Below are 72089 nucleotides of genomic sequence, written 5' to 3'. Positions count from 1 at the left end.
CAGGCTGCGGTAGTTGTTTGTCGATGTGTTGCAATTGTTGGGGAGAGGGAGAGAGAGAGAAAACGTGTGAACAGTAACAGCTATTATCATGCCAGCCTTCCTTTACGATTTCGATCCGTCAATGCGTTGTTGTTGTGGCCATTCACGTATGACCCCTCCGTCCTTTAGCTAGACCGTTCTTCCGTGGTGGACTCGTCACCCAGGCAAGGGTGGGCACACACACAAGCCCCCATCAGTCTCGCTACAAAACTGTGAGTTAAAATTTACCGACCCTTGGTTCGGCCTCCAATCTCCCACCCTGTCTTGTGGGGGTTCTGATGCTCACTAGTGTTTCTCCTGGTGCGTCTGAGGGGTGTTACCCCAGACCTCACTTTTATCCCCACTCACGGGGTCTCAGGTGTCAATCAGGTTGGGATGATGTAACCCATCAAACCAGCCCACTCTGGTTGCCCCCTGAGGGGTTTCAATGAATAGAACAGTACCAAGTACACAATCCTTCTCCAAAAGACAATAGCGGTAATCAATGGTTCCGCTCTCCTTTTGTTAGCTGTGTCTCTCTCATTAACTTTCATGAGCTGTTATCAATAACAACTGCCCTGGGAGATTTCCTTTTGTCTCTCTTACTTCCTTGTTAGCAGCATCAAAATAGTAGCGATTTGTGATTTTCCAAAAGGGGAGGGGGCATGGGCGACTTTGCACCTTTCTGCCCATCAGAGTTGTTCATCCTTCGTAACACTGCAAAGTCCTGCGATTAAGGGAGGTACAGTTCCCATACCAGGCAGTGATACATCCAGTCAGAATGCTCTCAATTGTGTCCCTGTAGATAGTCCTTGGGATTTGGGGGCCCATATCAAACTTCCTCAACCGCCTGGTGTAAAAATGGCGCCGGGGAATTTAAAGCTGTTTACCCTCTCAACCCCAAATCTATTGATGTCAATAGAGGTTAGCCAGTCTCCGTTCCTCCTGTAATCCACAACCAGCTCCTTTGTTTTCACAACTTTGAGGGAGAGGTTGTTTTCCTGACACCACTGTTTCAGAGAGATGACTTCTTCCCTGTAGGCCACCCTGTTATTGTTTGAGATTAGGCCAATCAATGTAGTGTCGTCGGTAAATTTAATTAGCAGATTGGAGCTGTGGGTGACGACACCCACATGGGAAAACAGGCAGAATAACAGTTTGGCACGGACTAGATGAGCCAAAGGACCTGTTTCTGTGCTCTAGTTCTCTATGATTCTATGTCTAAACATATCGGAAGAAATTCCCTCTGCCTACCACATCCATTGGCTATTGTCCAATTATTCCCACACACCCTGCTGTAGCCCATAGCCCTGTGATATTCAATACTTGCAGAATTTATTTACAGACAGAAAACATTACAGCACAGCACAGGCCCTTCGACCTATGATGTTGTGCCAGACTTTTAAACTATTTCAAGATCAATCTAACCCTTCCCTCACACATAGCCCTTCTTTTTCTTTCATCCATCTGTCTATCTAAGAGACTCTTAAATATCCCTAATGTATCTGCCTCTACTACCACTCTTCACTGATCTGCTGTAGGGACACTGCAGGGCTCAAAATCAAGTAAAAAAATAAGCATTGAGTAACAAAACCACTGTTCATACTCCCGTAATTTCAATTCCCACTTTGCCCTTCCAGTTCATGCAGTCCGGAGCCTGACAGCCCTGATGCAGTCAGACACCGCCGCAGGAGATGTGACTGTTGCTTTGGTATTCATGGGATGCAGGAATGTGCAGCCCTCTTTTCAGGGAGAAGGAATCGAAAATAGAACTGAAAGAGAAAGCTGCTGATACTGGCATTCCGATTTCAAAATAAAAATGCTATTCATACACATTAGACCTGCTGGAAGGGAAAATAACTATCTTGGCTTAATGAGAATTTTTGAGAAGAGTTATTTTTAAAATCAGGTGGTAAACCAGGATCTTCAACGGATTTCTGATAAGAAAGCCCTTCTCTCAGACACGAATGATAATAGCGGAACCCCTGTACGAAGGCATGATTTGGAGGTCCAGGTCTCAGGGGCTGCAGCTCAGAAGTCTAGACAGAAACAGAACTCAGCAGGTCAGGCAGCTTCTATGGAGAGGAATAAACACAAAGGATTCTGAATATGCTAGAAATCCAGAGGCGTCTTCTTCTTAAGTCCATCACTCCTACTGGGGCATAGCCCCTAAAAGCTGCTCGCCAGAGTCCTCTGTCCTAGTCCAGTCTATCAAGTTTTCCCAGGTGTAGCCCAGGTACTTCGTGTATCCTTCCTCTCCCAAAGATAAGGTCTTTGGAGTTTCTGCTGGTGTTTCTGTGGCACTGCCTTTTTACAGGCTGCTGTTGCTAACCCCAGGCACAACCCTCCTCATTCACAGCAGGGCTAGGGACTTTCCACAGCGAATCTGCAAATCCAGAGTAGCACACAAAATGCTGAAAGAGTTCAGAGACTACCTTGAAGAAGAGTGATAGAGGTGCTCCCAGTGCCAACTCCCATCCACCATTCATACTGTCAGCAATGGCAGTCACTTCAATGTCTGAGTGCTGTTGGTGGCAACTTTCTGTGCAGAGATATTTTATATTACAGACGTGACTACACTTGGTTAGTCTGAGTCACCTTGGGCGGTGAAAAGAATTGCTTTTTTCCTTCATTCAGTGTGGTATGTAACTGTTTTGTTGAGAGAAACTGTCTAAGACAGGGATAATAAACAATTTCACTTCGATTCTTACAAAACCTGTTCTTTTCAACCATTTCCACTTCAGTCAAGATAGATACACAGTGCTTATTTCTCTTCCATTCTTTATTGTCCGGTCTAATTATTGAATATGCCAAAATAACATTTACTGATCTTTTCCTTTATCTGAATCTATGGAAGCATTTCCTGTCTGTTTACATATTTTTTGCACAGTTACCCATGTGCTCTAGACATTCTTTCCTCTCTTCCATAAGTGTTCCCAATTCTTAGGACTTCTAACGTAAGATGTTCTGCAGAAGCTGGAAATCCAGGACAAGACACACAAAACACTGGAGGAACTCAGCAGGTCAGGCAGCATCTATGGAAGGGAATGAGCAGTTGACATTTCTTGATTGGAATTGGTATTAGTATCAGCTTATTATTGTCATTATTGGTTTATTTCTGAGATTCAGTGAAAAGCTTGTCGTGTATGCTGTTTCTACCTATCAAATTACAATATGCATTGAGGTAGAACCAGGTAAAACAATAACAATGCAGAATAAAGTGTTAGAGTTACAGACTCTGTGACTTGTGGAAGAAAACGAAAATTATTAGAGAATGCGGAACACACAGAATGCTGGGGGAGCTCAGCAGGCCAGGCAGCATCCGTGGAAAAGAGTACAGTTGACTTTTGGGGACATCTTTTACAACTGCTCTTTCTGCAGTTTATGTTGGTGGTGGACCTGACTTGGGGGCACTCTGTGCTGTCTGAATCCCTGGGTACTTATCTGCTATTTCTACAGCTTCTTCATTTCTTTGCAGGGAATGATCCTGAGATATTGAAACCTGGTTTTCTTTAGCTTTGCCTGAGCTTTATTATCTGTTTACCAAAACATTTTGGATGTAAATTCCGTGACACTGAGTGTGTGTTCCTGGTGTTTTGCTTTTGTAGGCTTGATGTGTGCAGTCAGAGATGCTCTTCAGCACACCGTTGCTGTATGTTATTTGAGTTTCCTGTCGACTTGAACCAGTCTGGCCATCCTCCTCTGAGCTCTCTCATTAACAGGGTGCTTTTGCCCACAGAACTGCTGCTCATCAGATATTTTTTTGTTTCTCACACCATTCTTCATAAACTGTAGAGGCTGTTGCGTGTGAAAATCACATGAGATCAGCAGTTTCTGAGATACTCCAACACCCCATCTAGCACCAACAATTGATCCACAGTAAATGTCAGAGCACATCTCTTCCCCCTTCTGATTTTTGGTCTGAACCTCTTGACCATGCCTGCATGCATTGAAGTATTGAGTTGCTGCTACATGACCAGCTGATTAGATATTTCTATTAACGACCAGGTGTACCTAATAAAGTGGTAAATGATTCTGTAAAAGTAAATATCATGTTGTAGATTCAATAATCTGTGTTTGTCCAAAGTTCAAAGTAAAGTTATGATCAAATTACCTACAGTATATGTAGGTACGAAGGAGAACGAAGGTGGGACCGCTAAAGGATAAAGAGGGCAACATGTGCCTGGAAGCGGAGGAGGTTGGGGAGGTCCTAAATGAATACTTTGCTTCAGTATTCACAAGTGAAAAGGATCTTGAGCAGGATGAGGTCGAAGTAGAGCGGGCCTGTGTGCTGGACAATGTGGAGATTAAGGAAGAAGAAGTGCTAGATCTTCTGAAAAACATTAAGAATGATAAATCCCCAGGCCTGGATATGATGCACCCCAGGTTGTTGTGGGAATTGAGAGAAGAGATCGCAGGAGCATTAGCTATGATCTTTGAATCCTCTTTTGCTACAGAAGTGCCGGAGGACTGGAGAATGGCAAATGTAGTTTTCTTGTTTAAAAAAGGTAATAGGGAGAAACCTGGGAACTATAGACCGGTGAGTCTTATGTCAGTGGTCTGCAAACTACTGGAAAGGATTCTTAAGGATAGGATCTATGAGCATTTGGAGAAGTACAGTCTATTCATGGATAGTCAACATGGCTTTATGAAGGGAAGATCGTGCCTCACGAGCCTGATTGAGATTTTTGAAGAGGTAACAAAAGAAATTGATGAGGGTAGGGCAGTGGATGTGGTCTACATGGACTTTAGCAATGCATTTGACAAGGTCCCTCATGACAGACTCATCCAGAAAGTCATGAGGCACGGGATAAGTGGAACCTTGGCTGTTTGGATAAAAAATTGGCTTAAAGGAAGAAAGCAGAGGGTAGTTGTGGAAGGAAAGTGTTCTGCCTGGAGGTCAGTGACTAGTGGAGTGCTGCAGGGATCTGTCTTGGGACCCCTGCTATTTGTGATTTTTATAAATGACCTGGATGTAGAGGCAGAAGGATGGATGAATAAGTTTGCGGATGATTGGAGCAGTTGTGGATGGAGCTATAGGTTGTTGAAGGTTACAAGAGGATATAGACAGGCTGCAGAGTTGGGCAGAAAAATGGCAGATGCAGTTCAATCCAGTTAAGTGTGAGGTGATGCATTTTGGAAGGACAAACCAGAAGACTGAGTACAGGTTTAATGGTCAGTTACTTAAGAGTGTGGATGAACAAAGGGACATTGGGGTTCAAATCCATACATTTCTCAAGGTCACTGCACAGGTTGTTAGGGTAGTTAAGTAGGCCTATGGGATACTAGGCTTCATTAACAGGGGGATTGAGTTCAAGAGTAGAGAGGTCATGGTGCAACTCTACAAATCTCTGGTGAGACAGCGCTTAGAGTATTGTGTTCAATTCTGTTCACGTCATTATAGGAAGGATGTGGAAGCTATGGAGAGGGTGCAGAGGAGATTTACTAGGATGTTGCCTGGACTAGAGAACAAATCATATGAAGCAAGGTTAGCAGAGCTGGGACTTTTCTCTTTAGAGCGTAGAAGAATGAGAGGGGACTTGATAGAGGTCTACAAGATTATGAGAGGCATAGAAAGGGTGGATAGTCAGTACCTGTTTTCCAGGGCACCAATAGCAAACACCAGAGGGCATATGTACAAAATTAAGGGAAGGAAGTTTAGGGGAGACATCAGGGGTAAGTTTTTTACACAGAGGGCTGTGAGTGCCTGGAATGTCTTGCCAGAGATGGTGGTGGAGGCTAAAACATTAGGGGTATTTAAGAGCCTCTTGGTTGGCACATGGATGAAAGAAAAATGGAAGGTTATGGGGTAGTGTGGGTTTAGTACTTTTTTTAAGGATTATATGGGTCAGCACAACATGGAGGGCTGAAGGGCCTGTACTGTGCTGAAGAGTTCTATGGTTCTATGTCACCATGTACAACCCTGAGATTTATTTTCTCGTGGGTGCACTCAGTAAATCCAAGAACCATAATCAAATCGATGAAAGTTTGTACCCAATAGGGCCAACAAGCAATTAGTGTGCAAAATACAACAAGTTGTGCAAATACAAAAAGTAAAAAGGAAATAATAATAACAATAAATAAATACATATTGTGAATATGAGATGAAGAATCCTGCAAAGAGAGTCCATAGGTTGTGCAAACATTTCAATGACAGGGCAAATGAAGCTGAGTGAAAAAGCCCCTTTGGTTCAAAAACCCCACACACAAAATGCTGGAGGAACTCAGCAGACTGGGCGACATCTATGGCAAACAGTAAACAGTCGACATTTCGGGCCGAAACTCGTGAAGAGTCTCCACTTGAAAAATCAACTGTTTACTCTTTTCCACAGATGCTGCCTGACCTGCTGAGTTCCTCCATCATTTTGTGTGTGTTGCTTGGATTTCCACTTGCTCCTGAACCTGGTGGTGTGTCCTGAGGTTTCTGTACTTTCTACTCATATGATAACATATATGTTACAATATACTGCCTTGAGAATCTGCCAAGTATTTTAACGCAAAGAGTGGTGAGTGTGTGGAATGAGCTGCTGGTAACGATGGTGGAGGCAGATACAATTGGGTCTTTTAAGAGACTCCTGGACAGGTACATGGAGCTTAGAAAAATAGATGCTGCGGTTAACCCTAGGCAATTTCTAAAGTACATGTTTGGCACAGTTTAGTGGGCTGAAGGGCCTGTATTGTGCTGTAGGTTTTCTATGTTTCTATGTTTCTTGCAGGCATTTATGAGAAAATAAAGAAATAGAGTAGAATTTTGTGAAGAATTATGCATAAACGGACAAAGATTGACAATCATGTGCAAGAAGAACACAAACTGCAAATAAAAATAATACCGAGAACACGAGTTGTAAAGAGTCCTTGAAAGAATTTAGTGAGTGATGTTATTGATGCACCATCAATAACACACTCTGAGATGTAAGGCGAGATATCGGCTTTTATTGACTGGAAGAAGGAACAAACAGTGAGGGACCACCATACTACATCCTGGAGACTGAGAGGCCGGGCTCAGGCCTCAATCGCCTTTATACCAGGGTCTGTGGGAGGAGCCACGGGAGCAGCCAGCAGGGGGCGTGTCCAGACAGGTATATGTAGTTCACCACAGTTATCCACACTGTTCAGGAACTTGATGCTTGAAGATTCATGACTGTTCCTGAATGTGGTGGTATGGGACCTGAGGCCTCTGAAGCTTCTACCTAATGGTAGTAGCAAGAAGACAGCAGGACCAGATAGCAGGTGTCTTTGATGGTGAATGCTGCTTTTCTGTGGCAGCACTGAATTTCAATTTGTTCCGTGTTGGGGAGGGCTTTACCCATGAAATACTTGGTTGTATTTAGTCTTTCTGTGGCCTTTTCCACTCCTGGACATTGGTGTTTCCACATCAGGCTATGATGTAACTAGTCAGGATACTCTCCACCAATCAGCTATAGAAGTTTATTAAAGTTTTTGGTGAAATGCTAAATCTATGTAAGCTTCCAATAAGTAGAGGTGCTGTTGTGTCTTCTTTTGGATGATATGCAGGAATTTCAAGCTATCAATCCTCTCTCCGCCTCTTATCCCCTGATGAGGGCTGAGTCATGAACCTTTGGCTTCTTCCTCCTATAATCAATGATCTTTGACTTTGCTGATGTTGACTGAGAGGTCGTTGTTGTGGCACCACTGGACCAGATTGTCAACTCGCTCCTATATGCTAATCTGATGCCATCTCTGATTTGGCCAACAACAGTGGTGTTGTCTGCAAACATATATACTGCATTGGAGTGGTACTTTAGCCACATGGTAATGTATATAAAGTGAGAAGCATTTATGGAGAGGAATAAAAAGTTAACATCTGTCCTGCTGAAGGGTTTTGACCCAAACCGTAAACACTTTATTCTTTTCTATAGATGCTGCCTCATCTGTTGAGTTCCTCCAGCATTTTATATGTGTTACTCTGGATTTGCAGCATCTGCCGAATTTCTTGTGTTTATAAAGTAGGTTGAGGAATCGTACTGTGATTGGATAGTGGGTTAAGGAATTGTCCCTTTCTGCAATGAAAGGGTTATCATGTGAGGAACATTTGATGGCTCTGGGTCTGTACTCACTGGAATTCAGAAGGATGAGGGGGGATCTCATTGAAACCTTTTGAATGTTGAAAGGCCTGGACAGAGTAGATGTGGAAAGAATGTTTCTCATGGTGGAAGGGTCTAGGACAAGAGAAGCAAGAGGTAGAGAGTGAAGTAAAGGCATCTCGGAGAGAAGCCATTTTTTTTTAACTGATCAGGGAAAAGAGGCTAGACTGTGCAGGTGCGTGACGTAGCACGTCAAAGGTTTAAAAAAAAGACCGCCATATACAGCAGCCATCGTCGGAGCGGACTGAGTCACAGTGGGATGGCTTTGGCTCAACAGGTTTCGGCGAGCAACAGGCAGAGACGAGGGTAGGTTCTGATAAGTTTCTGTTTTGTTAGTTTAGAGCAGAGAGAATGCCAGGCAGGATGTTGGAATGCTCCTCTTGCAGGATGTGGGAAGTCAGGGAGACCAGAGGTCTCCCTGACAACGACACCTACAAGAAGTGCATCCAGCTGCAGCTCCTAACAAACCATGTTAAGGAACTGAAGCAGGAGCTGGATGACCTCTGGATCATTCGGGAGAATGAGGAGTTTATAGATAGTAGTTTCAGGGAGGTTGTTACGTCAAAGGAGCAGTGCACAGGTAGTTGGGTTACCATCAGGCAAGGGAAGGAGAAAGGGCAGGCAGAGCAGGATTCCCCTGTGGCCATTCCCCTCAACAACAAGTACACCACTTTGGATACTGTTGGGGGGGATGACTCACCTGGGACAAGCTGTGGCAGCCGGATCTCTGGCACTGAGTCTGGTTCTGCAGTGTGGAAGGGAGGGTGAAAGAAGGGGAGAGCGGTAGTGATAGGGGACTCCATAGTCAGGGGTACAGACAGGAGATTCTGTGGTCGTGACAAAGACTCCCGGATGGTTTGTTGCCTCCCGGGTGCCAGAGTCAGGGATGTCTCTGATCGTGTGCACAGCATTCTGAAGTGGGAGGGTGATCAGCCGGATGTCATGGTACACATCGGTAACAACGACGTAGGAAGAAAGAGTGAGGAGGTCCTGAACAGTGAGTACAGAGAGCTTGATAGGAAGTTAAAAACCAGGACCTCGAGGGTAATAATCTCAGGATTGCTACCTGTGCCATGTGCCAGTGAGGGTAAGAGTAGGATGCTCTGCTGGATGAACACGTGAACTATAAGAGTGACCAATGTCCTTGCAGGGGGGTTTGTTAGTGCTATTGGGGGGGTGGGGGGTGCTTTGAAACTAGATTTGCAGGGGGATGGGAACCAGAGTGCCAGAGCAGATAGTGGAGCGGGGGTGAAAATAAATGATGTTAAAGGTTCATGCAAAGTCACAAATAAAAGGGTTGTGACTGGTGGTAATAATCTTCTGAGGTGTGTCTATTTTATAGAAACATAGAAACATAGAAAATAGGTGCAGGAGTAGGCCATTTGGCCTTTTGAGCCTGCACCGCCATTCAGTATGATCATGGCTGATCATCCAACTCAGAACCCTGTACCTGCTTTCTCTCCATACCCCCGATCCCTTTAGCCACAAGGGCCATATCTAACTTCTCTTAAATATAGCCAATGAACTGGCCTCAACTGTTTCCTGGGGCAGAGAATTCCACAGATTCACCACTCTGTATGAATAAGTTTTTCCTCATCTCGGTCCTAAAAGGCTTCCCCTTTATCCTTAAACTGTGACCTCTCGTTCTGGACTTCCCCAACATCAGAAACAATCTTCCTGCATCTAGCCTGTCCAATCCCTTTAACGGCTTTTGAGCATTGTTGACTGTACCTTTGACGTGGCAATACACTTTGCTCGGAGGCGAGGTTGGCCTAAGTTTGGTTTTATTTCTGAGCGTCTGAGGTTGCTGCTGAAGTTTATAAGTTATGAGAGGCATAGATTGGGGAGACAGCCACAACCATTATCTCAGGGTAGAAATGTGGAATAACAGCAATAACAGATCGAAGGTGAGACAGGGACTGATCAAAGAAATGTATGGGGCAACTTGTTTTTACAGAGAGAGTAGTGAATGCCTGGAATACACTGCCTCTGTTGTGGTGAGATTAATTGTACTTTTTAATTGAAGGTATAAGTTATATTGTAGCTGTGGTGAGATTTGAACCAGTATCCCTTTGATGTCGGTTCTGCTCTCTGGGTTACTGGTCTGCTGATTTAACCCCTGTCGATCTATCATTGTTCCACAATTAACTTTGTGTTAAATTGCAGGTTGCTGGGCCAGAAGGACCTTCTAATAATACATAAAATAATGATAATCATGCTGATTGCCATGGATAAATCAGAAGGCTGTTTAATCACAGAATATAATAAACATTTTGTACAATGGAGCCATTTGGCACATTGTGGTCATCTACTGGTCTCGACACCATTCCTGCTGTTACTACACCATGGAATTGTACTGGAGGCTCTTCAGTTTATCATGTCCATATTCACTCATTAGAAGGATTATCCAATCTGTCGCCACTGGTACACAATCACAGGCTCTTGAGAGCACAAAGCAGCCTGTATATCTGTTTGAGCTGCTAAAGTTTCTAAAGGCAGATAAACAGACCAACCAGAGCTCGAATAATGGGAGCAGTTGCATAAAAATCCCATTAATGCAGGACCTGTCAGAATGCTGATGTCTTGAAGAAAAACATGGACCTCCGGTTTATTTATTCACCTTCTGTAGATTAAATTAAAGGTCTCATGGAGCGGTTGTAAACTCCTCAACCATCTTGTATCCTCCTAGGAGTAAATAATCACTTCGAACGGTTCAGTCTGGTGACCCACAATCAGATCTCATTATAACAGACTACAAATACATTTATTGGTCCTCACTGAACTTCTCATAAAGTCTGTGTCTTGGCTGAAAATACCCGAGCTTTTACCCCAAGGGCTTGATCTCTAATCTGCAATTCGTTGAGCTTCTGAATGGAAAATAAAATGTAATAAACCTTTTGTCTTCGAGTTGCCGGTGGAGATTGGGCAATGTAATTGTAATTACAGATCTCAATACTTTCCCCTGATTGCCAGCTTTATAACAAGGCTTTGCATGTTTATGAGTAACCAGGAACGTTTGTTTCAGCAGCAGGCTCTATGCTCAACGCTGCTTGTTATGTGACATTCCTGCAGCGTCTTAAAGCTATTTTGTCTGCAAGGAACTTCATATTACCAGCTACTTGAGCAACTATGAAGTCTGCAGAAGCTGTTTATCTCAGTTGAAATTATTGCAACAGTGCATCAAATTTCTGCCGGTTAAAAGAAATCTTTCTGCAAGGTTCATGCCCCTCATCTTCTTTCAAGGAGACTCTACATTTCAGGTAGCATTGACTTCATACTTTGTGTCTGTCACTGATAGGAGAGCAGTCAGTGTGATTTTATTCTGGTGCAGAATCAGCCTCCACATTAAACCAGTCCGATTGTTAAGGCAGCTGGTTGCAATGTAAAAGACAGCTTCCCAAACATGCCCAAAACCAGCATCGCTAAAATAAAGAAGGTTCAGTTAATCTCTCAAGTAAATGGTGTGCTCAAAAGCCTCACTATGCACAAAATGGCAGCTACGTTTAAAACCAGATTACTGTGTTTCATCATAACTTATTAGAGGGAAACACTTCACACTCTTTTAAGGTGGCATATTATAGAATGTAAGATTTCTTACTGAATTTTAGAAGATGATCTTTCTTTGCAGAGGCTTGTAGATAGAAAATAAAATACCCTCTGAAGGTTAATCCATCTTAAAGACAAGATGTTAAACGGTATGGATCAGTTTGCAGGTGATTCGAGTTAACACCACACTGAAAAATGCCTTCTTGGCATTTACTTAACTTTTGATGTGATCATGGTGAAATGTTAAAAGGTCATTTGAGATCCACCTGGTATTTATATAAAGACTGGAGGCAGTTTGCATTGGAGAGATTCTCCTTTTATCTATCCTACAGTAGAGGGAGTGTGCAGAATGTTTCAATGAGGTTATCTTTTCACACAGAGGACAGTCTGTATGTGGAATGAGTTGCCAGAGGTAGTGGTTGAGGCAGGTACATTAGCAATGTTTAAAAGATACTTGGACAGGTGAATGGAGAGGAAGACAAACCCAGGCAAATGGGACAAAAGACGAGCTGAGCTGGGAATCTTGGTCAGCATGGCTGAGTTGGGCCAAAGGTCCTGTTTCTGTGCTTTGTGACTTCACATTTCTGGAGGCCTGTTGGGCCTGATGTGTGGCTCTTGGCTCCACATGGTGAAATTCTCACCTGAGGAGGATGTTCCTGTTCTCAGAGAGTCACACCAACCGTCAGTGAACTAGAATCATAGAGCACTACAGAACAGGCCCTTTGGCCCATCTAGTCCATGCCAAATTGTTATTCAACCTAATCCCATTGTTCTGCATTTGGACCATCGTCTTCCATACTCCTCCTACTCATGTAGGTAATCAATCCCCTCTTAAAGGTTCCACACTTGCATTGCCCTCTGAGTGAATATCCCCCTCAAGTTCCCCGAAATATTTTACCTTTCACCTTGAACACGTAATCCATTCACTCTAATTCGGTCTGATTCCCCTTACTTCCTCATCATCTCACCCACCAGCCACCAAAATTCTGATGCTCACCTACTCACTAGGGATAATTTATCTACCTATCTGCACATCATTGTGTAAAGGGGGTTTCTTCTTTTTTCTTTGTTACTGTTGGGAAAGGGTTTCTTTTTGTTAACTAGCAGGAATGCTAATTTACTGATACCGAGAATGGTATTCCTTTGTAAACCAAATGGGGATTAATGTTCTTTCTTCTGAGTCTGTAAGCTTTTGTTGACAGGCTTTTGGGCAGATCGGCGCGAGGGGGTCGAGAGAGAGGACGCAATGCTGTAAGCTGGGCGAGGATCAGACCCCAAAGGGGGGGTCCGAGGCCGGGAGATTCTCCGGGGGGGGGGGGATGAAGCTAGATGTGCTTGGTTGACCACTCGGAGGGTCCTGAGCTGTTTGGAGAGTCCGAGGAGTTCGGAGGGTCCTGAGCTGCGAGTCGAGGAGTTCGGAGGGGATCGAATGGTGGCCAGAAGACTTCAGTAATTGAGCTCCAATGGCTGTGCACGTAGTGGTTTGGACTTTGATAAGTTTGGCGCCTTTTCTTTAATTTTCTCTTCATATATACTGTATCGTTATTAATCACCTTGTTATAGTAACCTTTATAAATTGTACTCATTTAATCGCATATGGTGTGCTGTCTGTTTTTGGGCGAGGCGGGGACATCACACAGCATCCACACCAGCTGATTACCCAGTTTGGCGGGGCCGAAGGCTGCTCCCCCTAGACAAGAACGAGCTGAGCGAGCCTGAGGCGACCCAGGGGGTTACAATTGGAATGTGCAAGGGAAATGGAGACCCAGAGGAAATCCACCCGGTCACAGGGAGAACATGCAAACTCCACACAGGCAAAGCCGGAGGCTGGAATTGAATCAGGTCATTGGCACAGAGAAGTAGTGGCACTGCATTCTGTGCCTCAGTGCTCTCTCTGGGACTGAAGCAATTCAGTCTGCTGAGATTCTGAATCCAGGATACTGTCCTCAAGAACACTGAAGGAATATTGTCAGAACAGTGAGCAACTCATGGGGCCTACCATGACCTCTGACCCACCAGGTCTCTGTCGCCCAAAAAACGTTTGTTCTCGCAGGAGTGGAAGCTGAAGTTCTTCCAATTTGCAGCCTAGGTACCCCTCACTATGGTTTGTAATTGGAGGGGCAAACACACCATTTTAATCCAACATTGAGATCCGGGCAGGAGATCCGTCGAGTGGGCAGCAGAGTCCGTGGAAGCAAAGTCCTGGGCTTTGGCTAAGTGGGCTTCGGCGTAAGGGGACTTCGGTAAGCCTGTGTGATTGCTCGCTGAGGGGAAGAAGGTAAGGTCGCTAGGTGCTTTTTAGACTTATTCTATTAATCCAGTTCAGGTATGGGGGAGACGGTCAGAGCAGTGGTGTGCTCCGTATGCAGTATGTGGGAGGTCAGGGTCAACACAGTTGTCCCTGATGACCACACCTGCAAAAGGTGCGTCCAGCTGCAGCTCCTATCAGACCGAGTTAGGGAGTTGGAGCGTGAGCTGGATGAACTACAGATCATTCGGGAGGCAGAGGCAGAGATAGATAGGAGTTATCAGGAGGTAGTCACACCAAAAATCCAAGAAGTAGGCAGATGGGTGACGGTCCAGAGAGGCAGGGGGAGCAGGCAGAGAGAGCAGAGCACCCCTGCGGCCATTCCCATTGGCAATAAGTATACCGTGCTGGATACTGTTGATGGGGATGACCTACCAGGAATGAGTTGTAGTGGTCCTGCCTCTGGCACAGAGGTTGAACCCTCAACTAGGAAGGGGAGGAGGGAAGAGAAGAGAGCAATAGTTTTAGGGGATTCTATAGTCAGGGGGGCAGATAGGAGATTTTGTGGGGCAGATTGGGAGTCTCGGATGGTATGTTGCCTCCCTGGTGCCAGGGTCCGGGACATCTCAGATCGGGTGCAGGCTATTCTTGAGAACGAGGGCATGAACCCAGATGTAGTGGTCCATGTAGGGACCAACGATGTAGGTAAGGTGAGTGAGGGGGTCCTGCTTAGAGAGTTCAGGGAGTTAGGAGTGAAGCTGAAAGGCAGGACCTCCAGGGTGACAATCTCGGGATTGCTACCTGTGCCACGTGCAAGTGAGGTGAAGAATAGAATGATTATGCACATTAATACGAGGCTGAGAGCATGGTGCAGGAAGGAAGGGTTCAGGTTTTTGGATAATTGGTCTTTGTTCCAGGGACATTGGGATCTGTTTCGAAGGGATGGTCTACATCTGAACCGGAGGGGTACTAACATTCTTGCAGGAATGTTTGCCAGTGCTGCTCGGGGGGGTTTAAACAAGATGTGCAGGGGGCAGGGATCCAGCATACAAGAGAAGATGATATGATGAAGGATAAGGGACAGGTGGGGAATACACATTTCCCAAATATTAATTGTGTAAAGGAGAAAGGTGAGACAGAACATGTGTTGGAAAAGTTACATGTACAGAGGGTTGGTCAAAAGGAGCATGGGGTTAAATGAGTAGAAGGTTTGGGTGATCTTGAGAAGGTCATCAAAATTCAAGGTGCAATTAGCCTGATGGAAGTTCAAGGAGCTGGGTTAGATACAATAGACAGTGTTTTAAGCAAAGAGAGGAGGAATGGGCTAAGAATTCTATACTTGAATGCGCATAGTGTCAGAAATAAGACAGATGAGCTTGAAGCTCAGATGAAAATGGGGAACTACGATATTGTTGGGATAACGGAGACATGGCTGCAAGGGGATCAGGCCTGGGAATTGAGTGTACCAGGGTATACGTGCTATCGTAGAGACAGAAATATGGGAAGAGGGGGTGGGGTGGCCCTGTTGGTGAGGAATGAGATTCAGTCCTTAGCAAGGGGTGACTTAGGAACAGGGGAAGTAGAGTCTGTGTAGATTGAGCTGAGGAACAGTAAGGGTAAAAAGACCCTAATGGGTGTTGTGTACAGGCCCCCAAACAGTAGCGTGGATATTGGGTACAAGTTGATTAGGGAGTTAACATTGGCATGTGCTAAAGGTAATGCAGTCGTTATGGGAGATTTCAACACGCAGGTGAACTGGGAGAATCAGGAAGGTGCTGGACCCCAGGATAGGGAGTTTGTGGAGTGTCTAAGGGATGTATTTTTGGAACAGTTTGTGCTTGAGCCAACCAGGAACGAGGCTATTTTGGACTTGGTGATGTGTAATGAACAAGAATTGATAAGTGATCTTGAAGTAAAGGAGCCATTAGGAAGTAGTGATCATAACATGATAAGTTTTTATCTACAATTTGAGAGGGATAAGGGCAGATCAGAGGTGAGAGTGTTGCAATTAAATAAAGGAGACTACGGAGCCATGAGGGAAGAGCTGGCCAAAGTTAAATGGGCGAATGCCCTGGCAGGAAAGACAGTGGATCAGCAGTGGCAGATATTCTTGGGGATAATACAAAAGATGCAAAAGCAGTTCATTCCAATGAGAAGGAAGGATTCAAAGAGGGGGAAGGGGCCACAGTGGTTGACAAAGGAAGTCAGAGATTGTATAGCATTAAAGAAAAAGAAGTATGACAGGGCTAAGATGAGTGGGAATACAGATGATTGGGAAAGTTTTAAGGAACAGCAGATCTTAACTAAAAAAGCAATACGGAGAGAAAAAAATCAGGTATGAGCTCAGTCTAGCCAGGAATATAAAAGGGGATAGCAAAAGCTTTTTTAGCTATGTGAAGAGAAAGAAGATAGTTAAGAAAAATGTTGGCCCCTTGAAGAATGAATTGGGAGAAATTGTTATGGGAAACAGGGAAATGGCAACAGAATTTAATGCGTACTTTAGATCTGTCTTCACCAGGGAGGACACAAGCAATCTCCCAGATGTATGAATGGTCCAGCGTCATAAGATATCAGAGGAATTGAGACAGATTGACATTAGGAAAGAAACTGTGATGAGTAGACTGGTAGGACTGAAGGCTAATAAATCCCCGGGTCCAGATGGTCTGCATCCGAGGTTCTAAAAGAGGTGGCTCAGGAAATTGCGGATGCATTGGTAATCATTTTCCAATGTTCCTTAGATTCAGGATCAGTTCCTGAAGATTGGAGAGTGGCTAATGTTATCCCACTTTTCAAGAAGGGAGGGAAGGAGAAAACGGAGAACTATCGCCCTGTTAGCCTAACGTCAGTCGTGGGGAAGATGCTTGAGTCCATTATTAAGGACGAAATAGTGGCACATCTTGATGGCAGAAATAGGATTAGGCCGAGCCAGCATGGATTTACCAAGGGCAAATCATGCTTGACAAATCTGTTGGAGTTTTTTGAGGGTGTAACAAGGATGTTAGACGAGGGTAAGCCAGTGGATGTTGTGTACCGAGATTTTCAGAAGGCATTCGATAAGGTGCCACATAGGAGATTGGTGAGTAAAATCAGAGCTCATGGCATTGGGGGCAGGGTTTCAACATGGATAGAAAACTGGTTGGCAGATAGAAAGCAAAGGGTAGCAGTGAATGGGTGTTTCTCGGACTGGCTGGAGGTGACTAGTGGGGTACCACAGGGCTCTGTATTGGGACCACAGCTCTTTACGATTTATGTCAATGATTTAGATGAGGGCATTGAAAACTATATCAGCAAGTTTGCTGACGATACTAAACTGGGTGGCAGTGTGACATGCGAAGAGGACGTTAGGAGAATACAGGGAGACTTGGATAGGCTGGGTGAGTGGGCAGATACTTGGCAGATGTCATTCAATGTGAATAAATGTGAAGTTATCCACTTTGGAAGCAGGAACAAGAGGGCAGAGAATTGTCTGAATGGTGTAGAGTTAGGTAAGGGAGAAATGCAAAGAGACCTAGGAGTCCTAGTTCATCAGTCAATGAAGGTGAATGAGCAAGTGCAACAGGCAGTGAAAAGGGCAAATGGAATGTTGGCCTTTATTACAAGGGGAATTGAGTACAAGAGCAAGGATGTCCTTTTGCATTTGTACAGGGCCCCGGTGAGACCACACCTGGAATATTGTGTACAGTTTTGGTCTCCAGGTTTAAGGAAGGACATTCTGGCAATTGAGGAAGTGCAGCGTAGATTTACTAGGTTGATTCCTGGGATGGCAGGGCTGTCTTACGCAGAGAGATTGGAGAGATTGGGCTTGTACACACTGGAATTGAGGAGATTGAGAAGGGATCTGATTGAAAAGTTTAAGATAATTAAAATATTTGATAGGATTGAGGCAGGAAATATGTTCCAGATGTTGGGAGAGTCCAATACCAGAGGGCATGGATTGAGAATAAGAGGTCAGTTATTTAAAAAAGAGTTGAGGAAAAACTTCTTCTCCCAGAGAGTTGTGGAGGTGTGGAATGCACTGCCTCGAAAGACGGTGGAGGCCAATTCTCTGGATGCTTTCAAGAAGGAGCTAGATAGATATCTGATGGATAGGGGAATCAAGGGATATGGGGACAAGGCAGGGACTGGGTATTGATAGTGAATGATCAGCCATGATCTCAGAATGGCAGTGCAGACTCGAGGGGCCGAATGGTCTACTTCTGCACCTATTGTCTGTTGTCTATCTATTACACAATAACCACAAGCTATAGAGCCAAGCAGTACAGGCACAGGCCTTTTGGCTGTGCTGACAATCTACACAATCCCACTTATTAGGTCTGGATCCTATCATGACTTGGGGTTCAGGACCTTGTCCAAATGGTTCTTAAATGTAATGAGTCTTTGCCCTCACCACCATCTCAGGTATCATATTCCAGACTGCAACCACTCTACGGTGAAAGGAAGTTTTCCCCAGATAACATATAGAGATCATAGAACAGTCCAGTCAGACTGAGAAGTGCCAGGTGGAGTTCAATCCAGCAGTGTGTGAAGTGATACACTTTGAAAGGTTGAACTTGACAGCAGTGCACAGGGCTAATGGCAGGAAGAGACATGTTGGGGTCCACATCCACAGATCCCTCAAAGCTGCCGTGGGGTAGCGAAGAACCCCATCGTGGTTGGTCTTCATTACTCAGAGGACTGAGCTAACGTTGCAGATCCATATTAGACCACACTTGGAATATTGTCTTCAGTTCTGATCTTCTCATTATAGGAAGGATCTGGAAGCTTCAGAGAGGGTGCAGGGGGACTCTGCCTGGATGAGAGAAATGGAAATATTGAGTGAACTAGAGCTTTTCTCTTTGGAGTGAAGGAAGTTGAGAGGTAACTTGAAAGCAGTGTACAAGGTAAGAGGCACAGGTCGAGTGGACAGCCAGTGCCTTCTTACCTGGGCAGCATGGCTGATTTGAGCGGACTTACTCTAAAGGTGATTGGAGGATAGTACGAGGCAATGTTAGAGAGCGGTGGGTGCATGAAAACCCAACCGGGGTGGTGTTAGAGTCAGATACATTAGAGACATCTAACTCTTAGATAGGCACATGGATGAAAGAAAAATGGAGGACTACGTAAGACTATGAAGGGTTAGATTGATCTTGGTGTAGATTAAAATGTCAGCACCTCGTAGGCTGAAGGGACTGTACTGCACTATTACATTGTCTATGTTCTGTGTAGCTGTGCAGGATTCCAGCTGAGATAACAAGAGGCAGAGCACACTTGGAGTGGACACCCAGCAGCTTTTACCCTGGATGAGAATGGCTAATACCAGAGGACATACTAACTTTGTAAAACACATTGTGGTGATGACCTGAATTTCGGAGTTACATGATCACTCTTTATGAGAGGTGATGTTTTACAGCCGTTTAAAGGTCTGAAGCTTTAGATATTTTGTTAAACCGTTGTGTTTGACCATAGCTTTATCCCCAAGGAGTTCAACCATGACTTTATCACCAGGATGTATCCAAACCTAGCATGCTCTCACCGTGAACCCCACCAAAAGGAGATCTGCCTCTGAATGCGCCGATGTACCCAATGATTTCAATGACAAAATGAGGGTAATCTGTGAACACTGACTTTCTGCAGAGTAACTGTATCTTTGTCAGGCCTCATAGTCGGGTTGATTTCCCTCTTGAAGGGTGGATGAGTTTTGTTCCTGCAAATTTAACAGGGAGATGACACAAAGGGAATATTTGTGTTTCAGTCTTGAAAGAAAAGCACTTGATCAGTCTGAGAGATTGAAATAAGCGTCGGCAGCTTGATGGCATCCCTGTGGGATATGTCATTAGAGCCCACTCTGTCAGAGAAATTGTCAGTCCTGGATAAATTTCAGTAGATCACTTTGAAGCAGGATTAGTAATATTAATTTTTAGGTAGACAAGAGCATTAAAGACATATGCCGCAAAGCAAATTTCACGACAGATGCTGCTGATATTAACCCTGATTCTGGTGGGAATCGTCACTTGCTTTAATGTTGGTGAATCTCATCAGTGATATAAATGTGACTGTCTTGAGTGAGAGACGGAGAGAGAGAATTAACATCAATTCTGAATGTATTGGAATTGGAATTAGTTTATTATTGTCACATGTACCGAGATCCAGTGAAGAGCTTGACTTGTATACTGTTCTTACAGATCAGATCATTACAGAGTGAATTGAGGTAGAACAAGGGAAAACAATAACAATTTAAAATAAAGTGTAAAAGCTACTGAGAGAGTGCAGTGCAGGTGAACAATAAAATGCAAGATCATAACAAGGTGGACAATGAGGCCAGGAGTCCACCTTGTTGCACAAGAGGTTCATTAAGAGTGGAGTAGAAGCTGTCCTTGAGCCTGGTGGTACGTGCTTTCAGGCATTCATATCTTCTGTCCAATGGATATCATTGAACATACGATAATAGAAATACAGAGCAAAAATTATTATAAGTGACCAACCCCATTTCTTGAGACTATATGAACTACTTGTTTATGACTCTCCCAGTCAAGAAAATTTCTCAACATCCACCCTTTGGATGGAATATTTTTTAAATTATGTCACCCCTTTCTGAACACTCCAAACATTCCAGCCTCTCTCTCATAGGACAATCATCTCATCCTGGGATTTTGAATGAAGAATCTCTTTGAAACTGCCTCTGATTTTGCTATAAGCTTCCTTGAGAAAAAGGATAAAATTATATTCCAGTTGTGGTCTCACCAACATCCTGCTCAACGCTCCTATCTCCAAATCCAAGCCTAAGCTCTGCTGCCTGGTGAAGTCCGAGGGAGCTTTGTGCTACCAGTGATTGTGAAAAACACTTCAGCCCAAATGCAACACCCACAAATTGCTGGAGGAAATCAACATCTGTGGAAAAGAGTGTAGTCGATGCTTTGGGCCAAGACAACGAGGAAAATGCCAGAATAAGATGGAGGAAGGGGAAGGAGCGCAAGCTAGAAGAAGAAGATTCCCTATTCTCTAGCTCTTTACCTATTCCACCCATCACCACCCAGCGTCTTACTTTGTCCCCCCTTCCCCACACACTTGGCTTCACCTATCAGCTTCTAGCGTGTACTCCTTCTCCTCTCCCCTTCTTATTCTGTCAACTTCCCCTTTACTTTTTACTTCTGATGAAGTGTCTCAGCCCTTAAGGTTGACTGTGTATCCATTTTCATAGATGCTGCCTGGCCTGCTGAGTTCCTCCAGCATTTTGTGTTTGTTACTCTGGATTCCCAGCATCTGCAGGATCAGCCCTGGATGTTTCATCTTAAGCTCATTCCTTTATTTGATGCACAGTGTGCGAAGGTGTGGACAAGCTGTATGGGGTTAATAAGATCTGGAGAGAGCCCTAGCCTTGATGTTGGTGTGGACACTGATGTCTAACGGCACCCTACTCAGTGGAGAAGCTCCATACTAGATGAGTGTGCCCAGCTGTAAGGAGGGAGTGTGTAGGCAGTGTGCTGCCAACACCAGTACCTGGGTAAGGGGTAAGAAAGCTGATGTAATTGCACCCTTGTGGCTGACTGCCTTTTGCCACAAGTAATTTCCTCACACAGGCTTAATCTAAAGTCTTTACTCTCTGGCTAAAGATGCTGCCACATACAGTGGCTGTGTCACAAGCTCAGTTCCAAATCTACAGTATCTGACTATGGTGAGGATAAGGCAGCTTGCAAATCAGCCGCCACTCCCTAACGTATTCCTCATAGAGATAAGACACTTGACCACTGTAACACTCCCTTCTACAATGCTTATAAAGCTCTCCTTCGCCCAGCTTTTGGAAAATCAGGTCACTCTTCGATCCTGATTTTGCCGGCATACAGGTAGAAGCTGAAACAAGAGGCGGCTGTAGTTAAAACCGTCCAGTGTTGGTCCGACCAATTGGCCTCCATGCTGCAGGACTGCTTCGATGACATCGACTGGAATGTCTTCCATGTCTCCAGGTTCACTGATGGAGTCACGTGCTTCATCCAGAAGAGCATTGACAGTGCTGTCCCCAAGAAGTCGGTCAGGGTCTTCCCGACCCAGAAACCCTGGATCAGTAGTTCCGTGCGAGCAGAACTTACAACGCGACATTGAGCTTACATTGCTGGCACTCAGCTAGATCTCAAGAAAAGCAGCTATGATCTGCGCAAAGCTATCAGTGCTGTGAAACAACAATACAGGGACAAGACTGAGTCAAGATTCACAATGAATAGCACACGTGACTTGTGGCGAGGGTTGCATACCATCACAGACTTCAAAGCCAAACATTGTGGTGCCGCCAACATCATGGCCTCTCTCCCAGATGAGCTCAATCACTTTTACGCCTGGTTCGACGTTGCTAACTCTGAGTCTCCGAGGAAAGCCACCACTACAACCTGCAACCTGGTTATCTGTGAGGCCGAGGTATGCAGGTGTTTCCAACGAGTGGACAATTGCAAGGCTATGGGACCAGACGGCATCCCAGGGCAAGTACTCAGGATGTGCACAGCATAACTGGCAGGAGTGTTTACAGACATTTTTAATCTCTCCCTCTCCCAGTGTAGAGTGCCCTCCTGCTTCAAAACATCCACCATTGTCCCTGTGCCAAAAAAGACCAGACGTAGTTCTGACCTTCTGACCTCTGTCACAATGGAACACAGCCATGGTAGAGGGGTTGTAAATGTAACTGGCATCCTGTCACACTCAATTCAATAATAAGCAAATACTTTGAGAGACTGGTCAAGCCTCACATCAGCATCATGCTGCACCCAACCTGGTGCCCCTACAATTTGTCTACCAATACAACTGATCAACAGACGACGCAATAGCCGCTGCTCTACAAACCATCCTTAAGCATCTGGAGAAGCAGGATGCTTGTGTGAGAATGCTGTTCTTGGACTACAGTTCAGCATTCAGCACCATAAGTCCCGCCAGGCTCAACAAGAAGCTTTGAGACCTCGGCCTTGACCCTGCCTTGTGCAGATGGATCCTGGACTTCCTGTCAGATCGCTGACAGATAGTAAGAGTGGGTTCCCTCACCTCTGCCCCTCTGACTCTCAATACAGAAGCCCTCAGGGCTGTGTACAAAGCCCCCTCCTTTACTCCCTGTATAGCCATGACTGTGTCACCACCCAGAGCTCTAATCTGCTAATTAAATTTGCTGCTGACACTACATTGATTGGCCTAATCTCAAACAATAATGGGAAGAAATATCTCTCTCACACAGAAAGCAACCTCTCCCTCAATGTTGCAAAAATGAAGGAGCTGGTTGTGGATTACAGGAGGAATGGAAATGGGCTAATTCCGATTATCATCAATGGATCTGGGCTTGAGAGGGAAATCAGCTTTAAGTTCTTGGTATCCACATCATTGAGGACCTCACGTGGTCTGTACACACCAGCCCTGTAATGGAAAAGGCACAATAGCGCCTCTTTCACCTCAGATAGTTGAGGAAGTTTGGTATGGGCCCCCCAAATCCCAAGAACTTTCTACAGGGGCACAATTGAGAGCATCCTGACTGGCTGCACCACTGCCTGGTACGGGAACTGTACCTCCCTTAACCACAGGACTCTGCAGAGAGTGGTGTGGACAGTCCAGTGCATCTGTAGTTGTGAAATTCCCATGATTTAAGACATTTACAAAGACAGGTATGTAAAAAGGGCCCGAAGGATCACTGGGGACCAGAGTCACCACAACCACAAACTATTCCAGCTGCTACCATCCGGGAAACGGTACCACAGCATAAAAGCCAGGACCAACAGGCTCCGGGACAGCTTCTTCCACCAGGCCATCAGACTGATGAACTCACGCTGATTTGAGTGGATTTCTGTTACATTGACTGTTCTATTTATTATAAATTATTATAAATTTCTATGATTGCACATTTAGACGGAGACGGAACATAAAGATTTTTACTCCTCATGTATGTGAAGGATGTAAGAAGTAAAGTCCATTCAATTTAATTCAGTCATACAGTGGTTTGACTGAACAGCAACTGGTTCTGGTAAGCCCTTCAGCACTCATAACAGTCTTTTCTATTCCACTGTAAACACAAGATGCTGGAACTTCAGACACAAATGCTGGAGTTACTCAGCAGGTCAGGAAGCATCAATGGCAGGGAGTATATGGTCATCTGTGAAATGCAGTTCTGACCTTCTGGCCTCTGTCACAATGGTACACAGGGTTGTAAGTGTATGCTTCATTTCCTGTGCTTCACAATGCATTGTTGACATAGAGAGAATCCTGACAAAACAATTTAACAGATGCTGTATCTTGTGATGACCATCTGCCAGCTGCCTACCAGTGGATCCATCCCATATCGTACAACACCGTACAGGCCCTTTGGCCCATCATGCTGTGCTGACCCTTTATCCTCTTTTAACCTTCTTGTAATGACCATCAGCCAGCTGCCTACTAGTGGATTATTACATGTCATAGAATATTACACCACAGTACGGTCTCCTTGGCCCACAATGTTGTGCTGACATTTGAACTTACTCTCAGTTCAATTGAACCCTCCATTTTTATGTCATCCATGCACCTATCTAAGAGTTTCTTAATTGTCCCTGGTGTATCTGCCTCTACCACCATGCCTGGTAGTGCATTCCAGGCACCCTCGACTCTCGGTGTAGAAACCTACCTCTGACATTCCCCCTATCCCTGTACTTTCTTCCAATCACTTTAAAATTATGCCCACTTGTATTAGCGATTTCCACCCTGGAAAAAGTCTCTGGCTGTCCACTCAGTCTTTGCCTTTTATCACCGAGTACTGTACCCCTCTATCAAGTCAGCTCTTTTGCGCCAAAGAGGGAAGCCCTGACTTGTTCAACCAACCCAGCAGCACCTGCAGCACTCTCCAGTTCCTATTTTGCAGTACCTGGTGAGGTCATGAGTCACTGGTCTGTGGTGGGCACACTAATAGTGTCACACACCCTGCCACACATCTCCTCTCCCTCATGCACACACCCCAACAGCTGCTGTTCAGCTCCCACTCCACATCTCTACTCATTTGAGTTCAAGACTCGGAAGAGCAGATCATTTGCCCTGATACATCAGGAAGAGGAGGATAAAGATCTGAAATATGGAAAGATAGAAGAAAGCACCTTTTACACAGAGGATGCGTGAGTGTGGAGTTACAGGGGACAGACTTGCCGAAACAAAGCCTTCATCTTTAATGTTTGGAATTAAATATCCACAGGAAAGATGGAGTGATACAGGGAAGAGCACCAGCAAGAATCTAACAAGACAAGTACCCAGTTTCAGTGCAGTCCTTCATGTACCTTTCAATGTATCTTTCTGTTTCCAGTGCTGAGCCGCTTGCTGAAAACTTTGCACATTTCTGTTTGTATTTTAGGGCTTTTGATGTTGATTTTCTTACTACTTCTGACTTTTTGACCCATAAAAGCACTTTTTGATGTTGTGTGATGTGTGTCAGTGTGTATCAAACAGCCTTACATCATTTGGCACAGATACTCTCCTGGGTCTGCGCAGTTACGTGAGTGACACACTGAATGAGCTGTTACGTCATATGGGTAGCGCTGTTGACAGCACAGAGAGCAGTTCACGCTGAGCAAATTCTCACTGATGAACGAGTTAAGGAAATATGTCCATGTTTATGAAATATGCAGCAAATATTTGGTAAAATGAATTATTGTTGTCTCACATACAGTGAAAAATGTGTCCATACAGATCAATTAATTACAACAGTGCATCAAGTTAGTACGAGAGAAAACAATAAGAGAATGCAAAATAAAGTATTCCAGTTACAGAGAAAATTCTGTGTCTGTACACAGAAAGGTGCAAAGTCATAATCAGGTAGACTGAATCCATCTTGTCATACTAGAACAGGGGTCCCAACCTTTCTTCTGCCCCTACCAATAACCAAGGAGGGAGGGTACCTGGACCCCAGGTTGGGAACCCTTGTACTAAGCAATCATTCAATAGTTTAATCATCTAACTAGTGGAGTCGAAGGCATTCTTGAGCTTGGTGGTACGTCCTTTCCTAGTGAGAAGGAGAAGGCGAGAGAGTGGACGGGGTCTTTGATTTTGTTGATTGCCTTACTGAGACAGTGTAGACTGAATCTACATTATGGATATGACAGGGTCTTTTAAGAGGGTCCTGGACAGGCACATGGAGCTTAGAAAAATAGAGGGCTACGGGTAACCGTAGGTAATTTCTAAAGTAAGTACATGTATGGCACAGCATTGTGGGCCGAAAGGCCTGTATTGTGCTGTAGGTTTTCTATGTTTCTTCTATGAGTCCACGGAGGGGAGGCTGGTTTCCATGATGTGCTGAGCTGTGTCCGCTGCAGTTTCTTGCAATCACAGAGCAATGACCATACCAAAATGTGTAGTATGCTTTCTATGGTGCATCAATAAAAATTTGTGAGGATTGAAGGGGACATTCCAAAATTCTTTAGCCTTCTGAGGATGTAGTGGCATTGATGAGCTTTCCTGACTGTGGTGCCTCCGTGGTTGGACCAGGATGTGGCTTCAAGACGTACGGGGATATATTGAGGCAGAATAGTGAGAAGTGGCAATGAATTGTAGGACAAGCGTTATAATTGCTTGTATTGACTCCTGCTGTTAAGAGAACCTATTGCCCTTCTGCTTATCTAGAACACAATTCATTTCCTGGCTAAATTTGATAAAATTGAACTCCAGGTTGAAGAAGAGGGCGGGGAACATCATAAAGGACTCCTTCCATCCTGCGCACGGACTGTTTGAACTGCTTCCGTCTGGTAGGCGCTTCAGATCCCTCCAGACTAAGACTAATAGGCACTGGAGAAGTTTTTTCCCTACTGCGGTCACTTTGCTGAACAGTTAACTGCCGGTTAACTGTCGGCTAACTATTACTTGGATTGCACTACTTGTATGTATAATCTATATTTTCATTTATATTTATCATTATTATTGTTATGAGCAGAGAGACAACATCTGCCGGAAGTAAATTCCTTGTATGTGCACAGGTACTTGGCGTTTAAAGTCTGATTCTGATTCTGATTCTAATTCAGGCTTATAAAATGGCATTGGTTTGAAATGGACATTCAAAGACAAAGCTTAAGAACAGGGAGACCAAGTTGGTCAGAATATGAATCAGGTTTACTATCACTGACGGATGTTGTGGAATTAGTTGTTTTGCAGCAAAGATACATTGCAACAAGATAAGAGCAAAATTAGGCTATCTGGCCCAGAATCAAAAATCAGGTTTATTATCACCAGCCTGTGACATGAAATTTGTTAACTTAGCAACAGCAGTTCAATGCAATACATAATACAGAAGAAATAAAATAAAATAATAATAAATAGATCACTAAATCAATTAGTGTACGTAAATTGAATAGATTAACAATTGTGCAAAAAATAGAAATACTATATATTTTAAAAAGTGAGGTAGAGTCCTTGGGCTCAATGTCCATTCAGGAATTGGATGGCAAAGGGGAAAAAGCTGTTATTGAAATGTTGAGTGTGTGTCTTCAGGCTCCTATACCTCCTCATGATGGTAGCAATGAGAAGATGCCATGTCTTGGGTATTAGGAGTCCTTAATGATAGATGCCACCTTTCTAAGGCATCAACTTCTGAAGATGTCCTTGATGCTGGGGACACTATTGTCCTTGATGGAGCTGGCTGAGTTTACAACTTTCTGCAGCTTATTTCAATCCTGTACAGTGCCATCCCCCAGTACCAGGCAGTGATGCAGTGAGTTAGAATGCTCTCCACAGTACATCTTTGAAATTTGTGAGTGTCTTTGGTGGCTCCTGAAACTTCTAATGAAATATAGCCACCGTCATGCCTTCTTTGTTTTTGCATCAATATGTTTGGTCCAGGACAGATCGTCAGAGATGTTGACACACAGCCATCAGGTCCTGATGCTTTGTGAGGGTTTATCCTCTTGAAAGATGTTCTGCTGTTGCCATCTGAGGCAAACGCAGTCACCGGACACTACAGGGATTGGCATATGTGTAGTTTTATTCTCCCTTTTAAAGCATGCATAAAAGACATTGAGCTCATCTGAGTGTGAAGCATCACAGCCATTCATGTTAGGTTTTGCTTTGTAGGAATAATGGCTGCAAACCCTGCCAGAGCTAATATGCATCCAATTCTATCTATAACCTCAATCAGAATTGTTTCATCACTCTTAAGATAGTCTTTCATGGGTTGTTATCTGGACTTTATGTATAGTTCTGGATCATCAGCCTTGAATGCCTCAGATCTAGCCCTCAACAGACTGCAGATCTCTTGATTCATCCATGGCTATTGATTTGGGTATGTCTGTTAAGTTCTCAAAGGCACACGCTCATCCACACAGGTCTTGCTGAAGTCAGTGACAACTGGCATATTCATCGAGTCTCAAGGATGAATCCTTGAATATCACCCAGTCCACTAACTCAAAGCAGTCCTGTAAGCACTCCACCTCCTCCCTTGACTATATCTTCTTGATCCTCATCAATCATGTTGTGGTTTTTAGCCTCTGCATCTTGGCTGGGAATAGAAGTACAGCCAGGTAGAGCCATAGAGTCATGGAGTCATAGAAAAGTACAGCACAGAAACAGGCTCTTCAGCCCATCTAGTCCATGCTGAACCATTAAACTGCCTACTTCCATCGACCTGACTAGGACCACAGCCCTCCATAGGAAGCACTCTTGATGGTGATGTGACAATGGTCAAGTGTGTTGGCTCCTCTACTTCCACAGGTGACATGTTGATGATAGTTGTTCAGAGATTTCTTCAAGCTGGCCTGATCAAAATCCCACTCGATGATAGCGAAGGGTGTGCAGTTTATGCCTGCTCATGAGCTGATGTGGAGGGAGACTGGGATATGCTTCACCTTTACAACTGCAGCTACCCTCTCAAGGAAATACTCAAAATCCTCCATAACGTAATGTGAGGAAGAATTTGGAGGCAGAAGGAATAGAGGTGGCTGCAGAATTTGTCCAGAATGATTTAAGTCCCTGGTGACACCAACACAAATCAATCTTAGGTTTAAGACATGATTTACAACAAACTAATATGAGTTTGTTTTAGTACAAAGCTGAGAACTGCAATGCTCGACATGGATTAAAATGCATTGTCAGTCAGATTTGTACCTATTGTGTAGAGCTCACCTGGGACTCACTGCCACTGGCTGCTAATTGTGCAAGCCAGAATTAACAAAACTGTCTTTGACTTCTGATTTACATTTAAACTTCCAAGTTAATGAAATGTCCTTGGTTATTAAGAGATTGCAGAATGTTGAAGTTGCCAGCAGTACCGTTGTTAGTGTACAGTGTGAGTCTGTAGCAGAGAATATTTGCTTTACAATGGTAGTTGCTGGGGGCATTCAGTGCAGTGCAGTGTGTGTGTGTGTGTGTGTGTGTGCGTGTGTGTGCGCACGCGCACACAGTACCAATGGCTGAGGTTGTGCAGCACCTATGGGCAGCGGCATGCAGTCACTGTGGCTAGGGATGTGCAGTAGCTGTGTGTGTGTGTGTGTGTGTGTGTGTGTGCAGTACCTGTGGGTGGGGTCACGCAGTACCTGTGTTTGTCGGTGTGGACGTGGGCGTCAGCATGCAGAGCCTGTGCCTGTGGGTGTTGGTTGGGGTATTCAGTGCCTATGGGTGCGGGTGTGAGTGTTCAGTACCAGTGCCTGTGGGTGTGGGTGTTCAGTGCCTGTGGGTGTCGGTGTGATTGTTCAGTGCCTGTGGGTGTGGGTGTGGGTGTTCAGTGCCTGTGGATGTGAGTGTGGGTGTTCAGTACCTGTGGGTGTGGGTGTGGGTGTTCTGTGCCTGTGGGTGTGGGTGTGGGTGTTCTGTGCCTGTGGGTGTGGGTGTTCAGTGCCTGTGGGTGTCGGTGTGATTGTTCAGTGCCTGTGGGTGTGGGTGTGGGGGTTCAGTGCCTGTGGATGTGGGTGTGGGTGTTCAGTACCTGTGGGTGTGGGTGTTCAGTGCCTGTGGTTATGGGTGCTCAGTGCCTGTGGGTGTGGTTATGGGTGCTCAGTGCCTGTGGATGTGGGTGTGGGTGCTCAGTGCCTGTGGATGTGGGTGTGGGTGTGGGTGTTCAGTGCCTGTGGGTGAGGGTGTGGGTGTTCAGAGCCTGTGGTTATGGGTGCTCAGTGCCTGTGGATGTGGGAGTGGGTGTTCAGTGCCTGTGCCTGTGGGTGTTGGTTGGGGTATTCAGTGCCTATGGGTGTGGGTGTGAGTGTTCAGTACCAGTGCCTGTGGGTGTGGGTGTTCTGTGCCTGTGGGTGTGGGTATGGGTATTCAGTGCCTGTGGGTGTTGGTGTTCAGTGCCTGTGGTTATGGGTGCTCAGTGCCTGTGGATGTGGGTGTGGGTGTTCAGTGCCTGTGCCCGTGGGTGTGGGTGTTCAGTGCCTGTGGGTGTGGGTGTTCAGTACCTTTGGGTGTGGGTGTTCAGTGCCTGTGGGTGTGGGTGTTCAGTGCCTGTGGATGTGGGTGTTGGTGTTCAGTGCCTGTGGGTGTTGGTGTTCAGTACCTGTGGGTGTGGTGTTCAGTACCTGTGGGTGTGGGTGTTCAGTGCCTGTGGTTATGGGTGCTCAGTGCCTGTGGATGTGGGTGTGGGTGTTCAGTACCTGTGGATGTGGGTGTGGGTGTTCAGTGCCTGTGGGTGTGGGTGTGAGTGTTCAGTGCCTGTGGGTGCGGGTGTGGGTGTTCAGTGCCTGTGGGTGTGTGTGGGGGTGTTCAGTGCCAGTGCCTGTGGGTGTGGGTGTGGGTGTGGGTGGGGGTGTTCTGTGCCTGTGCTTGTGGGTGTGGGTGGGGGTGTTCAGTGCCTGTGGGCGTGGGTGTGGGTGTTCTGTGCCTGTGGGTGTGGGTGTGGGTGGGGGTGTTCAGTGCCAGTGCCTGTGGGTGTGGGTGTTCAGTCCTGTGGGTGTTCAGTGTGAGTGTTCAGTGCCTGTGGGTGTGGGTGTTCTGTGCCTGTGGGTGTGGGTGTGGGTGGGGGTGTTCAGTGCCAGTGCCTGTGGGTGTGGGTGTGGGTGTTCAGTGTGAGTGTTCAGTGCCTGTGGGTGTGGGTGTTCTGTGCCTGTGGGTGTTCAGTGTGAGTGTTCAGTGCCTGTGGGTGTGGGTGTTCAGTGTGAGTGTTCAATGCCTGTGGGTGTGGGTGTTCAGTGTGAGTGTTCAGTGCCAGTGCCTGTGGGTGTGGGTGTGGGTGTTCAGTGCCTGTGGGTGTTCAGTGTGAGTGTTCAGTGCCTGTGGGTGTGGGTGTTCAGTGTGAGTGTTCAATGCCTGTGGGTGTGGGTGTTCAGTGTGAGTGTTCAGTGCCAGTGCCTGTGGGTGTGGGTGTGGGTGTTCAGTGCCTGTGGGTGTTCAGTGTGAGTGTTCAATGCCTGTGGGTGTGGGTTTGGGCCTTCATTGCCTGTCATATGTGCAGTCTCTCCCATCTCAGTCACTGAAGCTTGTAACTCCTCCAGAGTTGTCATCAGTCTCTTGGTGGCCTCCCTCACTTCCTACACGGTCACTCAGTTTTTGAGGACAGCCTGCTCCAGGCAGATTTACAGCTGTGCCATATTCTTTCCATTTCTTGATGATTGACTCCAAGGGATATTCAGTGACTTGGAAATTTTCTTGTCTCCATCTCCTGACTTGTGCTTTTCAATAACCTTTTCATGGAGTTGCTTTGAGTGTTCTTTGTCTTCATGGTGTAGTTTTTGCCAGGATACTGACTCACCGGCATTTGGACCTTCGAGATGCAGTTGTATATTTACTACAATGATTGAAAAACTGTGACTGTACACAGGTCTCCCAAAACAGATCTCCATTTAATTATGTGACTTCTAAAACCAATTGACTGCAGCACTGATGGTTTGGTGTGTTATATTAAAGATGGTGAATATTTATATAATCAATTATTTTGTGTGTTAAAAATTTGTAATTCATCTAGATAACTTTGTAGAGATCTATTTTCACTTTGACACAAAAGAGTCTTTTTCTGTTGATCAGTGTCAAAAAAGCCAAATTAAATCCACTGTGATTCAATGGTGTAAAACAATAAAACATGAAAACTTCCAGGGCAGAGGTTAAATACTTTTTATAGACACTGTACTTAAAGTGGAAGTTCATCTTTTCCTGATTAGTCATGGTGTCAAAGGGTACAGGGAGAGGGTAGGAGAATGGTGAGAGAACTGGACTGATCCAATGCATTAGGTTTGTGCTGAAGCAGCCAGTTTGAACCAAGGCATTGCAGCATTCAGTCATCTTGTGAGCAGCCAGATTGGAGAGGGATTATCCATTAGCTCAGTTGATGGGTTGAAAGTGTTTTATGAGATTGAAGAGGATCGTATGCAGTCATTGATTGCACTCTACGTTAGAGTCATGAAGTCACTGTATAGCACAGAAACAAGCCCTTTGGTCCAACCCATCAACCTGTCGCTGTCGTACAACACTAATCCCATTTGCCTGTATTATCCTGCTCCTTACCTATTGCTCTAAATACATCTTAAACATTCTGATTCCAGCTATTGCCCATTGTGTGTGCGAAATGCAGGGGAGACGCCGCAGGACTTTGCTCATGGGGTGAGATGTCTTACACCACCCTTTGGGAGTCGATGAGTGCAGGCCGTTTAAATGAGTCAGTGCAGACTAGATAGCCCGAAAGGCCAGTGTCTGTGCTGTACTTTTCTGTGACTCTCTGACCCTATCTACCTGTTATGGGGAGAGATGGGATAAGCTGGTCTTGTTTTCCCTGGTGTGAAGGAGGATCTTATAGTGGTATATAAAACATTAAGGGACACAGATACAGTAAACAAGCAGTGTGTTTTCCCCACAGTCGGAGTATCAGAAACAAGAGGGCAGAGGTTTAAGGAGAGGGAGGAGTTTTAAAGTGGATCTGAGGGCTAAGTGTTTTACACAGAGAGACGTTGATGTCTGGATCTTGCTTACAGAGTAGGTGGTGGAATTATATACAGTTATTATGTGCGAGAGGCATTTCAATAGGAAAGGAATCAAAGTGGGAGAGGTGATGGTTGTGGGCAGACGACATTAATGTTGTTGAACATAGAAACAGAGCACTAATGGAACCACAGCATGGAGAGAAAAGCTAAAATCCAAAACATCATAAAATATTTAACATCAATACAGGGCATTTTCTAGAAAGTGGTTTGGAACCATTTTAGAGACGACTATTGCAGCCTTGCTAAAATATTAACAATAGACAATAAGTTCTCATGACTTAACGCTAACCACGTAACCGTTTTCAACAGACTTAAAAAAGCCTTTGGATTAATTAGGAGGGAACAGTCAACTTGACTTCCCTTATCTGTGTTTTTCATCTGGTTTGGCTCATTATTTTTCTAAAATCTGCTTGATCTGATCACTATGTGAGGTTGGTAGCAAAACATTTTACAACCAGAGTGAAAATACAGTCACATCGGAGTGTCCAACTTTTAATGGCAACTCCACCAGCCTTTACCTTGAGGAAGTGGAATCACTAGTGTTGCGTCCATCTGCGTGTGTGATCTTGCTCAGCGGTGATGCAGAGTGTGTGTTTGTCAAGTAATGTTCCGTACACGTCTCATGTCCGTCAGTTTGGCACTCAACATGAAGCTAATTGCTGTACTGCAACGGAACTAAACCATTGTCCCTTTTATTTATTATTTATTCAGACGAGGAGGTACAGGAGCCTGAAGACACACACTCAATACTTATTCCCCTCCACCCTAGGTTTTCTGAATGGACAATGAACCCAAGTACATTACCTCATTATTTATGTTTTTAAGTTCTCTTTTTGCACTGCTTACACACACACACACACACACACACACACGCACATTCACAGATACACACACTCACAAACGCGCGCGCACACACACACATGCACACACACGCACACATACTCACAGACACAAACACAGAAATATTCACACAAACACACTCACAGACACACACACACACACACACACACACACACACACACACAGAGTGGACTTTGGTTCATTGGGATCAGTATATTTTGGCTATTTTCTCAATTTAGTTTTTGCTCTTTAAGTGTTGTCCCAGTTAGACAGCTGCCCTGGTTAACCGATGGCCCAATTAACTGGAATCTACTGTATTTCTTATTCTAATTTATACTCTAGTTATTTCTATGAAGTATTGCATTGTACTGCTGCGTCAAAATAGCATATTTCCTGATAGGTATGAAATGGGATTCTGATATAACACGGTGACTCTGGCTCAGCGAACCTCACCGCCCAAGTGACCAGTTAACCTACTAATCTGTACATCTTTGGACTGTGAGAGGAACCCAGCACACCCACAGGAAACCCATGGGATCACGACGAGAATGTACAAATGCCTTACAAACAGCGGTGGAATTGAACCAGGGTTGATGGCACTGTAACAGTGTTACATTAACCACTACACAATCGTGCTGCGCTAAATGGACACACACAAGCTGTGAAGAACTTTGATGCTTGGTTTTATGAGCAGAGACACAGAAAACAAGAGTGTCACACTGAACCACGGGGTTAGACCTCAGTCAGAGTATGCCCCTGTTCACTCCTGTACACTTGTGGGCTCGGGTGGAATACAGAGGAGATTTGTATGATTACTGCAAGGGGATGAAACCCTAGGGAAACTGAAATCACACCCTTTAGATCACAAAAGATTAAAGAGAGATTTGAAACAGAAGTTTAATATCACAAGTGCTTTTGTTGGCTTAAATAAGGAAGCAGAGATTCAAGTGGCAGGGGCTCATTAATCAGAGGACCATCAGGCCATTTTCCCTGCTGAGTGACCCGATCTCTCTGCTATTTGGCTTGGAGGTCATGCCAAAAAACCAAAAAGGAGATGAGTTTCTCCTTTGCAGTGTCTGGAGCCCGTCAGGCCTGCACTTTCAGACTCCTCCCAGCTCACAGGACTCACCTCCAACTCGTTTCTAACTCATCACCTGCAGCCTATTTAAACCCAGCTCTCATCCACAGTCCTTGTTCACTCATCGAACCAGACGGCCACAACCTGCTAGCCTTCAGTTACCTTGTTACCTTGTCATGTTAAATATCTGTTCTCTCTTGTTTTGTGACCCCTCACGGCTTGTAGTTTATCATCGCTCACCACTGAATTGTCTCCACTGCAGAACTCCTCTACATGACTTGTCTAAAGGAGCAGTGGGAACCATTCTACAGGAACTTTTAAAAAACTGGGTAAATACCCAAGGGAAGGACAGAAAATACTCAATCGTAACCAAAACTTAAATCACATGCTGAATTGCCTCCAGCATAAGAATAAAGAGCAGAAGTCGGCCATCCAGCTTGTCAAGCTTCTCGCCATTAAACAGGACCACGGCTAGTCAGCTATGGACTCAGCTCCACCTACCTGTTTTCCCCAGAATCCTCAAATCCTCTGCTATCTAAAAATCTATCTAACTGTGTCTTATAAATATGTATTTTCTACTGGTTCCCTGGGCAGAGAATTCCACAGATTCACTACTGTCTGGGAAAAGAAGTTTCCATCCTGAACCTGCTCCCCTGAACCTTGAGGCTACGTCACGTAGTTCTAGTCTCACCTACCAGTGGAAACAGCTTTCCTGCCTCTATCCTACTTGCTGTGATGATCAGAGACATCTATGCCCACTTTATTTGGTACACTTGTACATCTGTTCGTTAATGCAAATATCCACTCAGCCAATCGCGTGGCAGCAACTCAATGCATAAAAGCATGCAGACATGGTCAAAAGGTTCAATTGATGTTCAGACCAAACTTCAAAATGAAGAAGAAATGTGATCTGTGACTTTGACCCGTGGAATGATTGTTGGTGTCAGATGGGGTGGTTTGAGTATCTCAGCAAATGCTGATCTCCTGGGATTTTCATGCAAAATGGTCTCTAGAGTTTTCAGGTAATGATGTGAGAAACAAAAATCATTCAGTGAGTGACAGTTCAGTCTGTGAAAATGCTTTGTTAATGGAAGAGATCAGTGGAGAATGGCCAGATTGGTTCAAGCTGACAGGAGGGCAACAGTAACATAAATAACCACCCGTCACAACAGTGGTGTTCAGAAGAACGTGTAGTACATCAAACCTTGAAGTGGATGAGCTACAGTAACAGAAGACCACACCAGGTTCTACTCCAGTACCTAATAAGGTGACCTCTGAGCATAATTTAATGAAGCACATTTTACCACGCTGGACCTCAAATGAAATAAAATTCCATTCCACACTCTTTCTGGTAATCACCTTGAGGGTGATGTGAGATGTGCTTTTGCCCCCATCATCCAGAGTGTAGTGCATTGTGACCCACTGATGTCATTTACATTTGCATCCCTGGATGAACAAGGTGACCTGGAGAGCTGGACAATATGCATCAGGCACAGCTGTGGTGAAGACTCTGGGTATCCGCCTGGTCATCCAAAGGGAGCACTGCCCCCACACTCCCAGCTTTCCTTCAACCTAGCATGTTCACTCCAGCCCCTCAGATACTCAGGCCTGTTGGTGAATGGGACAATGGACTAGTCAGAAGATACCTGGGGATGGTCAGGTTGCCAGTGTCAACTCAAACTGGTCACAGACGCTGATCACGATGTGAAGAGAATGCAACTCTGAGCTCACGACGGTGATGGTGTCCACACACCGGAGCGCATCAACACCACCACTCTCCTGCTCTCATCCTTCCTGACACAACGGCAGAGAGGATAACCATACCTAAATCTAGACTTGATGGGGAAGATCCTGTTTCCCACCCACCGATTGAAGGGGAAGATCCTGTTTCCCACCCACGGATTGAAGGAGAAGATCCTGTTTCCCACCCACGGATTGAAGGAGAAGATCCTGTTTCCCACCCACGGATTGAAGGGGAAGATCCTGTTTCCCACCCACGGATTGAAGGGGAAGATCCTGTTTCCCACCCACGGATTGAAGGGGAAGATCCTGTTTCCCACCCACAGATTGAAGGGGAAGATCCTGTTTCCCACCCACGGATTGAAGGGGAAGATCCTGTTTCCCACCCACGGATTGAAGGAGAAGATGCTGTTTCCCACCCACAGATTCTGACGGCACTATATACTGCATGTCTGTGTAGAGCAATTGGATCCGATTCCTCTTTCCCTCCTGAAGGCCCCTGCCTATGTACCACATTGTTGGGGGAGGATGCTCCTAGTTCAAACTGACTGGCAAGTGCCCAAAGTTCACCTATAGATTACTTCATCATTCTTGTGCTTCAAAGTTGCAAGCACCACACGCCACTCCTCAACAACCATTTTTGCATAAGTGTGGTTGTTTTATTTAGATGCTGAAATAGGTAGAAGTTGACACACATTTCTTAAGAGGCGGAATATATACTGAAAGCCTAAATTTATGGGAGATAATCAGGCTGTATGTGGGCAGATGAATCTGTGTCTGAGAACAGGCAAGGTGACAACAATTTAATTAAACCATCAAAATTGAAGGTTGGAGGTCTAATTAATTTTTGTGTGATTACCCTGTGTGAAGGGCTTTGATGGTTTTACCAGGCTAAGCTGCTGTACATGGCTGGACAGCCATGTCATTTTAATCTGGGTTCCAATCGTGGATGAAAGTCTCTTTTCCCTCACTGTGCTGCCATTGTCAAAATCCTTCAACTTTCGCTAGATACTTATTCACCACACACTCTGCTTTCCAATTTAACAGTAAGTGGCAGTTAGACAATTGCTCCGAGGATGTAGGAGCTGCATGATCTTGTATCTGAAGATGAGATTCCTTAAAAATTGAGAGAGTTTGCCCAAACGCCAAGGGGGAAGCTGATTAACATGTGTCACTCGTGTCTGTCTGTATGAAATGCCGCTTCTCGCCATTAACCTGTTCCCTCTCACCACATCTCAACCTGAAGAATATTTGATATTGGTATAAGGTGGCACAGTAGAATAGTGGTCAGAAGATCACCTTACAGCGTCAGTGACTGGAAGACCCACCACTGTCTGCAAAAGGAGTTTGTAAGTTCTCCCTGTGACCATGTTGGTTTCCTCCGGGTGTTCCAGTTTCCTCCCAGATCCCAAAGACGTAAAGGTTAGGGTCAGTGAGTTGTGGGCGTGCTGTGTTGGCGCCAGAAACATTGCGACACTTGTGGGCTGTCCCCAGCACATCCTTGGACTCTGTTAGTCATTGACATTTCATTGCATGTTTTGATATAAGTACATGTAAAGCACATCTTTAATGTTTATTATTGTCACAGGTACTGAGATACAGTGACAAGCTTGTCTTGCACGCTGTTCATACAGATCAGATCACTGAGGGAGAACAGTAACAACCTTGCATTTTATTGTTTAACTGCACTGAATGTTCTCTGTCCCTTGTAAAGTGTCACAGCCACAGAGCAAGTACAGTGCAGGTAAATGATAAAGTACAAGATCATAATGAGGTAGATTGTGAGGCCAAAAATCCATCTTATTGGCTGTAGTGATGGTGCCCTTGACAAAAAGAGAGGTGAAGACATCTGCTTTAATGGATTAAAACCCTATTTCCAGTTATTTATTTATTTTAGAGACACAGCACTGACCAGGCTCTTCTGACCCAGAGCTGCACCACCCAACAGCACACCGATTTAACCCCGGCCTAATCACAGGACAATGTACCATGACCTATTAATCTATTAACTGGTACATCTCTGGGCTGTAAGAGGAAACTGGGGCACACACTCACAGGCAGAATGTACAGACTCCATATGGATGGTGTCAAAATTGAACTATGAACTCCAGAACACCTTAAGCTGTAAAAGATTCACATTAACCGCTACGTTCCTGTGGTGCCCTCCAACCATGACGTGGAAGAGTTGACACTGGTGTACAGGTTTCCTCCTCCGTATAGAGCTTCTGTGACAGATGCCTCTTCCCTTACTGAGGAACTGTACAGCAATTTATCAGAAATATTAGAGATTATCTTTATTTGTTATTGAAAAGCATCACTTGTGTCAATGCCAACAAACCCAAGGATGTATTGGGTGCTGACCTCATGTGCAACCATGTTTCTGGCACCAACATAGGATGTCAACAACTTATTAACCTTAACTGGGAAGTGTTTGGAATGTGGGAGGAACCAGAGCACCTGAAAGAAATCCACATGGTCATGGTGAGAACATACAAACTTCTTACAGGCAGTGATGGCAATTGAACACTGATATCTGGTGCTGTAGAGCATCACGCTAACCTCTGCATGACCGCACACCATGCTGCCCATCTTACCCTGAGCCAAAACTGCACAAAAGCCATGAAGGATGAATCTGAATGCACTTGTACACAAAATAATTTACAATATAATTAGCACTGTGAATGTCCTACAATATCCTCAAGACAACAGCTTCATTAGCCTTTTTGCAGTCATAACATTTACTTATGTTAATGTTAAAAGTTTCCCTTGATCAATAACCTTCACTAATTAATGTCACAGTGACTAAATAAAGAGCAGCGAGCTACTTTCAAATCAGCAACACGAGATCACACCACTATATAACACTTCATTACAGAAAAGAATAGAATGGAATGTTTGGTCTTTTCAAAGAACCTTATGTATGTTTCAATAATGTGTTTTTATTGAATAATTGTATGTGTTCTACAGTGATTAAGCATATTCATGACCAAGACTTTTCCCAAATCTGAGCCTTTGTTTGTAACCACTTAGCTGTGAGAATCTGAATCTGTATCGGGTTTAATATCACCGGAATGTGTGCTCAAATGTGTGGTTACGTGGCAGCAGTAGATTTCAATATATAATAATAAAAACTGTAAATCACAGAACTATGTATACAGTATATACTTCAGTAATTTACAGTTACATAGTTATATATATGTAGTTCAATTCAATAAGTAAAAAGAGAAAAAAAAGCAATGAGGTAGTGTTCATGGGTTTATTGTCTATTCAGAAACTGGATGATAGAGGGGAAGAGCTGTTCCTGAAACATTGAGTGTGAGGCTTCAGACTCCTGAAGCTCCTCGCTGATGGTAGCAATGAGAGAAGGACATGTCCTGGGTGATGGGGGTCTTTAATGATGGATGCGGTCTTTTAGAGGCATTGTTCCTTGAAGCTGTCCTGAATGCTGGGAAGGATAGTGCCCATGATGGAGTTGACTGAATTTACAATGTTCTACTTTGATTCTGGGCAGCGTACCCCACCAGCTCCCATACCACATGGTGATGCAGCCGGTTAGAATGGTCTCCAGAATATATCTGTAGAAATTTGTGAGTGACATAACAAAAATGCAATCAAAGCGGAGATATGGTCTACACACCAAGCTCCATTCACCATCGCCGCATGTCCATGAACATGTCCAACAGATCAAGCCTCTCTACCTCTCTGCTTCTCCTCTCAGCTCTCCTCAGAGACTGATTTGATTTATACACTTGTGGAGAGCATTCTAGCTGCTTGCCTTGCCTCTGGTATGGAGGCCCCAGTGCACAGAATCAGGAAAAGCTGCAGACAGTTGTAATTCATGCTCAATTCTCATCAGAGAGTAAAGACACATACTCAGTGTCTTGGGAACAGTCATCAGATTTGTGAATGGTCCATGAATCCTTGAAAACTACCTCATTATTTTTGCTTTCTTTTTGCATTACATATTTAAGATATGTAAGAAATATATAGTCTGTATGTTATTGTAATTTATACTTTATGTCTTCACACTGCTGCTGCAAAACAACAAATTTCACAACATATGTCAGTGATAATAAACTGGTTTTGACTCTGTGATCTCCCATGTCCCATACTTTTGCCCTTTCTCAGCCCCACACTCACTTGTCTCTGGAGTCGGTGACCATACCTTTGGCTATCTCGGTCCAAGACTCTGTATTCCCTTCCCTATGTTGCTCCTCCTTCTTCATCCAGACTCTGCTTAAAACCTCTTCGAGCAAGTTTCTGGCACCTGTTTCCTGCTTGGGCTCAGTGTAAACATTTCTCTGAGAGCACTTTTCCCAATGTGGCCTCATCTACATTGGTGAGACCCAACATAAATTGAGGGATCACTTTGTTGAATACTTCCACTCCATCCACAACAAACAGGAGTTCCCGGTGGCTTCCTGGCCACATTCCCGTTCGGATGTCTTGGTTGATAGCCTCCTCTCTGCCATGGTGAGGCCACTATCAGGTTGGAGGAGTAACAACTCATAGTCCATCTAGGCCAGGCATGGGCAAACTACGGCCCGGGGGCCATATGCGGCCCATTAAGCTTTTTAATCCGGCCCACAGAACGATGAAATTATATTAATAAACCTTGTTAACATTTTTTCCCCACAATTCTGGCGTTTTCCCAATAGATGACGCACTCTATATACATTGACCTTTGTTGAGGTGCAGCGTATTACTCCACATTTGCGCTTTATTCTTTGTTCGGCTCGACCTATTTGCGTGAACAGGCGTTCAGCGTCATGAACATCAACAAAGCCAGCCACAGATCCAAGTTAACTGACCAACACCTCAGATCCATCCTGAGAATCGCCACAACAAAACTAAATCCAGATTTTGATGCGCTGGCTAAAAAGGGAGACCAACAACACTGTTCCCACTAAAATTAAGAATAAGTTTCTTCGTTGTGTTATGTAAAAAATGCATTTGAAAATATTTTTTTCAATAAGCCTTACATGTTACATGTCATTTCTGTTAAGTGATGGACATGAGTAGTGCGCAGGTGCATGTACGTTCTCAAAATAAAAAATGTGCTCCAGATCAAATAACACGCTCCGCATACTGGCGCGCTGTCACTGTTCTGTCCTTGTGCTGGTCGTTGAGTTTTGGCACAGGGGACAATTGAATAAGAAGGAGCAGGACAAGTAGACCTGTATCTCCTACCATTTTTGAAACAAAGACAGTCAGGAGGAGAGTGATGATGATAACATCTTGAAGGATAACAGAATTTTCAGTGCTTTAAAATAATAATTGTTACTATTAAAAAAAAGCTGTATTTTATTCATTTAATTTTCAGTGTTTTAAAAGTCATTTCAATAAATAGCTAAATACCATGGGACTTCAAAGACAGATATTTTGTTGTAATGCATTTGTTCATTTTCAATTGAAATTAAAGCACATGTTTTCTACATATCCCATGATATTTTATTTTCTCTTATGTGTATTACCAAAACTCCGTCCATCTGCTCCTGGTCCGGCCCCCCTGTCAAATTTTAGAACCCTTTGTGGCCCACAAGTCAAAAAGTTTGCCCACCCCTGATCTAGGCTGTCTCCACCCTGATGTTAAGAACATCAATTTCTCAAACCTGGTAATTATTTTTTTCCTCCCCCTTCCCGTTTTTTTATTCCCCACTCTGACCTCTTATCTGAAATGGGGATAAGCTCCCACTAGCTATAAAGTGCTCTAAATGGCATGTGACTGTAACAGCCCCTGACAACAAAGTCCAACTCTTGGCCTTCACATTGGCTTAGCTACTAGGCCTGTTAGAACTGTTTCTACTAACAAGAGAAGGGGCAAAGCCGGACCACTGGAACCTAAAAACCAGCTGCTTTGGGCAGGTGAGGCCCATCAGCCTTGGACAGCAGCCCACCTAGGAGAAGGAAAACTCTGATTTTAAACCTCCACTGCTTTGTGGTCATACCCACCCATGGGAGAGACTTTGGAGTAAACCCTGAGGAAGAAATCTGGAGTCGAGGTCCCTCAGGCAGTTTGATGTTGTTTACAACTTCACTTTGGCAACCTCTGCAATGACACTGGTGCCAAGCTGTATTGGCGCTTGGCCTTCTTTTGGATGTAGAGAGGGAGAACCCGCTGCATGGGCAACAGCCAGTTCTTCAAATCTTCCCACTCCAGCATCGCTATTCAGTGTTGACACAACATGAGAAGCAGCAGTTAGCGGTAATAAGCCACTGCACTCAATTGGCACAGAGTGAGGTACCAGGGGCTGCTTCTAATGGTGGGAAAGATCCTAGGACCTGACTGGGCATCTACCACCTGCCTCAAGCTGGGCAGTCCCCAGTCAAATAGGTGCAGCCTTGTGTGGGGCTCAGGAACCCCTGACAGGTGGATCGATAACCTACACATGGCAAAAAATCGAGAAATCAAAAGTATTCAGCCCTCAAGATAGGTGCTTGGAATGTACAGGCCATAACTCCAGGCCGCAAGACAGCAGTCATCAACAGCCAACTGAGCAGACTGCAGATGGACATTGAAACAAGGCTGTTTTCCTTTGGAAGCCTTCGAGAAGAAGACTTCTCCTTCATCTGGCATGGAAAGCTACCAGAATAGCCCAGGGAACCTGATGATGGCTTTGCCATAAGAAACAGCCTCATTGGTGCCATCATACCACCAAATGAAGAAACTGAAAGACTGCACAGGATTCAGCTTCAAACATCTGTGGGCCTAGTTAGCATTATCACTGCGTATACATCTACATTAACCTCTACCCAAGAAGCTAAGGACAAGTTCTATGATGAACTCAGCACTGCCATCAAAGAAGTCCCTTCTCAAGAGCCACTATTCATTCTCGGTGACTTTAACGCAAGAGTTGGCAGCGACCACCACAGCCGGCCCTCCTGTTTGGGAATGTTCAGAACTGGAAAGATGGATGGAAATGACCAGTGCCTCTTTGAACTCTGCTGCCAACAGGACCTCTGTATCACCAACACCTTCTTCAACACCAAGCCTCAGCACAAAGTGTCATGGAGACATCCGAGGTCCAAGCATTGGCACCAACTTGATCTCATTCTGGCAAGACCCAGCAGTCTTCAGACTGTCAAGGAGGCATGCAGTTACCAGAATGCAGACGGCGACACTGACCACTCCCCTGCGTGCAGCACGGTAAAGCTTCAGCTGAGGAGACTTCATCGTTTCGGAACAGAGGGGAGGCCACACATTGACACCAGCAATACTCGTGACCCTGTAAAGATAGCCGAGTTTGTGCAAGGCCTGGAGGACGCTCTGCTTGGCTCTCCGGATATCAATGTCAGCAAGAGATGAGAAAACCTGTGGGACACCATCTACAACAGTGTGATATCCACCTTCAGAAAAAAGACAGTCAAGTCTGCTGACTGGTTTACAGCCCACTCTGAAGTGCTTTTGCCTTTGACTGAGGAGAAGAGAAAAGCACCGACAGCGTACAAATCCTCTTCTAGAGAGAAGAACCTGCAAGTGCTCCAGTCTGCCCGGAACAAAATTCAACAGGCTGCCAGACGGTGTGCCGATGACTTCTGGCTCGAGCTCTGCTCCAAGGTCCAGGAGGCTGCTGACACTGGCAACATCAGAGGAATGTAAAACGTTATCAAGCATGCCACTAGTCCATTACAGAGCAAGACTGCCTCACTAAAGTCATCAATGGGAGAGATCATCAAGGATAGAACACAATAGATGGGACGCCAGGTCAAACATTACTCGGAGCTGTATGCCAGAGAAATTGTCGTTACAGAAAAAGCTCTGAACACCACTGAACCTCTGCACACCGTGATCGAATTTGATGTAGACCCCACACCGGAGGAACTCAGCGAGGCACTGGAAGTATTTCCTTCTGCGAAAGCACCAGAAAAAAATGGTATCCCTCCTGAGGTTCTCAAATGTGCCAAGGGCACTCTCATCCCAGAACTGCACCAAATCCTCTCCCAGAGGAGAGAATGCAGCATACCCCAAGACACGAGGTATGCAAACATCGTCACTCTCTACAAGAACAAGGGTGACAGGAGTGTCTACAACAACTATTGCAACATCTCTCTTCTCAGCATTGTGGGGAAGCTTTTTGCTCGAGTCACCCTGCTGCTCACAGAAAGGGTCTATCCCGAGTCTCAGTGTGGGTGCAGAGCTGAGCGGTCCACCATCAACATGATCTTCTTCCTCAGGCAACTGCAAGAGAAGTGCAGAGAACAGCAGAAAGCACTGTACGTCACCTTCATCGATCTTACTGAGGCATTTGACCTCATGAGCAGAAAGGGCCTCTTTGAGATCCTTGCCAAGGCTGCCCCCAATCCCACTCTGTATCATCAGGTCATTTCATGACGACATGAAGGGGACCGTAGTGTTTGACGGCTCCACATCAGAGTCCTTTCACATCCTCAGCAGGGTTAAACAGGGCTGTGTCCTCACTCTGACCCTGCTCAGCATCTTCTCTGCAGTCTGCTTTGGGGAGACCACTGAGGATATTTATCTTCATTCAAGATAAGACAGAAATCTCTTCAGACTGTCCAAACTCAGACCGAGGACCGAAGAGCAGAGACTTCCTGTTTGCCGATGATGCAGTCACAGCTCACTCACAGCAGGCGACGCAAGATTTCATCATCCGCTCTGCAGAGAGTTCGTCTTGACCATCAGCTTGAAGAAGACACAGGTGAAGGGACAATACGTTGGCGATAAGTCATCCATTAACATTGTCGACTATGAGCTGGAAGTCGTCCACAAATTCACGTACCTCGGCTCCACTGCCTCAGATTGCCAGTCGCTCAAAAGTGAGATCAACAGCGAAACTTGGACCCCGTGCACAAGGCAAGAGCAGCAACTCTACACTTTCCATACGCACTGCCTCAGATGCATACTTGATAGCACCTGGTAGAGATGGTTACCAACAGCACAGTGTTCGAGAACACAGGCATCACCTCCATGTTCACCTTCCTCAAACGCACTGGCTTGGCCACAACTTGGCACATATCGAAAGACCTTCTCTTGAGGGGCTGGAGTCTGGAAAACAGAAGACCCCAACTGCACTACAAGGACACTTGCAAGGCACTTGGTATTAGCACCAACACGTGGCAGTCACTTGCCTTAGACAGGTGTCTAAGGAGGTAAAGAATGGTTTTCTGAGATATAAGACGACTCTGAAGTGGCAAGCAGAGGGAGAGAGAGCCCGCTGAAAGCTCCATGCCCAAGACATCAGGGCTGCCTCAGCACTCTGCTGTACAGTGTGGCAAGGATTGTCACTCCCGCATTGAACTCTACACAACAGACGCTGCTTAGCCTAGTCCATCAGAGACGCAAGCCCATGATCCCCTGGGATCGACGACTGCCTATTATCACTGGGCTATCAATTCCCTTGTGCCCCTTCTCCTTCCTTTTCACCCACGGGCCTCTCTCCTCTCCTGTTGGATTCCTTCTTCCCCAGCCCTTTCCCACCTATCACCTCCCTGCTTCTCACTTCATCCCCCCTTCCCAGCCACCTGGTCTCACCTATCACCTTCAAAAACTGTCCTCCTTCTCCTCCCCTACCTTTTCATACTGGTACCTTTCACCTTCCTTTCCACTCCTGAAGAAGGGTCTCGGCCTGTTTATTCATTTCCATAGTTGTGGATTGACCTGCTGAGTTCCTCAGCATTTTGTCTCTGGAAAGTACCTGAGTGATTGACATTCACTTTTTCTGAGACATGGTTTAATTACAAGTACCATTGTATTTTGCCTTGTGATACCAGAATCATCGCTTCACTCTCTTGTAAAATCCAGTGAAAAGTCTGATGAGGTGGCATCAGGTTTGAGTGTAGATTGAGAGAAGGCTGTGTGGAGGAGACAGGATACTCCTGCTGGAATTAGGTGATTGGCATGATTAAACAGCACCTCATCCTCTTGTGACATTCTATGTCCATCACCAAAGTAAACGTGAACCAAATGGACTTTCTGACCCAGATCTTGTTTCAACTTTGAGGTCTGTTATTAGGCTGTCAGTAGTGGAGAGTTTCTGTGATACCATTTCTTTTGAACAGTAACATAAATGTATTTATACATGGGCACCAGAGATTGAGGTGCTGGAATCTGGGCCAATAAACAGTCTGCTGGAGGAACTCAACAGGTCGAGCAGCGTCCGTGGGAGGGAGGAATTATCACTTTTTCTGGATAACCTCCTCCTCCTCTGTAAGGAGTCCCCGTACATTCTCCCTGTGACTGCATCGCTTTTCTCTGGATCCTCTGGTTTCCCCTCACTGTCCAAAGACGTACCAGTTATAGGTTCAATCATGAACCAGAGAAATGCCTGTCCTGCTGAGTTCCTCCAGCATTTTGTGTGTGCCGGTTAGTAGGTTGATAAGTCATTGTAAATTGTCCCATGATTAGGTTAGGGTTAAATAGGGACTGTCAGGACATGCTGACTGACACAGCTCGAAGGGTAGAAAGGAATGAATGAAAGCACCCTGCATCACGATTCTAATATTAGTTACTGTTCGGGGTTTAGTAACTGGTGAATGTAACTCCAGCTGGGTTCTTCTGCTCAGAGATTCAGCACTTAGGTCATTCTTCTATTGAAGCGACAGTGGCCAGCTGGGCAGACAGATAAACGGCTTGGCAAATATCCCAAGGTCACTGGGATAAATTGGTCCCTGATTAGCAAGATCTACCATTCAAGACTGTTTATTGTCATTCTTCAGTCGACAAGTGTAAAGGAGAACAAAATGATTGTTGCTCTAGATGTGGTGCAGCAGGAAAACATACATTATGCATTAGTATAAAAGCAAAATTCTATAAAACACCACGTCCAAGTGACTGTTAAATGTGGCTGCATTTATATAAGATTGCCTTATATCCCTAGACTGATTGCATGTAAAGTAATGCTAGATGCCGGAGTAATTTCACTACAAGGTGACTCTGGCAGGAAAGTGACTAAGTGACTTCTGGCAAGAGGAACTCTTCTAGGAAGCAACAGCGTAGATGAAAACACAACAGGACAGTGGCTGTGCAAATATGAGCTGTGGAGTGTAAGCATAAGGTGGCAGTGTACGGGGGATAAAGTGTGCTGAGGGGTTGTGGAGAGGAGTGGCTGATGTTTGTAAGGAGTTGTACGTGCTCCACTTTCCTCTCAGTCCAAAGACAAAATGGTAAGTAGATTAATTGGTCATTGTAAATTATCTTGTGATTTGGCTAGGGTTATATCAGGGGTTTCTGGGCGGTGTGACGCAAAGGAGTGGAAGGGCCTGTTCCGAGCTGGATCTCCAAATAAATAACCAATAAATACAATGGTTGTCAAGGGTTACAGGAAGGAGGCAGGGCAATGAGGTAGAGAGGGATAATAAATCAGCCACACCTCAGCCCACTGCTCTACTCTCTCTATACACGTGACTGTGTGGCTAGGCATAGCTCAAATACCATCTACAAATTTGCTGATGATACAACCATTGTTGATAGAATCTCAGGTGGTGACGAGGGAGCATATAGGAGTGAGATATGCCAACTAGTGGAGGGGTGCCACAGCAACAACCTGGCACTCCAAGTCAGTAAGATGAAAGAGCTGATTCTAGACTTCAGGAAGGGTAAGATGAAGGAACATGTACCAATCCTCACAGAGGGATCAGAAGTGTATTGCATCAAACTGCTGCTGCAAAGTTAACAAATTTCACGTCACGTGCCAGTGATAATAAACCTGATTCTGATTCGGATTGTGGAATGGGCTGAATGACCTAATCCTACTGTTGTACCTCATGGTCAATGATCACTGGCATAGTGGACAATGGAGTGTCCAAAGAAACACAGCAGATATTGCGAATCCGAAACCAAAACAAAAGCTGTCAGAAACAATCATTAGGTCATGAGAGGGACACAGCATTCATGTCTAAGGCCAAAGATCTAAAGAGGCAATAATGTGAATGATGGAATCTCACAACTCTGTGCTAATCCCATCACCCAGCACTTGATCCATAGCTCTGAATTCAGTGCCCTGACTCGTGAAGACCACATTCTGAGAGTCCCGGGCCAAGGGCTGGAGTCCCATAGGTCGTCTGTCCTGGGATGGATGGTTGACTGTGTGGGTGGGTGTTTTGCTGTTGCCTTGTTAGTGTTGTGTCATTGCTATTGTTCTCCCGAACATTGTGGGAATGCTGGAATATGTGGCCAGTTCTGCAGGCTGCCCCCAACATTTCCATGGTTTCTGTTGGTTGTTAACATATTTCACCGTATGTTTCAATATACGTGTGATAAATAGTCATCTCCAAGTTCCCCTTTCCCTCAGAACACGCAAAGACCGAGCGACAAGCAGAATGCGTTGCAGCATTGCAGTGTGTGTGAATGAAGGATGGTTATGATAGGATTAAAGATGAAGAATTTGAACATTGCCTGCGGCAGCCTGGGGAAATAGTTGGAAAGGGAGATATCCTTTCGTCTTTTGCAGTAACCAACATTAGTCATGGAGCATCAATGCATATTAACTGGGATTAAGATAAGAGAGGGCAGGTCAGTTTATCCTCACTTTGAAAAAAGAATAAATTGGGCAATCTGACAAAGAGCCATACATGTACAGAGCTCACAGCTACATTAGCTAGACATTGGCAGTTTAGTGTCATTTCTATTCATCTGGCAATCTGTACACCTCAGGGAGTTCCACATCATGTGGCTGCTATTTTCATTCCTCATTCGTACTTAAAGATATAAAAACTGCAATTATTTTCATTGAAACCCATACAGTAAAAAAAATGCTCTTGGAGAAACTCAGAGTCTCTAAGGAATTCAAGTGAAAATTTCTGTGTTGAAAGTGTTCTTTTATTTTTATAATATTCTTCTGGGATCTCCTGTCCCAAAGAAATGCGTTACTTTCTCTGCTGGGACAAATGTCTCTGTGGGTGTGGGTGCCTACAGGATAATCTGACTCAATGTCACTCAGGATCTCTCTGTCAGCTGCAGAGGAACAGCAAGCCGCCTGGTTGACACATCCCTCCCCACCATCAGTTGTATTGACAGGAGGCACTTCCTCAAGAGGGCAACATCCATCATCAAACAGCCCCACCATCTGGCCAGGCCACCTCCTCACAGCTCCCATTGGGCAAGAGGCAGAAAAGCCTGAAGTGCCACAAGACCAGGTTCAGGGTAAGCTACCTCCCATTCAACCATTCACTTCAAAGTCAAAATAGATTTCATATCAAAGTAGGTACATATTACAATATACAACACTGAGACGGGAGGACCAGAGATTGAATAGGTTAGCACATTATTTCTTAAAATGTAGAAAATGGGGGGAGATCTGATGGAGATATTCAAAACTGTGAGGGGTATAATTAGGATAAATACAAACAGGCTTTTTCCACTGAGGTTGGATGGGATTGCAATTAGAGTTTGGGTAAAGGGTGAAAAGTGAATTATTTAAATAGACCTTCAGGGAAAGCTTCTTCTCCCAGAGAGCAATGAGAGAGTGGAATAAGGTACTAGCACAAGTGGTGCATGAAAGCTCAAAATCCGGATTGGTACATGGATATTGGGGGTATGGAGGGCTTTAGTACTAGGCAATTTAAACAGTTCATCACAGAGTACTTTGGCTAAAGGCCCTGTTTATGTGACATACTTTTCTATATATCCATGACTCCTCTTTTACAACAAACATAACCACCATCACAATACAGAAACACTGTGAACACTCTGAACCAACCATCAAAACCTTAATCACCATCTCAGTACAGAAACATCGTGACCACTCTGATCCAACCGTCACAACCCTGATCACCATCTCAGTACAGACACACCGTGACCACTCTGAACGATCAGTCACAATCGTAATCACCATCTCAGTACAGAAACACCGTGACCACTCTGAACGATCAGTCACAACCCTAATCACCATCTCAGTACAGAAACACTGTGACCACTCTGAACCAACCATCACAACCCTAATCACCATCTCAGTACAGGAACACCATGACCACTCTGAACCAATAGTCACAACCCTAATCACCGTCTCAGTACAGAACCACTCTGAACCAACCGTCACAACCCTAATCACCATCTCAGTACAGAAACACCGTGACCACTCTAAACCAACCATCACAACCCTAATCAACGTCTCAGTACAAAAACACCATGACCACTCTGAAACAACAGTCACAACACTAATCACCATCTCAGTACAGAAACACCGTGACCACTCTGAACCAACCGTCACAGCCCTAATCAACATCTCAGTACAGAAACACCGTGACCACTCTGAACCAACCGTCACAACCCTAATCACCATCTCAGTACAGGAACACCGTGACCACTCTGAACCAACCATCACAACCCTAAGCACCATCTCAGTACAGAAACACCATGACCACTCTGAACCAACAGACACAACCCTAATCACCATCTCAGTACAGAAACACCATGACCACTCTGAACCAACAGTCACAACGCTAATCATCATCTCAGTACAGAAACACCATGACCACTCTGAACCAACACTCACAACTCTAATCACCATCTCAGTACAGAAACACTGTGACCACTCTGAACCAACCGTCACAACCCTAATCACCATCTCAGTACAGAAACACAAGTGACGACACTGAACCAACCATCACAACCCTAATCACCATCTCAGTACAGAAACACCGTGACCACTCTGAACCAACTGTCAGAACCCTAATCAACATCTCAGTACAGAAACACGGTGACCACTCTGAACCTACCGTCTCAACCCTGATCACCATCTCAGTACAGAAACACCATGACCACTCTGAACCAACCGTCACAACCCTGATCACCATCTCAGTACAGAAACACCGTGACCACACTGAACCAACCATCACAACCCTAATCACCATCTCAGTACAGAAACACTGTGACCACTCTGAACCAACAGACACAACCCTAATCACCATCTCAGTACAGAAACACCATGACCACTCTGAACCAACCGTCACAACCCTAATCACCATCTCAGTAGAAAAACACCGTGACCACTCTGAACCTACCGTCACAACCCTAATCACCATCTCAGTATAGAAACACCGTGATCACTCTGAACGATCAGTCACAGCCCTAATCACCATCTGAGTACAGAAACACTGTGACCACTTGGAACCAAATGTCACAACCCTAATCACCATCTCAGTACAGAAACACTGTGGCCACTCTGAACCAACAGACACAACCCTAAACACCATCTCAGTACAGAAGCACTGTGACCACTCTGAACCAACCATCACAACCCTAATCACCATCTCAGTATAGAAACACCGTGACTACTCTGAACGATCAGTCACAGCCCTAATCACCATCTGAGTACAGAAACACTGTGACCACTTGGAACCAACAGACACAAGCCTAATCACCATCTCAGTACAGAAACACCGTGACCACTCTGAACCAACCGTCACATCCCTAATCACCATCTCAGTATAGAAACACTGTGACCACTCTGAACGATCAGTCACAGCCCTAATCACCATCTGAGTACAGAAACACTGTGACCACTTGGAACCAACAGACACAACCCTAATCACCGTCTCAGTACAGAAACACTGTGACCACTCTGAACCAACAGACACAAGCCTAATCACCATCTCAGTATAGAAACACCGTGACCACTCTGAACGATCAGTCACAGCCCTAATCACCATCTGAGTACAGAAACACTGTGACCACTTGGAACCAACAGACACAACCCTAATCACCGTCTCAGTACAGAAACACTGTGACCACTCTGAACCAACCGTCACAACACTAATCAACAATTCAGCACAGAAACACCATGACAACTCTGAACCAACCGTCACAACCCTAATCACCAATTCAGCACAGAAACACCATGACCACTCTGAACCAACCGTTACAACCCTGATCACCATCTCAGTACAGAAACACTGTGACCACTCTGAACCAACAGACACAACCCTAATCACCATCTCAGTACAGAAACACCATGACCACTCTAAACCAACCGTCACAACCTTAATCACCATCTCAGTAGAAAAACACCGTGACCACTCTGAACCTACCGTCACAACCCTAATCACCATCTCAGTACAGAAACACCATGACCACTCTGAACCAACCGTCACAACCGTAATCACCAACTCAGTACAGAAACACTGTGACCACTCTGAACGATCAGACACAACCCTAATCACCATCTCAGTACAGAAACACTGTGACCACTCTGAACGATTAGACACAACCCTAATCACCAACTCAGTACAGAAACACTGTGACCACTCTGAACGATCAGACACAACCCTAATCACCATCTCAGTATAGAAACACTGTGACCACTCTGAAGCAACAGTCACAACCGTAATCACCATCTCAGTACAGAAACACCGTGACCAATCTGAACCAACCGTCACAACCCTAATCACCATGTCAGTACAGAAACACTGTGACCACTCTGAATCAACTGTCACAACACTAATCACCATCTCAGTACAGAAACACCGTGACCACTCTGAACCAACCGTCACAACCCTGATCACCATCTCAGTACAGAAACACCGTGACCACACTGAACCAACCGTCACAACCCTGATCACCATCTCAGTACAGAAACACCGTGACCACTCTGAACCAACTGTCAGAACCCTAATCAACATCTCAGTACAGAAACACGGTGACCACTCTGAACCTACCGTCTCAACCCTGATCACCATCTCAGTACAGAAACACCATGACCACTCTGAACCAACCGTCACAACCCTGATCACCATCTCAGTACAGAAACACCGTGACCACACTGAACCAACCATCACAACCCTAATCACCATCTCAGTACAGAAACACTGTGACCACTCTGAACCAACAGACACAACCCTAATCACCATCTCAGTACAGAAACACCATGACCACTCTGAACCAACCGTCACAACCCTAATCACCATCTCAGTAGAAAAACACCGTGACCACTCTGAACCTACCGTCACAACCCTAATCACCATCTCAGTATAGAAACACCGTGATCACTCTGAACGATCAGTCACAGCCCTAATCACCATCTGAGTACAGAAACACTGTGACCACTTGGAACCAAATGTCACAACCCTAATCACCATCTCAGTACAGAAACACTGTGGCCACTCTGAACCAACAGACACAACCCTAAACACCATCTCAGTACAGAAGCACTGTGACCACTCTGAACCAACCATCACAACCCTAATCACCATCTCAGTATAGAAACACCGTGACTACTCTGAACGATCAGTCACAGCCCTAATCACCATCTGAGTACAGAAACACTGTGACCACTTGGAACCAACAGACACAAGCCTAATCACCATCTCAGTACAGAAACACCGTGACCACTCTGAACCAACCGTCACATCCCTAATCACCATCTCAGTATAGAAACACTGTGACCACTCTGAACGATCAGTCACAGCCCTAATCACCATCTGAGTACAGAAACACTGTGACCACTTGGAACCAACAGACACAACCCTAATCACCGTCTCAGTACAGAAACACTGTGACCACTCTGAACCAACAGACACAAGCCTAATCACCATCTCAGTATAGAAACACCGTGACCACTCTGAACGATCAGTCACAGCCCTAATCACCATCTGAGTACAGAAACACTGTGACCACTTGGAACCAACAGACACAACCCTAATCACCGTCTCAGTACAGAAACACTGTGACCACTCTGAACCAACCGTCACAACACTAATCAACAATTCAGCACAGAAACACCATGACAACTCTGAACCAACCGTCACAACCCTAATCACCAATTCAGCACAGAAACACCATGACCACTCTGAACCAACCGTTACAACCCTGATCACCATCTCAGTACAGAAACACTGTGACCACTCTGAACCAACAGACACAACCCTAATCACCATCTCAGTACAGAAACACCATGACCACTCTAAACCAACCGTCACAACCTTAATCACCATCTCAGTAGAAAAACACCGTGACCACTCAGAACCTACCGTCACAACCCTAATCACCATCTCAGTACAGAAACACCATGACCACTCTGAACCAACCGTCACAACCGTAATCACCAACTCAGTACAGAAACACTGTGACCACTCTGAACGATCAGACACAACCCTAATCACCATCTCAGTACAGAAACACTGTGACCACTCTGAACGATTAGACACAACCCTAATCACCAACTCAGTACAGAAACACTGTGACCACTCTGAACGATCAGACACAACCCTAATCACCATCTCAGTATAGAAACACTGTGACCACTCTGAAGCAACAGTCACAACCGTAATCACCATCTCAGTACAGAAACACCGTGACCAATCTGAACCAACCGTCACAACCCTAATCACCATGTCAGTACAGAAACACTGTGACCACTCTGAATCAACTGTCACAACACTAATCACCATCTCAGTACAGAAACACCGTGACCACTCTGAACCAACCGTCACAACCCTGATCACCATCTCAGTACAGAAACACCGTGACCACACTGAACCAACCGTCACAACCCTGATCACCATCTCAGTACAGAAACACTGTGACCACTCTGAACCAACCATCACAACCCTAATCAACATCTCAGGTACAGAAACACCATGACCACTCTGAACCAACCGTCACAACCCTAATCACAATCTCAGTAGAAAAACACCGTGACCACTCTGAACGATCAGTCACAGCCCTAATCACCATCTGAGTACAGAAACACTGTGACCACTTGGAACCAACAGACACAAGCCTAATCACCATCTCAGTACAGAAACACCGTGACCACTCTGAACGATCAGTCACAACCCTAATCACCATCTCAGTACAGAAACACTGTGACCACTCTGAAGCAACCATCACAACCCTAATCACCATCTCAGTACAGGAACACCATGACCACTCTGAACCAACAGTCACAACCCTAATCACCGTCTCAGTACAGAACCACTCTGAACCAACCGTCACAACCCTAATCACCATCTCAGTACAGAAACACCGTGACCACTCTAAACCAACCATCACAACCCTAATCAAAGTCTCAGTACAAAAACACCATGACCACTCTGAAACAACAGTCACAACACTAATCACCATCTCAGTACAGAAACACCGTGACCACTCTGAACCAACCGTCACAGCCCTAATCACCATCTCAGTAGAAAAACACCGTGACCACTCTGAACCTACCGTCACAACCCTAATCACCAATTCAGCACAGAAACACCGTGACCACTCTGAACCTACTGTCACAACCCTGATCACCATCTCAGTACAGAAACACCATGACCACTCTGAACCAACCGTCACAACCCTAATCACAATCTCAGTACAGGAACACCGTGACCACTCTAAACATACCGTCACAAGCCTAATCACCATCTCAGTACAGGAACACCGTGACCACTCTGAACCCACCGTCACAACCCTAATCACCATCTCAGTACAGGAACACCATGACCACTCTAAACCAACCGTCACAACCTTAATCACCATCTCAGTAGAAAAACACCGTGACCACTCTGAACCTACCGTCACAACCCTAATCACCAATTCAGCACAGAAACACCGTGACCACTCTGAACCTACTGTCACAACCCTGATCACCATCTCAGTACAGAAACACCATGACCACTCTGAACCAACCGTCACAACCCTAATCACCATCTCAGTACAGGAACACCGTGACCACTCTAAACATACCGTCACAAGCCTAATCACCATCTCAGTACAGGAACACCGTGACCACTCTGAACCTACCGTCACAACCCTAATCACCATCTCAGTACAGAAACACCGTGACCACTCTGAACCAACCGTCACAACCCTGATCACCATCTCAGTACAGAAACACCGTGACCACACTTAACCAACCGTCACAACCCTGATCACCATCTCAGTACAGAAACACTGTGACCACTCTGAACCAACCATCACAACCCTAATCAACATCTCAGGTACAGAAACACCATGACCACTCTGAACCAACAGTCACAACCCTAATCACAATCTCAGTAGAAAAACACCGTGACCACTCTGAACGATCAGTCACAGCCCTAATCACCATCTGAGTACAGAAACACTGTGACCACTTGGAACCAACAGACACAAGCCTAATCACCATCTCAGTACAGAAACACCGTGACCACTCTGAACGATCAGTCACAACCCTAATCACCATCTCAGTACAGAAACACTGTGACCACTCTGAAGCAACCATCACAACCCTAATCACCATCTCAGTACAGGAACACCATGACCACTCTGAACCAACAGTCACAACCCTAATCACCGTCTCAGTACAGAACCACTCTGAACCAACCGTCACAACCCTAATCACCATCTCAGTACAGAAACACCGTGACCACTCTAAACCAACCATCACAACCCTAATCAAAGTCTCAGTACAAAAACACCATGACCACTCTGAAACAACAGTCACAACACTAATCACCATCTCAGTACAGAAACACCGTGACCACTCTGAACCAACCGTCACAGCCCTAATCACCATCTCAGTAGAAAAACACCGTGACCACTCTGAACCTACCGTCACAACCCTAATCACCAATTCAGCACAGAAACACCGTGACCACTCTGAACCTACTGTCACAACCCTGATCACCATCTCAGTACAGAAACACCATGACCACTCTGAACCAACCGTCACAACCCTAATCACCATCTCAGTACAGGAACACCGTGACCACTCTAAACATACCGTCACAAGCCTAATCACCATCTCAGTACAGGAACACCGTGACCACTCTGAACCCACCGTCACAACCCTAATCACCATCTCAGTACAGGAACACCATGACCACTCTGAACCAACAGTCACAACCCTAATCACCGTCTCAGTACAGAACCACTCTGAACCAACCGTCACAACCCTAATCACCATCTCAGTACAGAAACACCGTGACCACTCTAAACCAACCATCACAACCCTAATCAACGTCTCAGTACAAAAACACCATGACCACTCTGAAACAACAGTCACAACACTAATCACCATCTCAGTACAGAAACACCGTGACCACTCTGAACCAACCGTCACAGCCCTAATCAACATCTCAGTACAGAAACACCGTGACCACTCTGAACCAACCGTCACAACCCTAATCACCATCTCAGTACAGGAACACCGTGACCACTCTGAACCAACCATCACAACCCTAAGCACCATCTCAGTACAGAAACACCATGACCACTCTGAACCAACAGACACAACCCTAATCACCATCTCAGTACAGAAACACCATGACCACTCTGAACCAACAGTCACAACGCTAATCATCATCTCAGTACAGAAACACCATGACCACTCTGAACCAACACTCACAACTCTAATCACCATCTCAGTACAGAAACACTGTGACCACTCTGAACCAACCGTCACAACCCTAATCACCATCTCAGTACAGAAACACAAGTGACGACACTGAACCAACCATCACAACCCTAATCACCATCTCAGTACAGAAACACCATGACCACTCTGAACCAACTGTCAGAACCCTAATCAACATCTCAGTACAGAAACACGGTGACCACTCTGAACACACCGTCTCAACCCTGATCACCATCTCAGTACAGAAACACCATGACCACTCTGAACCAACCGTCACAACCCTGATCACCATCTCAGTACAGAAACACCGTGACCACACTGAACCAACCATCACAACCCTAATCACCATCTCAGTACAGAAACACTGTGACCACTCTGAACCAACAGACACAACCCTAATCACCATCTCAGTACAGAAACACCATGACCACTCTGAACCAACCGTCACAACCCTAATCACCATCTCAGTAGAAAAACACCGTGACCACTCTGAACCTACCGTCACAACCCTAATCACCATCTCAGTATAGAAACACCGTGATCACTCTGAACGATCAGTCACAGCCCTAATCACCATCTGAGTACAGAAACACTGTGACCACTTGGAACCAAATGTCACAACCCTAATCACCATCTCAGTACAGAAACACCATGACCACTCTGAACCAATGGTCACAACCCTAATCACCATCTCAGTACAGAAACACTGTGACCACTCTGAACCAACAGACACAACCCTAAACACCATCTCAGTACAGAAGCACTGTGACCACTCTGAACCAACCATCACAACCCTAATCACCATCTCAGTATAGAAACACCGTGACCACTCTGAACGATCAGTCACAGCCCTAATCACCATCTGAGTACAGAAACACTGTGACCACTTGGAACCAACAGACACAAGCCTAATCACCATCTCAGTACAGAAACACCGTGACCACTCTGAACCAACCGTCACAACCCTAATCACCATCTCAGTATAGAAACACTGTGACCACTCTGAACGATCAGTCACAGCCCTAATCACCATCTGAGTACAGAAACACTGTGACCACTTGGAACCAACAGACACAACCCTAATCACCGTCTCAGTACAGAAACACTGTGACCACTCTGAACCAACAGACACAAGCCTAATCACCATCTCAGTATAGAAACACCGTGACCACTCTGAACGATCAGTCACAACCCTAATCACCATCTGAGTACAGAAACACTGTGACCACTTGGAACCAACAGACACAACCCTAATCACCGTCTCAGTACAGAAACACTGTGACCACTCTGAACCAACCGTCACTATCCTAATCACCATCTCAGTAGAAAAGCACCGTGACCACTCTGAACCAACCATCACAACCCTAAGCACCATCTCAGTACAGAAACACCATGACCACTCTGAACCAACCATCACAACCCTAAGCACCATCTCAGTACAGAAACACCATGACCACTCTGAACCAACAGACACAACCCTAATCACCATCTCAGTACAGAAACACCATGACCACTCTGAACCAACAGTCACAACGCTAATCATCATCTCAGTACAGAAACACAAGTGACGACACTGAACCAACCATCACAACCCTAATCACCATCTCAGTACAGAAACACCGTGACCACTCTGAACCAACTGTCACAACCCTAATCAACCTCTCAGTACAGAAACACGGTGACCACTCTGAACACACCGTCTCAACCCTGATCACCATCTCAGTACAGAAACACCATGACCACTCTGAACCAACCGTCACAACCCTGATCACCATCTCAGTACAGAAACACCGTGACCACACTGAACCAACCATCACAACCCTAATCACCATCTCACTACAGAAACACTGTGACCACTCTGAACCAACAGACACAACCCTAATCAACATCTCAGTACAGAAACACCATGACCACTCTGAACCAACCGTCACAACCCTAATCACCATCTCAGTAGAAAAACACCGTGACCACTCTGAACCTACCGTCACAACCCTAATCACCATCTCAGTATAGAAACACCGTGATCACTCTGAACATCAGTCACAGCCCTAATCACCATCTCAGTACAGAAACACCGTGACCACACTGAACCAACCATCACAACCCTAATCACCATCTCAGTACAGAAACACCGTGACCACTCTGAACATCAGTCACAGCCCTAATCACCATCTCAGTACAGAAACACCGTGACCACACTGAACCAACCATCACAACCCTAATCACCATCTCAGTACAGAAACACCGTGACCACTCTGAACCAACAGACACAACCCTAATCACCATCTCAGTACAGAAACACCATGACCACTCTGAACCAACCGTCACAACCCTAATCACCATCTCAGTATAGAAACACCGTGATCACTCTGAACGATCAGTCACAGCCCTAATCACCATCTGAGTACAGAAACACTGTGACCACTTGGAACCAAATGTCACAACCCTAATCACCATCTCAGTACAGAAACACTGTGGCCACTCTGAACCAACAGACACAACCCTAAACACCATCTCAGTACAGAAGCACTGTGACCACTCTGAACCAACCATCACAACCCTAATCACCATCTCAGTATAGAAACACCGTGACCACTCTGAACGATCAGTCACAGCCCTAATCACCATCTGAGTACAGAAACACTGTGACCACTTGGAACCAACAGACACAAGCCTAATCACCATCTCAGTACAGAAACACCGTGACCACTCTGAACCAACCGTCACAACCCTAATCACCATCTCAGTATAGAAACACTGTGACCACTCTGAACGATCAGTCACAGCCCTAATCACCATCTGAGTACAGAAACACTGTGACCACTTGGAACCAACAGACACAACCCTAATCACCGTCTCAGTACAGAAACACTGTGACCACTCTGAACCAACAGACACAAGCCTAATCACCATCTCAGTATAGAAACACCGTGACCACTCTGAACGATCAGTCACAGCCCTAATCACCATCTGAGTACAGAAACACTGTGACCACTTGGAACCAACAGACACAACCCTAATCACCGTCTCAGTACAGAAACACTGTGACCACTCTGAACCAACCGTCACAACACTAATCAACAATTCAGCACAGAAACACCATGACAACTCTGAACCAACCGTCACAACCCTAATCACCAATTCAGCACAGAAACACCATGACCACTCTGAACCAACCGTTACAACCCTGATCACCATCTCAGTACAGAAACACTGTGACCACTCTGAACCAACAGACACAACCCTAATCACCATCTCAGTACAGAAACACCATGACCACTCTAAACCAACCATCACAACCTTAATCACAATCTCAGTAGAAAAACACCGTGACCACTCTGAACCTACCGTCACAACCCTAATCACCATCTCAGTACAGAAACACCATGACCACTCTGAACCAACCGTCACAACCGTAATCACCAACTCAGTACAGAAACACTGTGACCACTCTGAACGATCAGACACAACCCTAATCACCATCTCAGTACAGAAACACTGTGACCACTCTGAACGATTAGACACAACCCTAATCACCAACTCAGTACAGAAACACTGTGACCACTCTGAACGATCAGACACAACCCTAATCACCATCTCAGTATAGAAACACTGTGACCACTCTGAAGCAACAGTCACAACCGTAATCACCATCTCAGTACAGAAACACCGTGACCAATCTGAACCAACCGTCACAACCCTAATCACCATGTCAGTACAGAAACACTGTGACCACTCTGAATCAACTGTCACAACACTAATCACCATCTCAGTACAGAAACACAGTGACCACTCTGAACCAACCGTCACAACCCTGATCACCATCTCAGTACAGAAACACCGTGACCACACTGAACCAACCGTCACAACCCTGATCACCATCTCAGTACAGAAACACTGTGACCACTCTGAACCAACCATCACAACCCTAATCAACATCTCAGGTACAGAAACACCATGACCACTCTGAACCAACCGTCACAACCCTAATCACAATCTCAGTAGAAAAACACCGTGACCACTCTGAACGATCAGTCACAGCCCTAATCACCATCTGAGTACAGAAACACTGTGACCACTTGGAACCAACAGACACAAGCCTAATCACCATCTCAGTACAGAAACACCGTGACCACTCTGAACGATCAGTCACAACCCTAATCACCATCTCAGTACAGAAACACTGTGACCACTCTGAAGCAACCATCACAACCCTAATCACCATCTCAGTACAGGAACACCATGACCACTCTGAACCAACAGTCACAACCCTAATCACCGTCTCAGTACAGAACCACTCTGAACCAACCGTCACAACCCTAATCACCATCTCAGTACAGAAACACCGTGACCACTCTAAACCAACCATCACAACCCTAATCAAAGTCTCAGTACAAAAACACCATGACCACTCTGAAACAACAGTCACAACACTAATCACCATCTCAGTACAGAAACACCGTGACCACTCTGAACCAACCGTCACAGCCCTAATCACCATCTCAGTAGAAAAACACCGTGACCACTCTGAACCTACCGTCACAACCCTAATCACCAATTCAGCACAGAAACACCGTGACCACTCTGAACCTACTGTCACAACCCTGATCACCATCTCAGTACAGAAACACCATGACCACTCTGAACCAACCGTCACAACCCTAATCACAATCTCAGTACAGGAACACCGTGACCACTCTAAACATACCGTCACAAGCCTAATCACCATCTCAGTACAGGAACACCGTGACCACTCTGAACCCACCGTCACAACCCTAATCACCATCTCAGTACAGGAACACCATGACCACTCTAAACCAACCGTCACAACCTTAATCACCATCTCAGTAGAAAAACACCGTGACCACTCTGAACCTACCGTCACAACCCTAATCACCATCTCAGTTCAGAAACACTGTGACCACTCTGAACCAACCGTCACAACCCTAATCACCAATTCAGCACAGAAACACCGTGACCACTCTGAACCAACCGTCACAACCCTAATCACCAATTCAGCACAGAAACACCATGACCACTCTGAACCAACCGTTACAACCCTGATCACCATCTCAGTACAGAAACACTGTGACCACTCTGAACCAACAGACACAACCCTAATCACCATCTCAGTACAGAAACACCATGACCACTCTAAACCAACCGTCACAACCTTAATCACCATCTCAGTAGAAAAACACCGTGACCACTCTGAACCTACCGTCACAACCCTAATCACCATCTCAGTACAGAAACACCATGACCACTCTGAACCAACCGTCACAACCGTAATCACCAACTCAGTACCGAAACACTGTGACCACTCTGAACGATCAGACACAACCCTAATCACCATCTCAGTACAGAAACACTGTGACCACTCTGAACGATTAGACACAACCCTAATCACCAACTCAGTACAGAAACACTGTGACCACTCTGAACGATCAGACACAACCCTAATCACCATCTCAGTATAGAAACACTGTGACCACTCTGAAGCAACAGTCACAACCGTAATCACCATCTCAGTACAGAAACACCGTGACCAATCTGAACCAACCGTCACAACCCTAATCACCATGTCAGTACAGAAACACTGTGACCACTCTGAATCAACTGTCACAACACTAATCACCATCTCAGTACAGAAACACCGTGACCACTCTGAACCAACCGTCACAACCCTGATCACCATCTCAGTACAGAAACACCGTGACCACACTGAACCAACCGTCACAACCCTGATCACCATCTCAGTACAGAAACACTGTGACCACTCTGAACCAACCATCACAACCCTAATCAACATCTCAGGTACAGAAACACCATGACCACTCTGAACCAACCGTCACAACCCTAATCACAATCTCAGTAGAAAAACACCGTGACCACTCTGAACGATCAGTCACAGCCCTAATCACCATCTGAGTACAGAAACACTGTGACCACTTGGAACCAACAGACACAAGCCTAATCACCATCTCAGTACAGAAACACCGTGACCACTCTGAACGATCAGTCACAACCCTAATCACCATCTCAGTACAGAAACACTGTGACCACTCTGAAGCAACCATCACAACCCTAATCACCATCTCAGTACAGGAACACCATGACCACTCTGAACCAACAGTCACAACCCTAATCACCGTCTCAGTACAGAACCACTCTGAACCAACCGTCACAACCCTAATCACCATCTCAGTACAGAAACACCGTGACCACTCTAAACCAACCATCACAACCCTAATCAAAGTCTCAGTACAAAAACACCATGACCACTCTGAAACAACAGTCACAACACTAATCACCATCTCAGTACAGAAACACCGTGACCACTCTGAACCAACCGTCACAGCCCTAATCACCATCTCAGTAGAAAAACACCGTGACCACTCTGAACCTACCGTCACAACCCTAATCACCAATTCAGCACAGAAACACCGTGACCACTCTGAACCTACTGTCACAACCCTGATCACCATCTCAGTACAGAAACACCATGACCACTCTGAACCAACCGTCACAACCCTAATCACAATCTCAGTACAGGAACACCGTGACCACTCTAAACATACCGTCACAAGCCTAATCACCATCTCAGTACAGGAACACCGTGACCACTCTGAACCCACCGTCACAACCCTAATCACCATCTCAGTACAGGAACACCATGACCACTCTAAACCAACCGTCACAACCTTAATCACCATCTCAGTAGAAAAACACCGTGACCACTCTGAACCTACCGTCACAACCCTAATCACCAATTCAGCACAGAAACACCATGACCTCTCTGAACCTACTGTCACAACCCTGATCACCATCTCAGTACAGAAACACCATGACCACTCTGAACCAACCGTCACAACCCTAATCACCATCTCAGTACAGGAACACCGTGACCACTCTAAACATACCGTCACAAGCCTAATCACCATCTCAGTACAGGAACACCGTGACCACTCTGAACCTACCGTCACAACCCTAATCACCATCTCAGTACAGAAACACCGTGACCACTCTGAACCAACCGTCACAACCCTGATCACCATCTCAGTACAGAAACACCGTGACCACACTGAACCAACCGTCACAACCCTGATCACCATCTCAGTACAGAAACACTGTGACCACTCTGAACCAACCATCACAACCCTAATCAACATCTCAGGTACAGAAACACCATGACCACTCTGAACCAACAGTCACAACCCTAATCACAATCTCAGTAGAAAAACACCGTGACCACTCTGAACGATCAGTCACAGCCCTAATCACCATCTGAGTACAGAAACACTGTGACCACTTGGAACCAACAGACACAAGCCTAATCACCATCTCAGTACAGAAACACCGTGACCACTCTGAACGATCAGTCACAACCCTAATCACCATCTCAGTACAGAAACACTGTGACCACTCTGAAGCAACCATCACAACCCTAATCACCATCTCAGTACAGGAACACCATGACCACTCTGAACCAACAGTCACAACCCTAATCACCGTCTCAGTACAGAACCACTCTGAACCAACCGTCACAACCCTAATCACCATCTCAGTACAGAAACACCGTGACCACTCTAAACCAACCATCACAACCCTAATCAAAGTCTCAGTACAAAAACACCATGACCACTCTGAAACAACAGTCACAACACTAATCACCATCTCAGTACAGAAACACCGTGACCACTCTGAACCAACCGTCACAGCCCTAATCACCATCTCAGTAGAAAAACACCGTGACCACTCTGAACCTACCGTCACAACCCTAATCACCAATTCAGCACAGAAACACCGTGACCACTCTGAACCTACTGTCACAACCCTGATCACCATCTCAGTACAGAAACACCATGACCACTCTGAACCAACCGTCACAACCCTAATCACCATCTCAGTACAGGAACACCGTGACCACTCTAAACATACCGTCACAAGCCTAATCACCATCTCAGTACAGGAACACCGTGACCACTCTGAACCCACCGTCACAACCCTAATCACCATCTCAGTACAGGAACACCATGACCACTCTGAACCAACAGTCACAACCCTAATCACCGTCTCAGTACAGAACCACTCTGAACCAACCGTCACAACCCTAATCAACGTCTCAGTACAAAAACACCATGACCACTCTGAAACAACAGTCACAACACTAATCACCATCTCAGTACAGAAACACCGTGACCACTCTGAACCAACCGTCACAGCCCTAATCAACATCTCAGTACAGAAACACCGTGACCACTCTGAACCAACCGTCACAACCCTAATCACCATCTCAGTACAGGAACACCGTGACCACTCTGAACCAACCATCACAACCCTAAGCACCATCTCAGTACAGAAACACCATGACCACTCTGAACCAACAGACACAACCCTAATCACCATCTCAGTACAGAAACACCATGACCACTCTGAACCAACAGTCACAACGCTAATCATCATCTCAGTACAGAAACACCATGACCACTCTGAACCAACACTCACAACTCTAATCACCATCTCAGTACAGAAACACTGTGACCACTCTGAACCAACCGTCACAACCCTAATCACCATCTCAGTACAGAAACACAAGTGACGACACTGAACCAACCATCACAACCCTAATCACCATCTCAGTACAGAAACACCGTGACCACTCTGAACCAACTGTCAGAACCCTAATCAACATCTCAGTACAGAAACACGGTGACCACTCTGAACACACCGTCTCAACCCTGATCACCATCTCAGTACAGAAACACCATGACCACTCTGAACCAACCGTCACAACCCTGATCACCATCTCAGTACAGAAACACCGTGACCACACTGAACCAACCATCACAACCCTAATCACCATCTCAGTACAGAAACACTGTGACCACTCTGAACCAACAGACACAACCCTAATCACCATCTCAGTACAGAAACACCATGACCACTCTGAACCAACCGTCACAACACTAATCACCATCTCAGTAGAAAAACACCGTGACCACTCTGAACCTACCGTCACAACCCTAATCACCATCTCAGTATAGAAACACCGTGATCACTCTGAACGATCAGTCACAGCCCTAATCACCATCTGAGTACAGAAACACTGTGACCACTTGGAACCAAATGTCACAACCCTAATCACCATCTCAGTACAGAAACACCATGACCACTCTGAACCAATGGTCACAACCCTAATCACCATCTCAGTACAGAAACACTGTGACCACTCTGAACCAACAGACACAACCCTAAACACCATCTCAGTACAGAAGCACTGTGACCACTCTGAACCAACCATCACAACCCTAATCACCATCTCAGTATAGAAACACCGTGACCACTCTGAACGATCAGTCACAGCCCTAATCACCATCTGAGTACAGAAACACTGTGACCACTTGGAACCAACAGACACAAGCCTAATCACCATCTCAGTACAGAAACACCGTGACCACTCTGAACCAACCGTCACAACCCTAATCACCATCTCAGTATAGAAACACTGTGACCACTCTGAACGATCAGTCACAGCCCTAATCTCCATCTGAGTACAGAAACACTGTGACCACTTGGAACCAACAGACACAACCCTAATCACCGTCTCAGTACAGAAACACTGTGACCACTCTGAACCAACCGTCACTACCCTAATCACCATCTCAGTAGAAAAGCACCGTGACCACTCTGAACCAAACGTCACAACACTAATCAACAATTCAGCACAGAAACACCATGACAACTCTGAACCAACCGTCACAACCCTAATCACCAATTCAGCACAGAAACACCATGACCACTCTGAACCAACCGTCACAACCCTGATCACCATCTCAGTACAGAAACACTGTGACCACTCTGAACCAACAGACACAACCCTAATCACCATCTCAGTACAGAAACACCATGACCACTCTAAACCAACCGTCACAACCCTAATCACCATCTCAGTAGAAAAACACCGTGACCACTCTGAACCTACCGTCACAACCCTAATCAACATCTCAGTACAGAAACACCATGACCACTCTGAACCAACCGTCACAACCCTCATCACCATCTCAGTACAGAAACACCGTGACCACACTGAACCAACCGTCACAGCCCTAATCAACATCTCAGTACAGAAACACCGTGATCACTCTGAACCAACCGTCACAACCCTAATCACCATCTCAGTACAGGAACACCGTGACCACTCTGAACCAACCATCACAACCCTAAGCACCATCTCAGTACAGAAACACCATGACCACTCTGAACCAACAGACACAACCCTAATCACCATCTCAGTACAGAAACACCATGACCACTCTGAACCAACAGTCACAACGCTAATCATCATCTCAGTACAGAAACACCATGACCACTCTGAACCAACACTCACAACTCTAATCACCATCTCAGTACAGAAACACTGTGACCACTCTGAACCAACCGTCACAACCCTAATCACCATCTCAGTACAGAAACACAAGTGACGACACTGAACCAACCATCACAACCCTAATCACCATCTCAGTACAGAAACACTGTGACCACTCTGAACCAACCGTCACTACCCTAATCACCATCTCAGTAGAAAAGCACCGTGACCACTCTGAACCAACCATCACAACCCTGATCACCATCTCAGTACAGAAACACTGTGACCACTCTGAACCCACCGTCACAACCCTAATCACCAATTCAGCACAGAAACACCATGACCACTCTGAACCAACCGTCACAACCCTGATCACCATCTCAGTACAGAAACACTGTGACCACTCTGAACCAACAGACACAACCCTAATCACCATCTCAGTACAGAAACACCATGACCACTCTAAACCAACCGTCACAACCCTAATCACCATCTCAGTAGAAAAACACCGTGACCACTCTGAACCTACCGTCACAACCCTAATCACCAATTCAGCACAGAAACACCGTGACCACTCTGAACCTACTGTCACAACCCTAATCACCATCTCAGTACAGAAACACCGTGACCACTCTGAACCTACCGTCACAACCCTAATCACCATCTCAGTACAGAAACACGGTGACCACTCTGAACCCACCGTCACAACCCTAATCACCATCTCAGTACAGAAACACCATGACCACTCTGAACCAACCGTCACAACCCTCATCACCATCTCAGTACAGAAACACCGTGACCACACTGAACCAACCGTCACAGCCCTAATCAACATCTCAGTACAGAAACACCGTGATCACTCTGAACCAACCGTCACAACCCTAATCACCATCTCAGTACAGGAACACCGTGACCACTCTGAACCAACCATCACAACCCTAAGCACCATCTCAGTACAGAAACACCATGACCACTCTGAACCAACAGACACAACCCTAATCACCATCTCAGTACAGAAACACCATGACCACTCTGAACCAACCGTCACAACGCTAATCATCATCTCAGTACAGAAACACCATGACCACTCTGAACCAACACTCACAACTCTAATCACCATCTCAGTACAGAAACACTGTGACCACTCTGAACCAACCGTCACAACCCTAATCACCATCTCAGTACAGAAACACAAGTGACGACACTGAACCAACCATCACAACCCTAATCACCATCTCAGTACAGAAACACCGTGACCACTCTGAACCAACTGTCACAACCCTAATCAACCTCTCAGTACAGAAACACGGTGACCACTCTGAACACACCGTCTCAACCCTGATCACCATCTCAGTACAGAAACACCATGACCACTCTGAACCAACCGTCACAACCCTGATCACCATCTCAGTACAGAAACACAGTGACCACACTGAACCAACCATCACAACCCTAATCACCATCTCACTACAGAAACACTGTGACCACTCTGAACCAACAGACACAACCCTAATCAACATCTCAGTACAGAAACACCATGACCACTCTGAACCAACCGTCACAACCCTAATCACCATCTCAGTAGAAAAACACCGTGACCACTCTGAACCTACCGTCACAACCCTAATCACCATCTCAGTATAGAAACAGCGTGATCACTCTGAACATCAGTCACAGCCCTAATCACCATCTGAGTACAGAAACACTGTGACCACTTGGAACCAACTTTCACAACCCTAATCACCATCTCAGTACAGAAACACCATGACCACTCTGAACCAATGGTCACAACCCTAATCACCATCTCAGTACAGAAACACTGTGACCACTCTGAACCAACCATCACAACCCTAATCACCATCTCAGTATAGAAACACCGTGACCACTCTGAACGATCAGTCACAGCCCTAATCACCATCTGAGTACAGAAACACTGTGACCACTTGGAACCAAATGTCACAACCCTAATCACCATCTCAGTACAGAAACACTGTGGCCACTCTGAACCAACAGACACAACCCTAAACACCATCTCAGTACAGAAGCACTGTGACCACTCTGAACCAACCATCACAACCCTAATCACCATCTCAGTATAGAAACACCGTGACTACTCTGAACGATCAGTCACAGCCCTAATCACCATCTGAGTACAGAAACACTGTGACCACTTGGAACCAACAGACACAAGCCTAATCACCATCTCAGTACAGAAACACCGTGACCACTCTGAACCAACCGTCACATCCCTAATCACCATCTCAGTATAGAAACACTGTGACCACTCTGAACGATCAGTCACAGCCCTAATCACCATCTGAGTACAGAAACACTGTGACCACTTGGAACCAACAGACACAACCCTAATCACCGTCTCAGTACAGAAACACTGTGACCACTCTGAACCAACAGACACAAGCCTAATCACCATCTCAGTATAGAAACACCGTGACCACTCTGAACGATCAGTCACAGCCCTAATCACCATCTGAGTACAGAAACACTGTGACCACTTGGAACCAACAGACACAACCCTAATCACCGTCTCAGTACAGAAACACTGTGACCACTCTGAACCAACCGTCACAACACTAATCAACAATTCAGCACAGAAACACCATGACAACTCTGAACCAACCGTCACAACCCTAATCACCAATTCAGCACAGAAACACCATGACCACTCTGAACCAACCGTTACAACCCTGATCACCATCTCAGTACAGAAACACTGTGACCACTCTGAACCAACAGACACAACCCTAATCACCATCTCAGTACAGAAACACCATGACCACTCTAAACCAACCGTCACAACCTTAATCACCATCTCAGTAGAAAAACACCGTGACCACTCTGAACCTACCGTCACAACCCTAATCACCATCTCAGTACAGAAACACCATGACCACTCTGAACCAACCGTCACAACCGTAATCACCAACTCAGTACAGAAACACTGTGACCACTCTGAACGATCAGACACAACCCTAATCACCATCTCAGTACAGAAACACTGTGACCACTCTGAACGATTAGACACAACCCTAATCACCAACTCAGTACAGAAACACTGTGACCACTCTGAACGATCAGACACAACCCTAATCACCATCTCAGTATAGAAACACTGTGACCACTCTGAAGCAACAGTCACAACCGTAATCACCATCTCAGTACAGAAACACCGTGACCAATCTGAACCAACCGTCACAACCCTAATCACCATGTCAGTACAGAAACACTGTGACCACTCTGAATCAACTGTCACAACACTAATCACCATCTCAGTACAGAAACACCGTGACCACTCTGAACCAACCGTCACAACCCTGATCACCATCTCAGTACAGAAACACCGTGACCACACTGAACCAACCGTCACAACCCTGATCACCATCTCAGTACAGAAACACCGTGACCACTCTGAACCAACTGTCAGAACCCTAATCAACATCTCAGTACAGAAACACGGTGACCACTCTGAACCTACCGTCTCAACCCTGATCACCATCTCAGTACAGAAACACCATGACCACTCTGAACCAACCGTCACAACCCTGATCACCATCTCAGTACAGAAACACCGTGACCACACTGAACCAACCATCACAACCCTAATCACCATCTCAGTACAGAAACACTGTGACCACTCTGAACCAACAGACACAACCCTAATCACCATCTCAGTACAGAAACACCATGACCACTCTGAACCAACCGTCACAACCCTAATCACCATCTCAGTAGAAAAACACCGTGACCACTCTGAACCTACCGTCACAACCCTAATCACCATCTCAGTATAGAAACACCGTGATCACTCTGAACGATCAGTCACAGCCCTAATCACCATCTGAGTACAGAAACACTGTGACCACTTGGAACCAAATGTCACAACCCTAATCACCATCTCAGTACAGAAACACTGTGGCCACTCTGAACCAACAGACACAACCCTAAACACCATCTCAGTACAGAAGCACTGTGACCACTCTGAACCAACCATCACAACCCTAATC

The sequence above is a fragment of the Hypanus sabinus genome, chromosome 4, assembly GCF_030144855.1.
Source record: "Hypanus sabinus isolate sHypSab1 chromosome 4, sHypSab1.hap1, whole genome shotgun sequence".
NCBI classification, from domain to species: domain Eukaryota; kingdom Metazoa; phylum Chordata; class Chondrichthyes; order Myliobatiformes; family Dasyatidae; genus Hypanus; species Hypanus sabinus.
This window is presented reverse-complemented; position numbering follows the sequence as displayed.